The sequence below is a fragment of the Colletes latitarsis genome, unplaced genomic scaffold, assembly GCF_051014445.1.
Source record: "Colletes latitarsis isolate SP2378_abdomen unplaced genomic scaffold, iyColLati1 scaffold0013, whole genome shotgun sequence".
Taxonomy (NCBI): Eukaryota; Metazoa; Arthropoda; class Insecta; order Hymenoptera; family Colletidae; genus Colletes; species Colletes latitarsis.
Window position 1 is genome coordinate 5,857,416 of NW_027488368.1, and position 72,089 is coordinate 5,929,504.

Below are 72,089 nucleotides of genomic sequence, written 5' to 3' on the forward strand. Positions count from 1 at the left end.
ACTGAAACAATCAAATAAACCTGGTCTTGATAAATATTTTAGAGGATAACGCATGTTAGGTCTGCGTTGGGTCTAGGATTTGCCCTCGTCAGGATCATACTTTCGCATATTTCTCATACTTCATGGCTAGATCCTCGGCTATTTCTGGATTGGATCACGTAGTAATGTGGTACCACACTGTAACAGTCGATTAAACCTGGTTTGGATCAATATTTTAGAGGATAACGCATGTTAGGTCTGGGATAGGTCTGGCATTTGCCCTCATCAGACTCATACTTTCGCACACTTCACATACTCGTTGAACAGATCCTGGGTTATTTTCTGGTTTGGATCACATAGTAATGTGGTACCACACTGAAACAGTCGATTAAACCAGGTTTCGATCTATATTTTTGAGGATAACGCATGTTAGGTCTAGGTTAGGCCTGGGATTTTCACTCATCAGACTCATTCTTTCGTATTCTTCACATACTTGTTGAACGGATCCTGGGTTTTTTCTGGTTTGGATTACGTAGTAATGAGGGACCACACTGAAACAATCAAATAAACCTGGTCTTGATAAATATTTTGGAGAATAACGCATGTTAGGTCTGCGTTAGGTCTAGGATTTGCCCTCGTCAGGCTCATACTTTCGCATATTTCTCATACTTGATGGCTAGATCCTGGGCTATTTCTGGATTGGATCACGTAGTAATGTGGTACCACACTGAAACACTCGATTAAACCAGGTTTCGATCAATATTTTTAAGGATAACGCAAGTTAGGTCTGGGATAGGTCTGGGATTTGCCCTCGTCAGGCTCATACTTTCGCGTTTTTCACATACTTGTTGAACGGATCCTGGGTTTTTTCTGGTTTGGATCACGTAGTAGTGTGGTACCACACTGAAACACTCCATTAAACCTGGTTTCGCTCAATATTTTAGAGGATAACGCATGTTAGGTCTAGGTCAGTCCTGGGATTTTCTCTCATCAGGCTCATTCTTTCGCATGTTTCTCATACTTGATGGCTAGATCCTGAGCTTTTTCTGGATTGGATCACGTAGTAATGAAGTACAACACTGAAACAGTCAATTAAACCTGGTTTCCATCAATATTTTAGAGGACAGCGCATGTTAGGTCTAGGTTAGGCCTGGGATTTGCCCTGATCAGGGTCATACTTTCGCAGTTTTAACATACATGTTGACCTGATCGAGGGTTTTTTCTGCTTTGGATCACGCAGTAAAGTGGTACCACACTGAAACAGTCCATTAAACCTGGTTTGGATCAATAATTTAGAGGATAACGCATGTTAGGTCTAGGTTAGGTCTGGGATTTTCGCTCATGAGACTCATACTTTCGCATTCTTCACATACTTGTTGAACGGATCCTGGGTTTTTTCTGGTTTGGTTCATGTAGTAATGTGGTACCACACTGAAACATTCAATTAAACCTGGTCTTGATAACTATTTCAGAGGATAACGCATGTTAGGTTTGGCTTAGGTCTAGGAATTGCCCTCAGCAGGCTCATACCTTCGCATATTTCTCATACTTCATGGCTAGATCCTGGGCTGTTTCTGGTTTGTATCACGTAGTAATGTGGTACCACGCTGAAACAGTCAATTAAACCTGGTTTCGATCAATATTTTAGAGGACAACGCAAGTTAGGTCTGGCATTGGTCTGGGATTCGCCCTCATCAGGCCCATACTTTCGCGTTTTTCACATACTTGTTGAACAGATCGTGGGTTTTTTCTGGTTTGTATCACGTAGTAGTGTGGTACCACACTGAAACAGTCCATTAAACCTGGTTTGGATCAATTGTTTTGAGGATAACGCATGTTAGGTCTGGGATAGGTATGGGATTTGCCCTCATCAGACTCAAACTTTCGCACACTTCACATACTCGTTGAACAGATCCTGGGTTATTTTCTGGTTTGGATCACATAGTAATGTGGTACCACACTGAAACAGTCGATTAAACCAGGTTTCGAACAATATTTTTGAGGATAACGCATGTTAGGTCTAGGTTAGGCCTGGGATTTTCACTCATCAGACTCATGCTTTCGCATTCTTCACATACTTGTTGAACGGATGCTGGGTTTTTTCTGGTTTGGATCACGTTGTAATGTGGGACCACACTGAAACAATCAATTAAACCTGGTCTTGATAAATATTTTAGAGGATAACGCATGTTAGGTTTGGGTTAGGTCTAGGATTTGCCCTCAGCAGGCTCATACTTTCGCATATCTCTCATACTTCATGGCTAGATCCTGGGCTATTTCTGGATTGTATCACGTAGTAATGTGGTACCACACTGAAACAGACGATTAAACCTGGTTTCGATCAATATCTTAGAGGATAACGCAAGTTAAGTCTGGGAATGGTCTGGGATTTGACCTCATCAGACTCATACTTTCGCACACTTCACATACTCCTTGAACAGATCCTGGGTTATTTTCTGGTTTGGATCACATAGTAATGTGGTACCACACTGAAACAGTCGATTAAACCAGGTTTCGATCAATATTTTAGAGGATAACGCATGTTAGGTCTAGGTTAGGCCTGGGATTTTCACTCATCAGACTCATACTTTCGCATTCTTCACATACTTGTTGTACGGATCCTGGGTTTTTTCTGGTTTGGATCACGTAGTAATGTGAGACCACACTGAAACAGTCAATTAAACCTGGTTTCGATCAATATTGTAGAGAATAATTCATGTTAGGTCTAGGTTAGGTCTGGGATTCGCTCTCGTCAGGCTCATTCTTTCGCATATTTCTCATACATGTTGAACAGATCCTGGGTTTTTTCTGGTTTGGATCACGTAGTAATGTGGGACCACACTGAAACAATCAATTAAACCTGGTTTCCATCAATATTTTAGATGACAACGCAAGTTAGGTCTGGGATAGGTCTGGGATTTGCCCTCATCAGGCTCATACTTTCGCGTTTTTCACATACTTGTTGAACAGATCCTGGGTTTTTTCTGGTTTGGATCCCGTAGTAGTGTGGTACCACAATAAAACAGTCAATTAAACCAGGTTTCGATCAATATTTTAGAGGATATCGCAAGTTAGGTCTGGGATAGTTCTGGGATTTGCACTCATCAGACTCACACTTTCGCACACTTGCAATACTCGTTGATCAGATCCTGGGTTTTTTTCTGGTATGGATCACGTAGTAATGTGGTACCACACTGAAACATTCAATGAAACCAGGTCTGCATAAATATTTTAGAGGATAACGCAAGCTAGGTCTGGGATAGGTCTGGGATTAGCCCTCATCAGACTCATACTTTCGCTTTCTTCACATACTCGTTGAACAGATCCTGTGTTATTTTCTGGTTTGGATCACATAGTAATGTGGTACCACACTGAAACAGTCCATTAAACCAGGTTTCGATCAATATTTTAGAGGATATCGCAAGTTTGGTCTGGGATAGTTCTGGGATTTGCCCTCATCAGACTCATACTTTCGCACACTTCACATACTCGTTGATCAGATCCTGGGTTTTTTTCTGGTTTGGATCACGTAGTAATGTGGTACCACACTGAAACATTCAATGAAACCAGGTCTGGATAAATATCTTAGAGGATAAAGCAAGTTAGGTCTGGGGTAGGTCTGGGATTAGCCCTCATCAGACTCATACTTTCGCACACTTCACATATTCGTTGAACAGATCCTGGGTTTTTTTCTGGATTGGATCACGTAGTAATGTGGTACTACACTGAAACAGTCAATTAAACCTGGTTTCGCTCAATATTTTAGAAGATAACGCATGTTAGGCCTAGGTTAGGCCTAGGATTTGCCCTCATCAGGGTCATACTTTCGCAGTTTTAACATGCATGTTGACCAGATCGAGTGTTTTTTCTGCTTTGGATCACGTAGTAAAGTGGTACCACAACTAAAACAGTCAACTAAACCTGGTTTCGATCACTATTTTAGAGGATAACGCAAGTTAGGTCTGGGATAGGTCTGGGATTAGCCCTCATCAGACTCATACTTTCGCATATTTGTCATACTTGATGTCTAGATCCTGGGCTTTTTCTGGATTGCATCACGTAGTAATGAAGTACAACACAGAAACAGTCAATTAAACCTGGTTTCCATCAATATTTTAGAGGACAACGCATGTTAGGTCTAGGTTAGGCCTGGGATTTGCCCTCATCAGGGTCATACTTTCGCAGTTTTAACATACATGTTGACGTGATCGAGGGTTTTTTCTGCTTTGGATCACGTTGTAAAGTGGTACCATACTGAAACAGTCCATTAAACCTTGTTTGGATCAATATTTTTGAGGATAACGCATGTTAGGTCTAGGTTAGGCCTGGGATTTTCACTCATCAGACTCATACTTTCGCATTCTTCACATACTTGTTGAACAGATCCTCGGTTTTTTCTGGTTTGGATCACGCAGTAGTGTGGTACCACACTGAAACAGTCCATTAAACCTGGTTTGGATCAATATTTTAGAGGATAACGCATGTTAGGTCTAGGTTAGGCCTGGGGTTTTCACTCATCAGACTCATACTTTCGCAGTTTTAACATGCATGTTGACCTGATCGAGGGTTTTTTCTGCCTTGGATCACGTAGTAATGAAGTGCAACACTGAAACAGTCAATTAAACCTGGTTTCCATCAATAGTTTAGAGGACAACGCATGTTAGGTCTAGGTTAGGCCTCGGATTTGCCCACATCAGGGTCGTACTTTCGCAGTTTTAACATACATGTTGACCTGATCGAGGGTTTTTTCTGCTTTGGATAACGCAGTAAAGTGGTACCACACTGAAACAGTCCATTAAACCTGGTTTGGATCAATATTTTTGAGGATAGCGCATGATAGGTCTAGGTTAGCCCTGGGATTTTCACTCATCAGACTCATACTTTCGCATTCTTCACATACTTGTTGAACAGATACAGGGTTTTTTCTGGTTTGGTTCACGTAGTAATGTGGTAACACACTGAAACTGTCGATTAAACCTGGTTTCGATTAATATTTTAGAGGATAACGCATGTTAGGTCTAGGTTAGGCCTGGGATTTTCACTCATCAGACTCATACTTTCGCACACTTCACATACTCGTTGACAAGATCCTGGGTTTTTTTCTGGTTTGGATCACGTAGTAATGTGGTACCACACTGAAACATTCAATTAAACCTGGTCTGGATAAATATTTTAGAGGTTAACGCATGTTAGGTTTGGGTTAGGTCTTGGATTTGCCCTCATCAGTCTCATACTTTCGCATATCTCTCATACTTCATGGCTAGACCCTGGGCTGTTTCTGGATTGTATCACGTAGTAATGTGGTACCACGCTGAAACAGTCAATTAAACCTGATTTCGATCAATATTTTAGAGGATAACGTAAGTTAGGTCTGGGATAGGTCTGGGATTCGCCCTCATCAGGCTCATACTTTCGCATATTTCTCATACTTGATGGCTAGATCCTGGGTTTTTTCCGGTTTGGGTCACGTAGTAGTGTGGTACCACACTGAAACAGTCGATTAAACCTGGTTTCGAACAATATTTTTTAGGATAACGCATGTTAGGTCTAGGTTAGGCCGGGGATTTTCACTCATCAAACTCATACTTTCGCATTCTTCACATACTTGTTGAACGGATCCAGGGTTTTTACTGGTTTGGATCACGTAGTAATGTGGTACCACACTGAAACATTCAATTAAACCTGGTCTTGATAAATATTTTAGAGGATAACGCATGTTAGGTCTGGGATAGGTCTGGGATTTGCCCTCATCAGGCTCATACTTTCGCATATTTCTCATACTTCATGGCTAGATCCTGGGCTGTTTCTGGATTGTATCACGTAGTAATGTGGTACCACACTGAAACAGTCAATTAAGCCTGGTTTTGATCAATATTTTAGAGAATAATTCATGTTAGGTCCAGGTTAGGTCTGGGATTTGCTCTCGTCGGGCTCATTCTTTCGCATATTTCTCATACTTGATGGCTAGATCCTGGGCTTTTTCCGGATTGCATCACGTAGTAATGAAGTACAACACTGAAACAGTCAATTAAGCCTGGTTTCCATCAATATTTTAGAGGACAACGCTTGTTAGGTCTAGGTTAGGCCTGGGATTTGCCCTCATCAGGGTCATACTTTCGCAGTTTTAACATACATGTTGACGTGTTCGAGGGTTTTTTCTGCTTTGTATCACGTAGTAAAAAGGTACCACACTGAAACAGTCCATTAAACCTGGGGTGGATCAATATTTTAGAGGATAACGCATGTTAGGTCTAAGTTAGCCCTGGGATTTTCACTCATCAGACTCATACTTTCGCATTCTTCACATACTTGTTGAACGGATCCTGGGTTTCTTCTGGTTTGGTTCACGTAGTAATGTGATACCACACTGGAACATTCTATTAAACCTGGTCTTGATAAATATTTTAGAGGATAACGCATGTTAGGTTTGGGTTTGGTCTAGGATTTGCCCTCATCAGGCTCATACTTTCGCATATTTCTCATACTTCATGGCTAGATCCTGGGCTGTTTCTAGATTGTATCACGTAGCAATGTGGTACCACACTGAAACAGTCCATTAAACCTGGTTTCGATCAATACTTTTGAGGATAACGCATGTTAGGTCTTGGTTAGGCCGGGGATTTTCACTCAGCAGACTCGTACTTTCGCATTCTTCACATACTTGTTGAACGGATCCTGGGTATTTACTGGTTTGGATCACATAGTAATGTGGTACCACACTGAAACATTCAATTAAACCTGGTCTTGATAAATATTTTAGAGGATAACGCATGTTAGGTCTGGGATAGGTCTGGGATTTGCCCTCATCAGGCTCATACTTTCGCATATTTCTCATACTTCATGGCTAGATCCTGGGCTGTTTCTGGATTGTATCACGTAGTAATGTGGTACCACACTGAAACAGTCAATTAAGCCTGGTTTTGATCAATATTTTAGAGAATAATTCATGTTAGGTCCAGGTTAGGTCTGGGATTTGCTCTCGTCGGGCTCATTCTTTCGCATATTTCTCATACTTGATGGCTAGATCCTGGGCTTTTTCCGGATTGCATCACGTAGTAATGAAGTACAACACTGAAACAGTCAATTAAGCCTGGTTTCCATCAATATTTTAGAGGACAACGCTTGTTAGGTCTAGGTTAGGCCTGGGATTTGCCCTCATCAGGGTCATACTTTCGCAGTTTTAACATACATGTTGACGTGTTCGAGGGTTTTTTCTGCTTTGTATCACGTAGTAAAAAGGTACCACACTGAAACAGTCCATTAAACCTGGGGTGGATCAATATTTTAGAGGATAACGCATGTCAGGTCTAAGTTAGCCCTGGGATTTTCACTCATCGGACTCATACTTTCGTATTCTTCACATACTTGTTGAACGGATCCTGGGTTTTTTCTGGTTTGGATTACGTTGTAATAAGGGACCACACTGAAACAATCAAATAAACCTGGTCTTGATAAATATTTTAGAGGATAACGCATGTTAGGTCTGCGTTAGGTCTAGGATTTGCCCTCGTCAGGCTCATACTTTCGCATATTTCTGATACTTCATGGCTAGATCCTGGGCTATTTCTGGATTGGATCACGTAGTAATGTGGTACCACACTGAAACAGTCGATTAAACCAGGTTTCGATCAATATTTTTGAGGATAACGCAAGTTAGGTCTGGGATAGGTCTGGGATTCGCCCTCATCAGGCTCATACTTTCGCATATTTCTCATACTTGATGGCTAGATCCTGGGTTTTTTCCGGTTTGGGTCGCGTAGTAGTGTGGTACCACACTGAAACAGTCGATTAAACCTGGTTTCGAACAATATTTTTTAGGATAACGCATGTTAGGTCTAGGTTAGGCCGGGGATTTTCACTCATCAAACTCATACTTTCGCATTCTTCACATACTTGTTGAACGGATCCTGGGTTTTTACTGGTTTGGATCACGTAGTAATGTGGTACCACACTGAAACATTCAATTAAACCTGGTCTTGATAAATATTTTAGAGGTTAACGCATGTTAGGTTTGGGTTAGGTCTTGGATTTGCCCCCATCAGTCCCATACTTTCGCATATCTCTCATACTTCATGGCTAGACCCTGGGCTGTTTCTGGATTGTATCACGTAGTAATGTGGTACCACGCTGAAACAGTCAATTAAACCTGATTTCGATCAATATTTTAGAGGATAACGTAAGTTAGGTCTGGGATAGGTCTGGGATTCGCCCTCATCAGGCTCATACTTTCGCATATTTCTCATACTTGATGGCTAGATCCTGGGTTTTTTCCGGTTTGGGTCGCGTAGTAGTGTGGTACCACACTGAAACAGTCGATTAAACCTGGTTTCGAACAATATTTTTTAGGATAACGCATGTTAGGTCTAGGTTAGGCCGGGGATTTTCACTCATCAAACTCATACTTTCGCATTCTTCACATACTTGTTGAACGGATCCTGGGTTTTTACTGGTTTGGATCACGTAGTAATGTGGTACCACACTGAAACATTCAATTAAACCTGGTCTTGATAAATATTTTAGAGGATAACGCATGTTATGTCTGGGATAGGTCTGGGATTTGCCCTCATCAGGCTCATACTTTCGCATATTTCTCATACTTCATGGCTAGATCCTGGGCTGTTTCTGGATTGTATCACGTAGTAATGTGGTACCACACTGAAACAGTCAATTAAGCCTGGTTTTGATCAATATTTTAGAGAATAATTCATGTTAGGTCCAGGTTAGGTCTGGGATTTGCTCTCGTCGGCCTCATTCTTTCGCATATTTCTCATACTTGATGGCTAGATCCTGGGCTTTTTCCGGATTGCATCACGTAGTAATGAAGTACAACACTGAAACAGTCAATTAAGCCTGGTTTCCATCAATATTTTAGAGGACAACGCTTGTTAGGTCTAGGTTAGGCCTGGGATTTGCCCTCATCAGGGTCATACTTTCGCAGTTTTAACATACATGTTGACGTGTTCGAGGGTTTTGTCTGCTTTGTATCACGTAGTAAAAGGTACCACACTGAAACAGTCCATTAAACCTGGGGTGGATCAATATTTTAGAGGATAACGCATGTTAGGTCTAGGTTAGCCCTGGGATTTTCACTCATCAGACTCATACTTTCGCATTCTTCACATACTTGTTGAACGGATCCTGGGTTTCTTCTGCTTTGGTTCACGTAGTAATGTGATACCACACTGGAACATTCTGTTAAACCTGGTCTTGATAAATATTTTAGAGGATAACGCATGTTAGGTTTGGGTTTGGTCTAGGATTTGCCCTCATCAGGCTCATACTTTCGCATATTTCTCATACTTCATGGCTAGATCCTGGGCTGTTTCTGGATTGTATCACGTAGTAATGTGGTACCACGCTGAAACAGTCAATTAAACCTGGTTTCGTTCAATATTTTAGAGAATAATTCATGTCAGGTCTAGGTTAGGTCTGGGATTTGCTCTCATCAGGCTCATTCTTTCGCATATTTCCCATACTTGATGGCTAGATCCTGGGCTTTTTCCGGATTGCATCACGTAGTAATGAAGTACAACACTGAAACAGTCAATTCGACATGGTTTCCATCAATATTTTAGAGGACAACGCATGTTAGGTCTAGGTTAGGCCTGGGATTTGCCCTCATCAGGGTCATACTTTCGCAGTTTTAACATACATGTTGACGTGTTCGAGGGTTTTGTCTGCTTTGTATCACGTAGTAAAAGGTACCACACTGAAACAGTCCATTAAACCTGGGGTGGATCAATATTTTAGAGGATAACGCATGTTAGGTCTAGGTTAGCCCTGGGATTTTCACTCATCAGACTCATACTTTCGCATTCTTCACATACTTGTTGAACGGATCCTGGGTTTCTTCTGCTTTGGTTCACGTAGTAATGTGATACCACACTGGAACATTCTATTAAACCTGGTCTTGATAAATATTTTAGAGGATAACGCATGTTAGGTTTGGGTTTGGTCTAGGATTTGCCCTCATCAGGCTCATACTTTCGCATATTTCTCATACTTCATGGCTAGATCCTGGGCTGTTTCTGGATTGTATCACGTAGTAATGTGGTACCACGCTGAAACAGTCAATTAAACCTGGTTTCGTTCAATATTTTAGAGAATAATTCATGTCAGGTCTAGGTTAGGTCTGGGATTTGCTCTCATCAGGCTCATTCTTTCGCATATTTCCCATACTTGATGGCTAGATCCTGGGCTTTTTCCGGATTGCATCACGTAGTAATGAAGTACAACACTGAAACAGTCAATTCGACATGGTTTCCATCAATATTTTAGAGGACAACGCATGTTAGGTCTAGGTTAGGCCTGGGATTTGCCCTCATCAGGGTCATACTTTCGCAGTTTTAACATACATGTTGACGTGTTCGAGGGTTTTGTCTGCTTTGTATCACGTAGTAAAAGGTACCACACTGAAACAGTCCATTAAACCTGGGGTGGATCAATATTTTAGAGGATAACGCATGTTAGGTCTAGGTTAGCCCTGGGATTTTCACTCATCAGACTCATACTTTCGCATTCTTCACATACTTGTTGAACGGATCCTGGGTTTCTTCTGCTTTGGTTCACGTAGTAATGTGATACCACACTGGAACATTCTATTAAACCTGGTCTTGATAAATATTTTAGAGGATAACGCATGTTAGGTTTGGGTTTGGTCTAGGATTTGCCCTCATCAGGCTCATACTTTCGCATATTTCTCATACTTCATGGCTAGATCCTGGGCTGTTTCTGGATTGTATCACGTAGTAATGTGGTACCACGCTGAAACAGTCAATTAAACCTGGTTTCGTTCAATATTTTAGAGAATAATTCATGTCAGGTCTAGGTTAGGTCTGGGATTTGCTCTCATCAGGCTCATTCTTTCGCATATTTCCCATACTTGATGGCTAGATCCTGGGCTTTTTCCGGATTGCATCACGTAGTAATGAAGTACAACACTGAAACAGTCAATTCAACATGGTTTCCATCAATATTTTAGAGGACAACGCATGTTAGGTCTAGGTTAGGCCTGGGATTTGCCCTCATCAGGGTCATACTTTCGCAGTTTTAACATACATGTTGACGTGATCGAGGGTTTCCTCTGCTTTGGATCACGTAGTAAAGTGGTACCACACTGAAACAGTCCATTAAACCTGATTTGGATCAATATTTTAGAGGATAACGCATGTTAGGTCTAGGTTAGCCCTGGGATTTTCACTCATCAGACTCATACTTTTGCATTCTTCACATACTTGTTGAACGGATCCTGGGTTTTTTCTGGTTTGGTTCACGTAGTAATGTGGTACCACACTGGAACATTCTATTAAACCTGGTCTTGATAAATATTTTAGAGGATAACGCATGTTAGGTTTGGGTTAGGTCTAGGATTTGCCCTCATCAGGCTCATACTTTCGCATATTTCTCATATTTCATGGCTAGATCCTGGGCTGTTTCTGGATTGTATCACGTAGTAATGTGGTACCACGCTGAAACAGTCAATTAAACCTGGTTTCGTTCAATATTTTAGAGGATAACGCAAGTTAGGTCTGGGATAGGTCTGGGATTTGCCCTCATCAGGCTCATACTTTCGCGTTTTTCACATGCTTGTTGAACAGATCCTGGGTTTTTTCTGGTTTGGATCACGTAGTAGTGTGGTACCACACTGAAACAGACCATTAAACCAGGTTTCGATCAATATTTTTGAGGATAACGCATGTTAGGTCTGGGATAGGTCTGGGATTTGCCCTCATCAGACTCATACTTTCGCACACTTCACGTACTCGTTGAACAGATCCTGTGTTATTTTCTGGTTTGGATCACATAGTAATGTGGTACCACACTGAAACAGTCGATTAAACCAGGTTGCGATCAATATTTTTGAGGATAACGCATGTTAGGTCTAGGTTAGGCCTGGGATTTTCACTCATCAGACTCATACTTTCGCACACTTGACATACTTGTTGAACGGATCCTGGGTTTTTTCTGGTTTGGATTACGTATTAATGTGGGACCACACTGAAACAATCAGATAAACCTGGTCTTGATAAATATTTTAGAGGATAACGCATGTTAGGTCTGCGTTAGGTCTAGGATTTGCCCTCGTCAGGCTCATACTTTCGCATATTTCTCATACTTCATGGCTAGATCCTGGGCTATTTCTGGATTGGATCACGTAGTAAGGTGATACCACACTGAAACAGTCGATTAAACCAGGTTTCGATCAATATTTTTGAGGATAACGCAAGTTAGGTCTGGGATAGGTCTGGGATTTGCCCTCATCAGGCTCATACTTTCGCGTTTTTCACATACTTGTTGAACAGATCCTGGGTTTTTTCCGGTTTGGGTCAAGTAGTAGTGTGGTACCAGACTGAAACAGCTGATTAAACCTGGTTTCGATCAATATTTTTGAGGATAACGCATGTTAGGTCTAGGTTAGCCCTGGGATTTTCACTCAGCAGACTCATACTTTCGCATTCTTCACATACTTGTTGAACGGATCCCGGGTTTTTACTGGTTTGGATCACGTTGTAATGTGGTACCACACTGAAACAGTCGATTAAACCTGGTTTCGATCATATATTTTAGAGGATAACGCAAGTTTGGTCTGGGATAGGTCTGGGATTTGCCCTCATCAGGCTCATACTTTCGCGTTTTTCACATGCTTGTTGAACAGATCCTGGGTTTTTTCTGGTTTGGATCACGTAGTAGTGTGGTACCACACTGAAACAGACCATTAAACCAGGTTTCGATCAATATTTTAGAGAATAATTCATGTTAGGTCCAGGTTAGGTCTGGGATTTGCTCTCGTCGGGCTCATTCTTTCGCATATTTCTCATACTTGATGGCTAGATCCTGGGCTTTTTCCGGATTGCATCACGTAGTAATGAAGTACAACACTGAAACAGTCAATTAAGCCTGGTTTCCATCAATATTTTAGAGGACAACGCTTGTTAGGTCTAGGTTAGGCCTGGGATTTGCCCTCATCAGGGTCATACTTTCGCAGTTTTAACATACATGTTGACGTGTTCGAGGGTTTTTTCTGCATTGTATCACGTAGTAAAAAGGTACCACACTGAAACAGTCCATTAAACCTGGGGTGGATCAATATTTTAGAGGATAACGCATGTCAGGTCTAAGTTAGCCCTGGGATTTTCACTCATCGGACTCATACTTTCGCATTCTTCACATACTTGTTGAACGGATCCTGGGTTTCTTCTGGTTTGGTTCACGTAGTAATGTGATACCACACTGGAACATTCTATTAAACCTGGTCTTGATAAATATTTTAGAGGATAACGCAAGTTAGGTCTGGGATAGGTCTGGGATTTGCCCTCATCAGGCTCATACTTTCGTATTCTTCACATACTTGTTGAACGGATCCTGGGTTTTTTCTGGTTTGGATTACGTAGTAATAAGGGACCACACTGAAACAATCAAATAAACCTGGTCTTGATAAATATTTTAGAGGATAACGCATGTTAGGTCTGCGTTAGGTCTAGGATTTGCCCTCGTCAGGCTCATACTTTCGCATATTTCTGATACTTCATGGCTAGATCCTGGGCTATTTCTGGATTGGATCACGTAGTAATGTGGTACCACACTGAAACAGTCGATTAAACCAGGTTTCGATCAATATTTTTGAGGATAACGCAAGTTAGGTCTGGGATAGGTCTGGGATTCGCCCTCATCAGGCTCATACTTTCGCATATTTCTCATACTTGATGGCTAGATCCTGGGTTTTTTCCGGTTTGGGTCGCGTAGTAGTGTGGTACCACACTGAAACAGTCGATTAAACCTGGTTTCGAACAATATTTTTTAGGATAACGCATGTTAGGTCTAGGTTAGGCCGGGGATTTTCACTCATCAAACTCATACTTTCGCATTCTTCACATACTTGTTGAACGGATCCTGGGTTTTTACTGGTTTGGATCACGTAGTAATGTGGTACCACACTGAAACATTCAATTAAACCTGGTCTTGATAAATATTTTAGAGGTTAACGCATGTTAGGTTTGGGTTAGGTCTTGGATTTGCCCCCATCAGTCCCATACTTTCGCATATCTCTCATACTTCATGGCTAGACCCTGGGCTGTTTCTGGATTGTATCACGTAGTAATGTGGTACCACGCTGAAACAGTCAATTAAACCTGATTTCGATCAATATTTTAGAGGATAACGTAAGTTAGGTCTGGGATAGGTCTGGGATTCGCCCTCATCAGGCTCATACTTTCGCATATTTCTCATACTTGATGGCTAGATCCTGGGTTTTTTCCGGTTTGGGTCGCGTAGTAGTGTGGTACCACACTGAAACAGTCGATTAAACCTGGTTTCGAACAATATTTTTTAGGATAACGCATGTTAGGTCTAGGTTAGGCCGGGGATTTTCACTCATCAAACTCATACTTTCGCATTCTTCACATACTTGTTGAACGGATCCTGGGTTTTTACTGGTTTGGATCACGTAGTAATGTGGTACCACACTGGAACATTCTATTAAACCTGGTCTTGATAAATATTTTAGAGGACAACGCTTGTTAGGTCTAGGTTAGGCCTGGGATTTGCCCTCATCAGGGTCATACTTTCGCAGTTTTAACATACATGTTGACGTGTTCGAGGGTTTTTTCTGCTTTGTATCACGTAGTAAAAAGGTACCACACTGAAACAGTCCATTAAACCTGGGGTGGATCAATATTTTAGAGGATAACGCATGTCAGGTCTAAGTTAGCCCTGGGATTTTCACTCATCGGACTCATACTTTCGCATTCTTCACATACTTGTTGAACGGATCCTGGGTTTCTTCTGGTTTGGTTCACGTAGTAATGTGATACCACACTGGAACATTCTATTAAACCTGGTCTTGATAAATATTTTAGAGGATAACGCAAGTTAGGTCTGGGATAGGTCTGGGATTTGCCCTCATCAGGCTCATACTTTCGTATTCTTCACATACTTGTTGAACGGATCCTGGGTTTTTTCTGGTTTGGATTACGTAGTAATAAGGGACCACACTGAAACAATCAAATAAACCTGGTCTTGATAAATATTTTAGAGGATAACGCATGTTAGGTCTGCGTTAGGTCTAGGATTTGCCCTCGTCAGGCTCATACTTTCGCATATTTCTGATACTTCATGGCTAGATCCTGGGCTATTTCTGGATTGGATCACGTAGTAATGTGGTACCACACTGAAACAGTCGATTAAACCAGGTTTCGATCAATATTTTTGAGGATAACGCAAGTTAGGTCTGGGATAGGTCTGGGATTCGCCCTCATCAGGCTCATACTTTCGCATATTTCTCATACTTGATGGCTAGATCCTGGGTTTTTTCCGGTTTGGGTCGCGTAGTAGTGTGGTACCACACTGAAACAGTCGATTAAACCTGGTTTCGAACAATATTTTTTAGGATAACGCATGTTAGGTCTAGGTTAGGCCGGGGATTTTCACTCATCAAACTCATACTTTCGCATTCTTCACATACTTGTTGAACGGATCCTGGGTTTTTACTGGTTTGGATCACGTAGTAATGTGGTACCACACTGAAACATTCAATTAAACCTGGTCTTGATAAATATTTTAGAGGTTAACGCATGTTAGGTTTGGGTTAGGTCTTGGATTTGCCCCCATCAGTCCCATACTTTCGCATATCTCTCATACTTCATGGCTAGACCCTGGGCTGTTTCTGGATTGTATCACGTAGTAATGTGATACCACGCTGAAACAGTCAATTAAACCTGATTTCGATCAATATTTTAGAGGATAACGTAAGTTAGGTCTGGGATAGGTCTGGGATTCGCCCTCATCAGGCTCATACTTTCGCATATTTCTCATACTTGATGGCTAGATCCTGGGTTTTTTCCGGTTTGGGTCGCGTAGTAGTGTGGTACCACACTGAAACAGTCGATTAAACCTGGTTTCGAACAATATTTTTTAGGATAACGCATGTTAGGTCTAGGTTAGGCCGGGGATTTTCACTCATCAAACTCATACTTTCGCATTCTTCACATACTTGTTGAACGGATCCTGGGTTTTTACTGGTTTGGATCACGTAGTAATGTGGTACCACACTGAAACATTCAATTAAACCTGGTCTTGATAAATATTTTAGAGGATAACGCATGTTATGTCTGGGATAGGTCTGGGATTTGCCCTCATCAGGCTCATACTTTCGCATATTTCTCATACTTCATGGCTAGATCCTGGGCTGTTTCTGGATTGTATCACGTAGTAATGTGGTACCACACTGAAACAGTCAATTAAGCCTGGTTTTGATCAATATTTTAGAGAATAATTCATGTTAGGTCCAGGTTAGGTCTGGGATTTGCTCTCGTCGGCCTCATTCTTTCGCATATTTCTCATACTTGATGGCTAGATCCTGGGCTTTTTCCGGATTGCATCACGTAGTAATGAAGTACAACACTGAAACAGTCAATTAAGCCTGGTTTCCATCAATATTTTAGAGGACAACGCTTGTTAGGTCTAGGTTAGGCCTGGGATTTGCCCTCATCAGGGTCATACTTTCGCAGTTTTAACATACATGTTGACGTGTTCGAGGGTTTTGTCTGCTTTGTATCACGTAGTAAAAGGTACCACACTGAAACAGTCCATTAAACCTGGGGTGGATCAATATTTTAGAGGATAACGCATGTTAGGTCTAGGTTAGCCCTGGGATTTTCACTCATCAGACTCATACTTTCGCATTCTTCACATACTTGTTGAACGGATCCTGGGTTTCTTCTGCTTTGGTTCACGTAGTAATGTGATACCACACTGGAACATTCTATTAAACCTGGTCTTGATAAATATTTTAGAGGATAACGCATGTTAGGTTTGGGTTTGGTCTAGGATTTGCCCTCATCAGGCTCATACTTTCGCATATTTCTCATACTTCATGGCTAGATCCTGGGCTGTTTCTGGATTGTATCACGTAGTAATGTGGTACCACGCTGAAACAGTCAATTAAACCTGGTTTCGTTCAATATTTTAGAGAATAATTCATGTCAGGTCTAGGTTAGGTCTGGGATTTGCTCTCATCAGGCTCATTCGTTCGCATATTTCCCATACTTGATGGCTAGATCCTGGGCTTTTTCCGGATTGCATCACGTAGTAATGAAGTACAACACTGAATCAGTCAATTCAACATGGTTTCCATCAATATTTTAGAGGACAACGCATGTTAGGTCTAGGTTAGGCCTGGGATTTGCCCTCATCAGGGTCATACTTTCGCAGTTTTAACATACATGTTGACGTGTTCGAGGGTTTTGTCTGCTTTGTATCACGTAGTAAAAGGTACCACACTGAAACAGTCCATTAAACCTGGGGTGGATCAATATTTTAGAGGATAACGCATGTTAGGTCTAGGTTAGCCCTGGGATTTTCACTCATCAGACTCATACTTTCGCATTCTTCACATACTTGTTGAACGGATCCTGGGTTTCTTCTGCTTTGGTTCACGTAGTAATGTGATACCACACTGGAACATTCTATTAAACCTGGTCTTGATAAATATTTTAGAGGATAACGCATGTTAGGTTTGGGTTTGGTCTAGGATTTGCCCTCATCAGGCTCATACTTTCGCATATTTCTCATACTTCATGGCTAGATCCTGGGCTGTTTCTGGATTGTATCACGTAGTAATGTGGTACCACGCTGAAACAGTCAATTAAACCTGGTTTCGTTCAATATTTTAGAGAATAATTCATGTCAGGTCTAGGTTAGGTCTGGGATTTGCTCTCATCAGGCTCATTCTTTCGCATATTTCCCATACTTGATGGCTAGATCCTGGGCTTTTTCCGGATTGCATCACGTAGTAATGAAGTACAACACTGAAACAGTCAATTCAACATGGTTTCCATCAATATTTTAGAGGACAACGCATGTTAGGTCTAGGTTAGGCCTGGGATTTGCCCTCATCAGGGTCATACTTTCGCAGTTTTAACATACATGTTGACGTGATCGAGGGTTTCCTCTGCTTTGGATCACGTAGTAAAGTGGTACCACACTGAAACAGTCCATTAAACCTGATTTGGATCAATATTTTAGAGGATAACGCATGTTAGGTCTAGGTTAGCCCTGGGATTTTCACTCATCAGACTCATACTTTTGCATTCTTCACATACTTGTTGAACGGATCCTGGGTTTTTTCTGGTTTGGTTCACGTAGTAATGTGGTACCACACTGGAACATTCTATTAAACCTGGTCTTGATAAATATTTTAGAGGATAACGCATGTTAGGTTTGGGTTAGGTCTAGGATTTGCCCTCATCAGGCTCATACTTTCGCATATTTCTCATATTTCATGGCTAGATCCTGGGCTGTTTCTGGATTGTATCACGTAGTAATGTGGTACCACGCTGAAACAGTCAATTAAACCTGGTTTCGTTCAATATTTTAGAGGATAACGCAAGTTAGGTCTGGGATAGGTCTGGGATTTGCCCTCATCAGGCTCATACTTTCGCGTTTTTCACATGCTTGTTGAACAGATCCTGGGTTTTTTCTGGTTTGGATCACGTAGTAGTGTGGTACCACACTGAAACAGACCATTAAACCAGGTTTCGATCAATATTTTTGAGGATAACGCATGTTAGGTCTGGGATAGGTCTGGGATTTGCCCTCATCAGACTCATACTTTCGCACACTTCACGTACTCGTTGAACAGATCCTGTGTTATTTTCTGGTTTGGATCACATAGTAATGTGGTACCACACTGAAACAGTCGATTAAACCAGGTTGCGATCAATATTTTTGAGGATAACGCATGTTAGGTCTAGGTTAGGCCTGGGATTTTCACTCATCAGACTCATACTTTCGCACACTTGACATACTTGTTGAACGGATCCTGGGTTTTTTCTGGTTTGGATTACGTATTAATGTGGGACCACACTGAAACAATCAGATAAACCTGGTCTTGATAAATATTTTAGAGGATAACGCATGTTAGGTCTGCGTTAGGTCTAGGATTTGCCCTCGTCAGGCTCATACTTTCGCATATTTCTCATACTTCATGGCTAGATCGTGGGCTATTTCTGGGTTGGATCACGTAGTAAGGTGATACCACACTGAAACAGTCGATTAAACCAGGTTTCGATCAATATTTTTGAGGATAACGCAAGTTAGGTCTGGGATAGGTCTGGGATTTGCCCTCATCAGGCTCATACTTTCGCGTTTTTCACATACTTGTTGAACAGATCCTGGGTTTTTTCCGGTTTGGGTCAAGTAGTAGTGTGGTACCAGACTGAAACAGCTGATTAAACCTGGTTTCGATCAATATTTTTGAGGATAACGCATGTTAGGTCTAGGTTAGCCCTGGGATTTTCACTCAGCAGACTCATACTTTCGCATTCTTCACATACTTGTTGAACGGATCCCGGGTTTTTACTGGTTTGGATCACGTTGTAATGTGGTACCACACTGAAACAGTCGATTAAACCTGGTTTCGATCATATATTTTAGAGGATAACGCAAGTTTGGTCTGGGATAGGTCTGGGATTTGCCCTCATCAGGCTCATACTTTCGCGTTTTTCACATACTTGTTGAACGGATCCTGGGTTTTTTCTGGTTTGGGTCACGTAGTAATGTGGGACCACAATGAAACAGTCGATTAAACCTGGTCTTGATAAATATTTTAGAGGATAACGCATGTTAGGTTTGGGTTAGGTCTAGGATTTGCCCTCATCAGGCTCATATTTTCGCATATTTCTCATATTTCATGGCTAGATCCTGGGCTGTTTCTGGATTGTATCACGTAGTAATGTGGTACCACGCTGAAACAGTCAATTAAACCTGGTTTCGTTCAATATTTTAGAGGATAACACAAGTTAGGTCTGGGATAGGTCTGGGATTTGCCCTCATCAGGCTCATACTTTCGCGTTTTTCACATGCTTGTTGAACAGATTCTGGGTTTTTTCTGGTTTGGATCACGTAGTAGTGTGGTACCACACTGAAACAGACCATTAAACCAGGTTTCGATCAATATTTTTGAGGATAACGCATGTTAGGTCTGGGATAGGTCTGGGATTTGCCCTCATCAGACTCATACTTTCGCACACTTCACGTACTCGTTGAACAGATCCTGTGTTATTTTCTGGTTTGAATCACATAGTAGTGTGGTACCACACTGAAACAGTCGATTAAACCAGGTTGCGATCAATATTTTTGAGGATAACGCATGTTAGGTCTAGGTTAGGCCTGGGATTTTCACTCATCAGACTCATACTTTCGCACACTTGACATACTTGTTGAACGGATCCTGGGTTTTTTCTGGTTTGGATTACGTATTAATGTGGGACCACACTGAAACAATCAGATAAACCTGGTCTTGATAAATATTTTAGAGGATAACGCATGTTAGGTCTGCGTTAGGTCTAGGATTTGCCCTCGTCAGGCTCATACTTTCGCATATTTCTCATACTTCATGGCTAGATCCTGGGCTATTTCTGGATTGGATCACGTAGTAAGGTGATACCACACTGAAACAGTCGATTAAACCAGGTTTCGATCAATATTTTTGAGGATAACGCAAGTTAGGTCTGGGATAGGTCTGGGATTTGCTCTCATCAGGCTCATACTTTCGCGTTTTTCACATACTTGTTGAACAGATCCTGGGTTTTTTCCGGTTTGGGTCAAGTAGTAGTGTGGTACCAAACTGAAACAGCTGATTAAACCTGGTTTCGATCAATATTTTTGAGGATAACGCATGTTAGGTCTAGGTTAGCCCTGGGATTTTCACTCAGCAGATTCATACTTTCGCATTCTTCACATACTTGTTGAACGGATCCCGGGTTTTTACTGGTTTGGATCACGTTGTAATGTGGTACCACACTGAAACAGTCGATTAAACCTGGTTTCGATCATATATTTTAGAGGATAACGCAAGTTTGGTCTGGGATAGGTCTGGGATTTGCCCTCATCAGGCTCATACTTTCGCGTTTTTCACATACTTGTTGAACGGATCCTGGGTTTTTTCTGGTTTGGGTCACGTAGTAATGTGGGACCACAATGAAACAGTCGATTAAACCTGGTCTTGATAAATATTTTAGAGGATAACGCATGTTAGGTTTGGGTTAGGTCTAGGATTTGCCCTCATCAGGCTCATACTTTCGCATATTTCTCATATTTCATGGCTAGATCCTGGGCTGTTTCTGGATTGTATCACGTAGTAATGTGGTACCACGCTGAAACAGTCAATTAAACCTGGTTTCGTTCAATATTTTAGAGGATAACACAAGTTAGGTCTGGGATAGGTCTGGGATTTGCCCTCATCAGGCTCATACTTTCGCGTTTTTCACATGCTTGTTGAACAGATTCTGGGTTTTTTCTGGTTTGGATCACGTAGTAGTGTGGTACCACACTGAAACAGACCATTAAACCAGGTTTCGATCAATATTTTTGAGGATAACGCATGTTAGGTCTGGGATAGGTCTGGGATTTGCCCTCATCAGACTCATACTTTCGCACACTTCACGTACTCGTTGAACAGATCCTGTGTTATTTTCTGGTTTGAATCACATAGTAGTGTGGTACCACACTGAAACAGTCGATTAAACCAGGTTGCGATCAATATTTTTGAGGATAACGCATGTTAGGTCTAGGTTAGGCCTGGGATTTTCACTCATCAGACTCATACTTTCGCACACTTGACATACTTGTTGAACGGATCCTGGGTTTTTTCTGGTTTGGATTACGTATTAATGTGGGACCACACTGAAACAATCAGATAAACCTGGTCTTGATAAATATTTTAGAGGATAACGCATGTTAGGTCTGCGTTAGGTCTAGGATTTGCCCTCGTCAGGCTCATACTTTCGCATATTTCTCATACTTCATGGCTAGATCCTGGGCTATTTCTGGATTGGATCACGTAGTAAGGTGATACCACACTGAAACAGTCGATTAAACCAGGTTTCGATCAATATTTTTGAGGATAACGCAAGTTAGGTCTGGGATAGGTCTGGGATTTGCTCTCATCAGGCTCATACTTTCGCGTTTTTCACATACTTGTTGAACAGATCCTGGGTTTTTTCCGGTTTGGGTCAAGTAGTAGTGTGGTACCAAACTGAAACAGCTGATTAAACCTGGTTTCGATCAATATTTTTGAGGATAACGCATGTTAGGTCTAGGTTAGCCCTGGGATTTTCACTCAGCAGATTCATACTTTCGCATTCTTCACATACTTGTTGAACGGATCCCGGGTTTTTACTGGTTTGGATCACGTTGTAATGTGGTACCACACTGAAACAGTCGATTAAACCTGGTTTCGATCATATATTTTAGAGGATAACGCAAGTTTGGTCTGGGATAGGTCTGGGATTTGCCCTCATCAGGCTCATACTTTCGCGTTTTTCACATACTTGTTGAACGGATCCTGGGTTTTTTCTGGTTTGGGTCACGTAGTAATGTGGGACCACAATGAAACAGTCGATTAAACCTGGTCTTGATAAATATTTTAGAGGATAACGCATGTTAGGCTTGGGTTAGGTCTAGGATTTGCCCTCATCAGGCTCATACTTTCGCATATTTCTCATATTTCATGGCTAGATCCTGGGCTGTTTCTGGATTGTATCACGTAGTAATGTGGTACCACGCTGAAACAGTCAATTAAACCTGGTTTCGTTCAATATTTTAGAGGATAACGCAAGTTAGGTCTGGGATAGGTCTGGGATTTGCCCTCATCAGGCTCATACTTTCGCGTTTTTCACATGCTTGTTGAACAGATCCTGGGTTTTTTCTGGTTTGGATCACGTAGTAGTGTGGTACCACACTGAAACAGACCATTAAACCAGGTTTCGATCAATATTTTTGAGGATAACGCATGTTAGGTCTGGGATAGGTCTGGGATTTGCCCTCATCAGACTCATACTTTCGCACACTTCACGTACTCGTTGAACAGATCCTGTGTTATTTTCTGGTTTGGATCACATAGTAATGTGGTACCACACTGAAACAGTCGATTAAACCAGGTTGCGATCAATATTTTTGAGGATAACGCATGTTAGGTCTAGGTTAGGCCTGGGATTTTCACTCATCAGACTCATACTTTCGCACACTTGACATACTTGTTGAACGGATCCTGGGTTTTTTCTGGTTTGGATTACGTATTAATGTGGGTCCACACTGAAACAATCAGATAAACCTGGTCTTGATAAATATTTTAGAGGATAACGCATGTTAGGTCTGCGTTAGGTCTAGGATTTGCCCTCGTCAGGCTCATACTTTCGCATATTTCTCATACTTCATGGCTAGATCCTGGGCTATTTCTGGATTGGATCACGTAGTAAGGTGATACCACACTGAAACAGTCGATTAAACCAGGTTTCGATCAATATTTTTGAGGATAACGCAAGTTAGGTCTGGGATAGGTCTGGGATTTGCCCTCATCAGGCTCATACTTTCGCGTTTTTCACATACTTGTTGAACAGATCCTGGGTTTTTTCCGGTTTGGGTCAAGTAGTAGTGTGGTACCAGACTGAAACAGCTGATTAAACCTGGTTTCGATCAATATTTTTGAGGATAACGCATGTTAGGTCTAGGTTAGCCCTGGGATTTTCACTCAGCAGACTCATACTTTCGCATTCTTCACATACTTGTTGAACGGATCCCGGGTTTTTACTGGTTTGGATCACGTTGTAATGTGGTACCACACTGAAACACTCGATTAAACCAGGTTTCGATCAATATTTTTAAGGATAACGCAAGTTAGGTCTGGGATAGGTCTGGGATTTGCCCTCGTCAGGCTCATACTTTCGCGTTTTTCACATACTTGTTTAACAGATCCTGGGTTTTTCCGGGTAGGGTCACGTAGTAGTGTGGGACCAAACTGAAACAATCAATTAAACCTGGTCATGATAAATATTTTAGAGGATAACGCATGTTAGGTCTGGGTTAGGTCTACGATTTGCCCTCGTCAGGATCATACTTTCGCATATTTCTCATACTTCATGGCTAGATCCTCGGCTATTTCTGGATTGGATCACGTAGTAATGTGGTACCACACTGAAACAGTCGATTAAACCTGGTTTGGATCAATATTTTAGAGGATAACGCATGTTAGGTCTGGGATAGGTCTGGGATTTGCCCTCATCAGACTCATACTTTCGCACACTTCACATACTCGTTGAACAGATCCTGGGTTATTTTCTGGTTTGGATCACATAGTAATGTGGTACCACACTGAAACAGTCGATTAAACCTGGTTTCGATCAATATCTTTGAGGATAACGCATGTTAGGTCTAGGTTAGGCCGGGGATTTTCACTCATCAGACTCATACTTTCGCATTCTTCACATACTTGTTGAACGGATCCTGGGTTTTTTCTGGTTTGGATTACGTAGTAATGTGGGACCACACCGAAACAATCAATTAAACCTGGTCTTGATAAATATTTAAGAGGATAACGCATGTCAGGTCTGGGATGGGTCTGGGATTTGACCTCATCAGGGTCATACTTTCGCAGTTTTAACATGCATGTTGACCTCATCGAGGGTTTTTTCTGCTTTGGATCACGTAGTCAAGTGGTACCACAACTAAAACAGTCGATTAAACCCGGTTTCGATCAATATTTTAGAGAATAATTCATGTTTCGTCTAGGTTAGGTCTGGGATTTGCTCTCATCAGGCTCATTCTTTCGCATATTTCTCATACTTGATGGCTAGATCCTGGGCTTTTTCTGGATTGCATCACGTAGTAATGAAGTACAACACTGAAACAGTCAATTAAACCTGGTTTCCATCAATATCATAGAGGACAACGCAAGTTAGGTCTGGGATAGGTCTGGGATTTGCCCTCATCAGGGTCAAACTTTCGCAGTTCTCACATACATGTTGACCTGATCGAGTGTTTTTTCTGCTTTGGATCACGTTGTAAAGTGGTACCACACTGAAACAGTCCATTAAACCTGGTTTGGATCAATATTTTAGAGGATAACGCATGTTAGGTCTAGGTTAGGTCTGGGATTTTCACTCACCAGACTCATACTTTCGCATTCATCACATACTTGTTGAACGGATCCTGTGTTTTTTCTGGTTTGGATCACGTAGTAATGTGGGACCACACCGAAACAATCAATTAAACCTGGTCTTGATAAATATTTTAGAGGATAACGCATGTCAGGTCTGGGATGGGTCTGGGATTTGACCTCATCAGGGTCATACTTTCGCAGTTTTAACATGCATGTTGACCTCATCGAGGGTTTTTTCTGCTTTGGATCACGTAGTAAAGTGGTACCGCAACTAAAACAGTCAATTAAACCTGGTTTCGATCATTATTTTAGAGGATAACGCAAGTTAGGTCTGGGATAGGTCTGGGATTAGCCCTCATCAGACTCATACTTTCGCATTCTTCACATACTTGTTGAACAGATCCTGGGTTTTTTCTGGTTTGGGTCACGTAGTAATGTGGTACAACACTGAAACAGTCGATTAAACCAGGTTTCGATCATTATTTTTGAGGATAACGCATGTTAGGTCTAGGTTAGGCCTGGGATTTTCACGCATCAGACTCATACTTTCGCATTCTTCACATACTTGTTGAACAGATCCTGGGTTTTTTCTGCTTTGGGTCACGTAGTAATGTGGTACCACACTGAAACAGTCGATTAAACCAGGTTTCGATCAATATTTTTGAGGATAACGCATGTTAGGTCTAGGTTAGGCCTGGGATTTTCACGCATCAGACCCATACTTTCGCGGTTTTAACATACATGTTGACCTGATCGAGGGTTCTTAATGCTTTGGCTCACGTAGTAAAGTGGTACCACACTGGAACAGTCCATTAAACCTGGTTTGGATCAATATTTTAGAGGACAACGCATGTTAGGTCTAGGTTAGCCCTGGGATTTTCACTCATCAGACTCATACTTTCGCATTCTTCACATACTTGTTGAACGGATCCTGGGTTTTTTCTGGTTTGGTTCACGTAGTAATGTGGTACCACACTGAAACATCTAATTAAACCTGGTCTTGATAAATATTTTAGAGGATAACGCATGTTAGGTTTGGGTTAGGTCTAGGATTTGCCCTCATCAGGCTCATACATTCGCATATTTCTCATACTTCATGGCTAGATCCTGGGCTGTTTCTGGATTGTATCACGGTGTAATGTGGTACCACGCTGATGCAGTCAATTAAACCTGGTTTCGATCAATATTTTAGAGGATGACGCAAGTTAGGTCTGGGATAGGTCTGGGATTCGCCCTCATCAGGCTCATACTTTCACGTTTTTCACAAACTTGTTGAACTGATCCTGGGTTTTTTCTGGTTTGGATCACGTAGTAATGTGGTACCACACTGAAACAGTCGACTAAACCCGGATTCGATCAATATTTTAGAGGATAACGCAAGTTAAGTCTGGGATAGGTCTGGGATTTGATCTCATCAGTCTCACACTTTCGCACACTTCACATACTCGTTGAACAGATCCTGGGTTATTTTCTGGTTTGGATCACATAGTAATGTGGTACCACACTGAAACAGTAGATTAAACCAGGTTTCGATCAATATTTTTGAGGATAACGCATGTTAGGTCTAGGTTAGGCCTGGGATTTTCACTCATCAGACTCATACTTTCGCATTCTTCACATACTTGTTGAACGGATCCTGGGTTTTTTCTGGTTTGGATCACGTAGTAATGTGGGACCACACCGAAACAATCAATTAAACCTGGTCTTGATAAATATTTTAGAGGATAACGCATGTCAGGTCTGGGATGGGTCTGGGATTTGACCTCATCAGGGTCATACTTTCGCAGTTTTAACATGCATGTTGACCTCATCGAGGGTTTTTTCTGCTTTGGATCACGTAGTAAAGTGGTACCACAATTAAAACAGTCAATTAAACCTGGTTTCGATCAGTATTTTAGAGGATAACGCAAGTTAGGTCTGGGATAGGTCTGGGATTAGCTCTCATCAGACTCATACTTTCGCATTCTTCACATACTTGCTGAACGGATCCTGTGTTTTTTCTGGTTTGGAACACGTAGTAATGTGGGACCACACTGAAACAGTCGATTAAACCTGGTTTCGATCAATATTTTAGAGGATAACGCAAGTTTGTCCTGGGATAGGTCTGGGATTTGCCCTCATCAGACTCATACTTTCGCATTCTTCACATACTTGTTGAACAGATCCTGGGTTTTTTCTGGTTTGGGTCACGTAGTAATGTGGTACAACACTGAAACAGTCGATTAAACCAGGTTTCGATCAATATTTTTGAGGATAACGCATGTTAGGTCTAGGTTAGGCCTGGGATTTTCACGCATCAGACTCATACTTTCGCATTCTTCACATACTTGTTGAACGGATCCTGGGTTTTTTCTGGTTTGGATCACGTAGTAATGCGGGACCACACTGAAACAGTCGATTAAACCTGGTCTTGATAAATATTTTAGAGGACAACGCATGTTAGGTCTGGGTTAGGTCTAGGATTTGCCCTAATCAGGCTCATACTTTCGCGTTTTTCACATACTTGTTGAACAGATCCTGGGTTTTTTCTGGTTTGGGTCACGTAGTAATGTGGTACCACACTGAAACAGTCGATTAAACCAGGTTTCGTTCAATATTTTTGAGGATAACGCGTGTTAGGTCTAGGTTAGGCCTGGGATTTTCACGCATCAGACTCATACTTTCGCATTCTTCACATACTTGTTGAACGGATCCTGGGTTTTTTCTGGTTTGGATCACGTAGTAATGTGGGACCACACTGAAACAGTCGATTAAACCTGGTTTCGATCAATATTTTAGAGGATAACGCAAGTTTGGTCTGGGAGAGGTCTGGGATTTGCCCTCATCAGGCTCATACTTTCGCGTTTTTCACATACTTGTTGAACAGATCCTGGGTTTTTTCTGCTTTGGGTCACGTAGTAATGTGGTACCACACTGAAACAGTCAATTAAACCAGGTTTCGATCAATATTTTTGAGGATAACGCATGTTAGGTCTAGGTTAGGCCTGGGATTTTCACGCATCAGACTCATACTTTCGCATTCTTCACATACTTGTTGAACGGATCCTGGGTTTTTTCTGGTTTGGATCACGTAGTAATGTGGAACCACACTGAAACAGTCGATTAAACCTGGTTTCGTTCAATATTTTAGAGGACAACGCATGTTAGGTCTGGGTTAGGTCTGGGATTTGACCTCATCAGGGTCATACTTTCGCATATTTCTCATACTTCATGGCTAGATCCTGGGCTTTTTCTGGATTGTATCACGTAGTAATGTGGTACCACGCTGAAGCAGTCAATTAAACCTGGTTTCGATCAATATTTTAGAGGATAACGCAAGTTAGGTACTAGGTTAGCCCTGGGATTTGCCCTCATCAGGGTCATACTTTCGCAGTTTTAACATGCATGTTGACCTGATCGGGGGTTTTTTCAACTTTGGATCACGTAATAAAGTTGTGCCGCAACCAAAACAGTCAATTAAACCTGGTTTCGATCAATATTTGAGAGGATAACGAAAGTTATGTCTAGTTTAGGCCTGGGATTTGCCCTCATCACACTCATACTTTCGCATACTTCACATACTTGTTGAACAGATCCTGGGTTTTTTTCTGGTTTGGATCACGTAGTAATGTGGTACCACACTGAAACAGACGATTAAACCTGGTTTCGATCAATATTTTACAGGACAACGCATGCTAGGTCTAGGTTAGGCCTGGCATTTGCCCTCATCAGGGTTATACTTTCCCAGTTTTAACATACATGTTGACCTGATCGAGGGTTTTGTCCGCTTTGGATCACGTAGTAAAGTGGTACCACACTGAAGCAGTCCATTAAACCCGGTTTGGATCAATATTTTAGAGGATAACGCATGTTAGGTTTGGGTTAGGTCTAGGATTTGCCCTCATCATGCTCATAGTTTCGCATATTTCTCATACTTCATGGCTAGATCCTGGGCTTTTTCTGGATTGCATCACGTAGTAATGAAGTACAACACTGGAACAGTCAATTAAACCTGGTTTCCATCAATATTTTAGAGGACAACGCATGTTAGGTCTAGGTTAGGCCTGGGATTTGCCCTCATCAGAGTCATACTTTCGCAGTTTTAACATACATGTTGACCTGATCGAGGGTTTTTTCCGCTTTGGATCACGTAGTAAAGTGGTACCACACTGAAGCAGTCCACTAAACCCGGTTTGGATCAATATTTTAGAGGATAACGCATGTTAGGTTTGGGTTAGGTCTAGGATTTGCCCACATCAGGCTCATACTTTCGCATATTTCTCATACTTCATGGCTAGATCCTGGGCTTTTTCTGGATTGTATCACGTAGTAATGTGGTACCACGCTGAAACAGTCAATTAAACCTGGTTTCGATCAATATTTTAGAGGATAACGCAAGTTAGGTCTGGGATAGGTCTGGGATTCGCCCTCATCAGGCTCATACTTTCGCGTTTTTCACATACTTGTTGAACTGATCCTGGGCTTTTTCTGGATTGCATCACGCAGTAATGAAGTACAACACTGAAACAGTCAATTAAACCTGGTTTCCATCAATATCTTAGAGGACAACGCAAGTTTGGTCTGGGATAGGTCTGGGATTTGCCCTCATCAGACTCATACGTTCGCGTTTTTCACATACTTGTTGAACGGATCCTGGGTTTTTTCTGGTTTGGATCACGCAGTAATGTGGTACCACACTGAAACATTCAGTTAAACCTGGTCTTGATAAATATTTTTGAGGACAACGCAAGTTTGGTCTGGGATAGGTCTGGGATTTGCCCTCATCAGACTCATACGTTCGCGTTTTTCACATACATGTAGAACGGATCCTGGGTTTTTTCTGGTTTGGGTCACGTAGTAATGTGGTACCACACTGAAACAGTCGATTAAACCAGGTTTCGATCAATATTTTTGAGGATAACGCATGTTAGGTCTAGGTTAGGCCTGGGATTTTCACGCATCAGACTCATACTTTCGCATCCTTCACATACTTGTTGAACGGATCCTGGGTTTTTTCTGGTTTGGATCACGTAGTAATGTGGGACCACACTGAAACAGCCGATTAAACCTGGTCTTGATAAATATTTTAGAGGACAACGCATGTTAGGTCTGGGTTAGGTCTAGGATTTGCCCTCATCAGGCTCATACTTTCGCATATTTCTCATACTTCATGGCTAGATCCTGGGCTTTTTCTGGATTGTATCACGTAGTAATGTGGTACCACGCTGAAACAGTCAATTAAACCTGGTTTCGATCAATATTTTAGAGGATAACGCATGTCAGGTCTAGGTTAGGCCAGGGATTTTCACGCATCAGCCTCACACTTTCGCATTCTTCACATACTTGTTGAACGGATCCTGGGTTTTTTCTGGTTTGGATCACGTAGTAATGTGGGACCACAGTGAAACAGTCGATTAAACCTGGTTTCGATCAATATTTTAGAGGATAACGCAAGTTTGGTCTGGGATAGGTCTGGGATTTGCCCTCATCAGGCTCATACTTTCGCGTTTCTCACATACTTGTTGAACAGATCCTGGGTTTTTTCTGGTTTGGGTCACGTAGTAATGTGGTACCACACTCAAACAGTCGATTAAACCAGGTTTCGATCAATATTTTTGAGGATATCGCATGTTAGGTCTAGGTTAGGCCTGGGATTTTCACGCATCAGGCTCATACCTTCGCATTCTTCGCATACTTGTTGAACGGATCCTGGGTTTTTTCTGGTTTGGATCACGTAGTAATGTGGGACCACACTGAAACAGTCGATTAAACCTGGTTTCGATTAATATTTTTGAGGGTAGCGCATGTTAGGTCTGGGATAGATCAGGGATTTGCCCTCATCAGGCTCATACTTTCGCAGTTTTAACATGCATGTTGACCTGATCGAGGGTTTTTTCTGCTTTGGATCACGTAGCAAAGTGGTACCACACTAAAACAGTCAATTAAACCTGGTTTCGATCAATATTTTAGAGGATAACGAAAGTTATGTCTAGTTTAGGCCTGGGATTTGCCCTCATCAGACTCATACTTTCGCATATTTCACATACTTGTTGATCAGATCCTGGGTTTTTTTCTGGTTTGGATCACGTAGTAATGTGGTACCACACTGAAACAGTCGATTAAACCTGGTTTCGATCTATATTTTTGAGGATAACGCATGTTAGGTCTAGGTTAGGCCGAGGATTTTCACTCATCAGACTCATACCTTCGCATTCTTCACATACTTGTTGAACGGATCCTGGGTTTTTACTGGTTTGGATCACGTAGTAATGTGGTACCACACTGTAACAGTCAATTAAACCTGGTTTCGATCAATATTTTAGAGAATAATTCATGTTAGGTCTAGGTTAGGTCTGGGATTTGCTCTCATCAGGCTCATTCTTTCGCATATTTCTCATACTTGATGTCTAGATCCTGGACTTTTTCTGGATTGCATCACGTAGTAATGAAGTACAACACTGAGACAGTCAATTAAGCCTGGTTTCCATCAATATTTTACAGGACACCGCATGTTAGGTCTAGGTTAGGCCTGGGATTTGCCCTCATCAGGGTCATACTTTCGCAGTTTTAACATACATGTTGACCTGATCGAGGGTTTTTTCCGCTTTGGATCACGTAGTAAAGTGGTACCACACGGAAGCAGTCCATTAAACCCGGTTTGGATCAATATTTTAGAGGATAACGCATGTTAGGTTTGGGTTATGTCTAGGATTTGCCCTCATCAGGCTCATACTTTCGCATATTTCTCATACTTCATGGCTAGATCCTGGGCTTTTTCTGGATTGCATCACGTAGGAATGAAGTACAACACTGAAACAGTCAATTAAACCTGGTTTCGATAAATATTTTAGAGAATAATTCATGCTAGGTCTAGGTTAGCCCTGGGATTTGCCCTCATCAGGGTCATACTTTCGCAGTTTTAACATGCATGTTGACCTGATCGGGGGTTTTTTCAACTTTGGATCACGTAATAAAGTTGTGCCGCAACCAAAACAGTCAATTAAACCTGGTTTCGATCAATATTTGAGAGGATAACGAAAGTTATGTCTAGTTTAGGCCTGGGATTTGCCCTCATCACACTCATACTTTCGCATACTTCACATACTTGTTGAACAGATCCTGGGTTTTTTTCTGGTTTGGATCACGTAGTAATGTGGTACCACACTGAAACAGACGATTAAACCTGGTTTCGATCAATATTTTACAGGACAACGCATGCTAGGTCTAGGTTAGGCCTGGCATTTGCCCTCATCAGGGTTATACTTTCGCAGTTTTAACATACATGTTGACCTGATCGAGGGTTTTGTCCGCTTTGGATCACGTAGTAAAGTGGTACCACACTGAAGCAGTCCATTAAACCCGGTTTGGATCAATATTTTAGAGGATAACGCATGTTAGGTTTGGGTTAGGTCTAGGATTTGCCCACATCAGGCTCATACTTTCGCATATTTCTCATACTTCATGGCTAGATCCTGGGCTTTTTCTGGATTGTATCACGTAGTAATGTGGTACCACGCTGAAACAGTCAATCAAACCTGGTTTCGATCAATATTTTAGAGGATAACGCAAGTTAGGTCTGGGATAGGTCTGGGATTCGCCCTCATCAGGCTCATACTTTCGCGTTTTTCAGATACTTGTTGAACTGATCCTGGGCTTTTTCTGGATTGCATCACGCAGTAATGGAGTGCAACACTGAAACAGTCAATTAAACCTGGTTTCCATCAATATCTTAGAGGACAACGCAAGTTTGGTCTGGGATAGGTCTGGGATTTGCCCTCATCAGACTCATACGTTCGCGTTTTTCACATACTTGTTGAACGGATCCTGGGTTTTTTCTGGTTTGGATCACGCAGTAATGTGGTACCACACTGAAACATTCAGTTAAACCTGGTCTTGATAAATATTTTTGAGGACAACGCAAGTTTGGTCTGGGATAGGTCTGGGATTTGCCCTCATCAGACTCATACGTTCGCGTTTTTCACATACATGTAGAACGGATCCTGGGTTTTTTCTGGTTTGGGTCACGTAGTAATGTGGTACCACACTGAAGCAGTCGATTAAACCTGGTCTTGATAAATATTTTAGAGGACAACGCATGTTAGGTCTGGGTTAGGTCTAGGATTTGCCCTCATCAGGCTCATACTTTCGCATATTTCTCATACTTCATGGCTAGATCCTGGGCTTTTTCTGGATTGTATCACGTAGTAATGTGGTACCACGCTGAAACAGTCAATTAAACCTGGTTTCGATCAATATTTTAGAGGATAACGCATGTCAGGTCTAGGTTAGGCCTGGGATTTTCACGCATCAGCCTCACACTTTCGCATTCTTCACATACTTGTTGAACGGATCCTGGGTTTTTTCTGGTTTGGATCACGTAGTAATGTGGGACCACAGTGAAACAGTCGATTAAACCTGGTTTCGATTAATATTTTTGAGGGTAGCGCATGTTAGGTCTGGGATAGATCAGGGATTTGCCCTCATCAGGCTCATACTTTCGCAGTTTTAACATGCATGTTGACCTGATCGAGGGTTTTTTCTGCTTTGGATCACGTAGCAAAGTGGTACCTCACTAAAACAGTCAATTAAACCTGGTTTCGATGAATATTTTAGAGGATAACGAAAGTTATGTCTAGTTTAGGCCTGGGATTTGCCCTCATCAGACTCATACTTTCGCATATTTCACATACTTGTTGAACAGATCCTGGGTTTTTTTCTGGTTTGGATCACGTAGTAATGTGGTACCACACTGAAACAGTCGATTAAACCTGGTTTCGATCTATATTTTTGAGGATAACGCATGTTGGGTCTAGGTTAGGCCGAGGATTTTCACTCATCAGACTCATACCTTCGCATTCTTCACATACTTGTTGAACGGATCCTGGGTTTTTACTGGTTTGGATCACGTAGTAATGTGGTACCACACTGAAACAGTCAATTAAACCTGGTTTCGATCAATATTTTAGAGAATAATTCATGTTAGGTCTAGGTTAGGTCTGGGATTTGCTCTCATCAGGCTCATTCTTTCGCATATTTCTCATACTTGATGTCTAGATCCTGGACTTTTTCTGGATTGCATCACGTAGTAATGAAGTACAACACTGAGACAGTCAATTAAGCCTGGTTTCCATCAATATTTTACAGGACACCGCATGTTAGGTCTAGGTTAGGCCTGGGATTTGCCCTCATCAGGGTCATACTTTCGCAGTTTTAACATACATGTTGACCTGATCGAGGGTTTTTTCCGCTTTGGATCACGTAGTAAAGTGGTACCACACGGAAGCAGTCCATTAAACCCGGTTTGGATCAATATTTTAGAGGATAACGCATGTTAGGTTTGGGTTATGTCTAGGATTTGCCCTCATCAGGCTCATACTTTCGCATATTTCTCATACTTCATGGCTAGATCCTGGGCTTTTTCTGGATCGCATCACGTAGGAATGAAGTACAACACTGAAACAGTCAATTAAACCTGGTTTCGATAAATATTTTAGAGAATAATTCATGCTAGGTCTAGGTTAGGCCTGGGATTTGCCCTCATCAGGGTCATACTTTCGCAGTTCTAACATACATGTTGACATGATCGAGGGTTTTTTCTGCTTTGGATCACGTAGTAAAGTGGTACCACACTGAAACAGTCCTCTAAACCTGGTTTGGATCAATATTTTAGAGGATAACGCAAGTTTGGTCTGGGATAGGTCTGGGATTTGCCCTCATCAGACTCATGCTTTCGCATTCTTCAGATACTTGTTGAACGGATCCTGGGTTTTTTCTGGTATGGTTCACGTAGTAATGTGGTACCACACTGAGACAAACAATTAAACCAGGTCTTGATAAATATTTTGGATGATAACGCATGTTACGTCTGGGTTAGGTCTAGGATTTGGCCTCATCAGGCTCATACTTTCGCACATTTCTTATACTTCATGGATAGATCCTGGGCTATTTTCTGGTTTGGACCACATAGTAATGTGGTACCACACTGACACAGTCGATTAAACCAGGTTTCGATCAACATTCTTGAGGATAACGCATGTTAGGTCTAGGTAAGTCCTGGGATTTTCACTCATCAGACTCATTCTTTCGCATTCTTCACATACCTGTTGAACGGTTCCTGGGTTTTTTCTGGTTTGGATCACGTAGTAATGTGGGACCACACTGAAGCAATCAATTAAACCTGGTCTTGATAAATATTTTAGAGGATAACGCATGTTAGGTCTGGGTTAGGTCTAGGATTTGCTCTCGTCAGGCTCATACTTTCGCATATTTCTCATACTTGATGGCTAGATCCTTGGCTTTTTCTGGATTGCATCACGTAGTAATGAAGTACAACACTGAAACAATCAATTAAACCTGGTTTCCATCAATATCTTAGAGGACAACGCAAGTTAGGTCTGGGATAGGTCTGGGATTTGCCCTCATCAGACTCATACGTTCGCGTTTTTCACATACTTGTTGAACGGATCCTGGGTTTTTTCTGGTTTGGATCACGTAGTAATGTGGTACCATACTGAAACATTCAAATAAACCAGGTCTTGATAAATATTTTAGAGGATAACGCATGTTAGGTTTGGGTTAGGTCTAGGATTTGCCCACATCAGGCTCATACTTTCGCATATTTCTCATACTTCATGGCTGGATCCTGGGCTATTACTGGTTTGGATCACGTAGTAATGTGGTACCACACTGAAACAGTCAATTAAACCTGGTTTCAATCAATATTTTAGAGAATAATTCATGTTAGGTCTGGGTTAGGTCTGGGATTTGCTCTCGTCAGGCTCATTCTTTCGCATATTTCTCGTACTTGATGGCTAGATCCTGGGCTTTTTCTGGATTGCATCACGTAGTAATGAAGTACAACACTGAAACAATCAATTAAACCTGGTTTCCATCAATATCTTAGAGGACAACGCAGGTTGGGTCTGGGATAGGTCTGGGATTTGCCCTCATCAGACTCATACGTTCGCGTTTTTCACATACTTGTCGAACGGATCCTGGGTTTTTTCTGGTTTGGATCACGCAGTAATGTGGTACCACACCGAAACATTCAAATAAACCAGGTCTTGATAAATATTTTAGATGATAACGCATGTTAGGTCTGGGTTAGGTCTAGGATTTGCCCTCATCAGGCTCATACTTTCGCATATTTCTCATACTTCATGGCTAGATCCTGGGCTATTTCTGGATTGGATCACGTAGTAATGTGGTACCACACTGAAACAGTCACTTAAACCTGGTTTCGATCAATATTTTAGAGGACAATGCAAGTTAGGTCTGGGATAGGTCTGGGATTTGCCCACATCAGGGTCATACTTTCGCATTTTTCACATACTTGTTGAACGGATCCTGGGTTTTTTCTGGTATGGATCACGCAGTAATGTGGTACGACACTGAAACATTCAGTTAAACCTGGTCTCGATAAATATTTTTGAGGATAACGCATGCTAGGTCTGGGTTAGGTCTAGGATTTGCCCTCATCAGGCTCATACTTTCGCACAGTTCACAGACTTGCTTATCAGATCCTGGGTCTTTTCTGGTTTGGTTCACGTAGTAATGTGGTACCACACTGAAACATTCAGTTAAACCTGGTCTTGATAAATATTTTTGAGGATAACGCATGTTAGGTCTGGGATAGGTCTGGGATTCGCCCTCATCAGGCTCATACTTTCGCACACTTCACAGACTCGATTAACAGATCCTGGGTTTTTTCTGGTTTGGTTCACGTAGTAATGTGGTACCACACTGAAACATTCAGTTAAACCTGGTCTTGATCAATATTTTAGAGGATAACGCATGTTAGGTTTGGGTTAGGTCTAGGATTTGCCCTCATCTGCCTCATACTTTCGCATTTTTCACATACTTGTTGAACAGATCCTGGCTTTTTCTGGTTTGGATCGCGCAGTAATGTGGTACCACACTGAAACAGCCCACTAAACCGGGTTTCGATCAATATTTTAGAGGATAACGAAAGTTATGTCTAGGTTAGGCCTGGGATTTGCCCGCATGAGACTCATGCTTTCGCATTTTTCACATACTTGTTGAACAGATCCTGGGTTTTTTCTGGTATGGATCACGTAGTAATGTGGTACTATACTGAAACATTCAGTTAAACCTGGTCTTGATAAATATTTTTGAGGATAACGCATGTTAGGTCTGGTTTAGGTCTAGGATTTGCCCTCTTCAGGCTCATACTTTCGCATATTTCTTATTCTTCATGGATAGATCCTGGGCTATTTTCTGGTTTGGATCACATAGTAATGTGGTACCACACTGAAACAGTTGATTAAACCTGCTTTCCATCAATATCTTGGAGGACAACGCAAGTTAGGTCTGGGATAGGTCTGGGATTTGCCCTCATGAGACTCATACGTTCGCGTTTTTCACATACTTGTTGAACGGATCCTGGGTTTTTTCTGGTTTGGATCACGTAGTAATGTGGTACCACACTGAAACATTCAAATAAACCAGGTCTTGATAAATATTTCAGATGATAACGCATGTTAGGTCTGGGTTAGGTCTAGGATTTGCCCTCATCAGGCTCATACTTTCGCATATTTCTCATACTTCATGGCTAGATCCTGGGCTATTTCTGGATTGGATCACGTAGTAATGTGGTACCACACTGAAACAGTCAATTAAACCTGGTTTCGATCAATATTTTACAGGACAATGCAAGTTAGGTCTGGGATAGGTCTGGGATTTGCCCACATCAGGGTCATACTTTCGCATTTTTCACATACTTGTTGAACAGATCCTGGGTTTTTTCTGGTATGGATCACGCAGTAATGTGGTACCACACTGAAACATTCAGTTAAACCTGGTCTTGATAAATATTTTTGAGGATAACGCATGTTAGGTCTGGGTTAGGTCTAGGATTTGCCCTAATCAGGCTCATACTTTCGCATATTTCTTATACTTCATGGATAGATCCTGGGTTTTTTTCTGGTTTGGATCACGTAGTAATGTGGTACCACAGTGAAACAGTCGATTAAACCTGGTTTCGATCAATATTTTTGAGGATAACGCATGTTAGGTCTAGGTTAGGCCGAGGATTTTCATTCATCAGACTCACACTTTCGCATTCTTCACATACTTGTTGAACGGATCCTGGGTTTTTACTGGTTTGGATCACGTAGTAATGTGGTACCACACTGAAACAGTCAATTAAACCTGGTTTCGATCAATATTTTAGAGAATAATACATGTTAGGTCTAGGTTAGGTCTGGGATTTGCTCTCATCAGGCTCATTCTTTCGCATATTTCTCATACTTGATGTCTAGATCCTGGGCTTTTTCTGGATTGCATCACGTAGTAATGAAGTACAACACTGAAACAGTCAATTAAACCTGGTTTCCATCAATATCTTAGAGGACAACGCAAGTTAGGTCTGGGATAGGTCTGGGATTTGCCCTCATCAGACACATACGTTCGCGTTTTTCACATACTTGTTGAACGGATCCTGGGTTTTTTCTGGTTTGGATCACGTAGTAATGTGGTACCACACTGAAACATTCAAATAAACCAGGTCTTGATAAATATTTTAGAGGATAACGCATGTTAGGTTTGGGTTAGGTCTAGGATTTGCCCACATCAGGCTCATACTTTCGCATATTTCTCATACTTCATGGCTAGATCCTGGGCTGTTTCTGGATTGTATCACGTAGTAATGTGGTACCACGCTGAAACAGTCAATTAAACCTTGTTTCGATCAATATTTTAGAGGATAACGCAAGTTAGGTCTGGGATAGGTCTAGGATTTGCCCTCATCAGGCTCATACTTGCGCACACTTCTTATACTTCATGGATAGATCCTGGGCTATTTTCTGGTTTGGATCACACAGTAATGTGGTACCACACTGAAACATTCAGTTTAACCTGGTCTTGATCAATGTTTTAGAGGATAACGCATGTTAGGTTTGGGTTAGGTCTAGGATTTGCCCTCATCAGGCTCATGCTTTCGCATTTTTCACATACTTGTTGAACAGATCCTGGGTTTTTTCTGGTATGGATCACGTAGTAATGTGGTACCATACTGAAACATTCAGTTAAACCTGGTCTTGATAAATATTTTTGAGGATAACGCATGTTAGGTCTGGGATAGGTCTGGGATTCGCCCTCATCAGGCTCATACTTTCGCACACTTCACAGACTCGTTTAACAGATCCTGGGTTTTTTCTGGTTTGGTTCACGTAGTAATGTGGTATCACACTGAAACATTCAGTTAAACCTGGTCTTGATCAATATTTTAGAGGATAACGCATGTTAGGTTTGGGTTAGGTCTAGGATTTGCCCTCATCAGGCTCATACTTTCGCATTTTTCACATACTTGTTGAACAGATCCTGGCTTTTTCTGGTTTGGATCGCGCAGTAATGTGGTACCACACTGAAACAGCCCACTAAACCTGGTTTCGATCAATATTTTAGAGGATAACGAAAGTTATGTCTAGGTAAGGCCTGGGATTTGCCCTCATCAGACTCATGCGTTCGCGTTTTTCACATACTTGTTGAACGCATCCTGGGTTTTTTCTGGTTTGGATCACATAGCAATGTGGTACCACACTGAAACATTCAAATAAACCAGGTCTTGATAAATATTTTAGATGATAACGCATGTTAGGTCTGGGATAGGTCTAGGATTTGCCCTCATCAGGCTCATACTTTCGCAATTTTCGCATACTTGTTGAACAGATCCTGGCTTTTTCTGGTTTGGATCGGGCAGTAATGTGGTACCACACTGAAACAGCCCACTAAACCTGGTTCCGATCAATATTTTAGAGGATAACGAAAGTTATGTCTAGGTTAGGCCTGGGATTTGCCCTCATCAGACACATTCTTTCGCATTCTTCACATACTTGTTGAGCGGATCCTGTGTTTTTTCTGGTTTGGATCACGTAGTAATGTGGGACCACACTGAAACAATCAATTAAACCTGGTCTTGATAAATATTTTAGAGGATATCGCATGTTAGGTCTGGGTTAGGTCTAGGATTTGCCCTCATCAGGCTCATACTTTCGCATATTTCTCATACTTCATGGCTAGATCCTGGGCTTTTTCTGGATTGCATCACGTAGTAATGAAGTACAACACTGAAACAGTCAATTAAACCTGGTTTCGATAAATATTTTACAGAATAATTCATGTTAGGTCTAGGTTAGGCCTGGGATTTGCCCTCATCAGGGTCATACTTTCGCAGTTCTAACATACGTGTTGACCTGATCGAGGGTTCTTTCTGCTTTGGATCACGTAGTAAAGTGGTACCACACTGAAACAGTACACTAAACCTGGTTTCGATCAATATTTTAGAGGATAACGAAAGTTATGTATAGGTTAGGCCTGGGATTTGCCCTCATCAGACTCATGCTCTCGCATTTTTCACATACTTGTTGAACAGATCCTGGGTTGTTTCTGGTATGGATCACGTAGTAATGTGGTACCATACTGAAACATTCAAATAAACCTGGTCTTGATAAATATTTTAGAGGATAACGCATGTTAGGTTTGGGTTAGGTCTGGGATTCGCCCTCATCAGGCTCATACTTTCGCGTTTTTCACATACTTGTTGAACTGATCCTGGGTTTTTTCTGGTTTGGATCACGTAGCAATTTGGTACAACACTGAAACAGTCGATTAAACCTGGTTTCGATCAATATTTTAGAGGATAACGCAAGTTTGGTCTGGGATAGGTCTGGGATTTGACCTCATCAGGCTCATACTTTCGCGTTTTTCACATACTCGTTGAACAGATCCTGGGTTTTTTCTGGTTTGAGTCACGTAGTAATGTGGTACCACACTGAAAGAGTCGATTAAACCAGGTTTCGATCAATATTTTTGAGGATAACGCATGTTAGGTCCAGGTTAGGCCAAGGATTTTCACTCATCAGACTCATACTTTCGCATTCTTCACATACTTGTTGAACGGATCCTGGGCTTTTTCTGGATTGCATCACGTAGTAATGAAGTACAACACTGAAACAGTCAATTAAACCTGGTTTCGATAAATATTTTAGAGAATAATTCATGTTAGGTCTAGGTTAGGCGTGGGATTTGCCCTCATCAGACTCATGCTTTCGCGTTTTTCACATACTTGTTGAACGGATCCTGGGTTTTTTCTGGTTTGGATCACGTAGTAATGTGGTACCACACCGAAACATTCAAATAAACCAGGTCTTGATAAATATTTTAGATGATAACGCGTGTTAGGTCTGGGATAGGTCTGGGATTCGCCCTCATCAGGCTCATACTTTCGCACACTTCAGAGACTCGATTAACAGATCCTGGGTTTTTTCTGGTTTGGTTCACGTAGTAATGTGGTACCACACTGAAACATTCAGTTAAACCTGGTCTTGATCAATATTTTAGAGGATAACGCATGTTAGGTTTGGGTTAGGTCTAGGATTTGCCCTCATCAGGCTCATACTTTCGCATTTTTCACATACTTGTTGAACAGATCCTGGCTTTTTCTGGTTTGGATCGCGCAGTAATGTGGTACCACACTGAAACAGCCCACTAAACCTGGTTTCGATCAATATTTTAGAGGATAACGAAAGTTATGTCTAGGTTAGGCCTGGGATTTGCCCGCGTCAGACTCATGCTTTCGCATTTTTCACATACTTGTTGAACAGATCCTGGGTTTTTTCTGGTATGGATCACGTAGTAATGTGGTACCATACTGAAACATTCAGTTAAACCTGGTCTTGATAAATATTTTTGAGGATAACGCATGTTACGTCTGGGTTAGGTCTAGGATTTGCCCTCATCAGGCTCATACTTTCGCATATTTCTTATACTTCATGGATAGATCCTGGGCTATTTTCTGGTTTGGATCACATAGTAATGTGGTACCACACTGAAACAGTCGATTAAACCAGGTTTCGATCAATATTTTTGAGGATAACGCATGTTAGGTCTAGGTTAGGCCTGGGATTTTCACTCATCAGACTCATTCTTTCGCATTCTTCACATACTTGTTGAACGGATCCTGGGTTTTTTCTGGTTTGGATCACGTAGTAATGTGGGACCACACTGAAACAATCAATTAAACCTTGTCTTGATAAATATTTTAGAGGATATCGCATGTTAGGTCTGGGTTAGGTCTAGGATTTGCCCTCATCTGGCTCATACTTTCGCATATTTCTCATACTTGATGTCTAGATCCTGGGCTTTTTCTGGATTGCATCACGTAGTAATGAAGTACAACACTGAAACAGTCAATTAAACCTGGTTTCCATCAATATCTTAGAGGACAACGCAAGTTAGGTCTGGGATAGGTCTGGGATTTGCCCTCATCAGACTCATACGTTCGCGTTTTTCACATACTTGTTGAACGGATCCTGGGTTTTTTCTGGTTTGGATCATGTAGTAATGTGGTACCACACTGAAACATTCAAATAAACCAGGTCATGATAAATATTTTAGAGGATAACGCATGTTAGGTTTGGGTTAGGTCTAGGATTTGCCCACATCAGGCTCATACTTTCGCATATTTCTCATACTTCATAGCTAGATCCTGGGCTGTTTCTGGATTGTATCACGTAGTAATGTGGTACCACGCTGAAACAGTCAATTAAACCTTGTTTCGATCAATATTTTAGAGGATAACGCATGTTAGGTTTGGGTTAGGTCTAGGATTTGCCCTCATCAGGCTCATGCTTTCGCATTTTTCACATACTTGTTGAACAGATCCTGGGTTTTTTCTGGTATGGATCACGTAGTAATGTGGTACCATACTGAAACATTCAGTTAAACCTGGTCTTGATAAATATTTTTGAGGATAACGCATGTTAGGTCTGGGATAGGTCTGGGATTCGCCCTCATCAGGCTCATACTTTCGCACACTTCACAGACTCGTTTAACAGATCCTGGGTTTTTTCTGGTTTGGTTCACGTAGTAATGTGGTATCACACTGAAACATTCAGTTAAACCTGGTCTTGATCAATATTTTAGAGGATAACGCATGTTAGGTTTGGGTTAGGTCTAGGATTTGCCCTCACCAGGCTCATACTTTCGCATTTTTCACATACTTGTTGAACAGATCCTGGCTTTTTCTGGTTTGGATCGCGCAGTAATGTGGTACCACACTGAAGCAGCCCACTAAACCTGGTTTCGATCAATATTTTAGAGGATAACGAAAGTTATGTCTAGGTTAGGCCTGGGATTTGCCCTCATCAGACTCATACGTTCGCGTTTTTCACATACTTGTTGAACGCATCCTGGGTTTTTTCTGGTTTGGATCACATAGCAATGTGGTACCACACTGAAACATTCAAATAAACCAGGTCTTGATAAATATTTTAGATGATAACGCATGTTAGGTCTGGGATAGGTCTAGGATTTGCCCTCATCAGGCTCATACTTTCGCATTTTTCGCATACTTGTTGAACAGATCCTGGCTTTTTCTGGTTTGGATCGCGCAGTAATGTGGTACCACACTGAAACAGCCCACTAAACCTGGTTCCGATCAATATTTTAGAGGATAACGAAAGTTATGTCTAGGTTAGGCCTGGGATTTGCCCTCATCAGACACATTCTTTCGCATTCTTCACATACTTGTTGAGCGGATCCTGGGTGTTTTCTGGTTTGGATCACGTAGTAATGTGGGACCACACTGAAACAATCAATTAAACCTGGTCTTGATAAATATTTTAGAGGATATCGCATGTTAGGTCTGGGTTAGGTCTAGGATTTGCCCTCATCAGGCTCATACTTTCGCATATTTCTCATACTTCATGGCTAGATCCTGGGCTTTTTCTGGATTGCATCACGTAGTAATGAAGTACAACACTGAAACGGTCAATTAAACCTGGTTTCGATAAATATTTTACAGAATAATTCATGTTAGGTCTAGGTTAGGCCTGGGATTTGCCCTCATCAGGGTCATACTTTCGCAGTTCTAACATACGTGTTGACCTGATCGAGGGTTTTTTCTGCTTTGGATCACGTAGTAAAGTGGTACCACACTGAAACAGTACACTAAACCTGGTTTCGATCAATATTTTAGAGGATAACGAAAGTTATGTATAGGTTAGGCCTGGGATTTGCCCTCATCAGACTCATGCTTTCGCATTTTTCACATACTTGTTGAACAGATCCTGGGTTGTTTCTGGTATGGATCACGTAGTAATGTGGTACCATACTGAAACATTCAAATAAACCTGGTCTTGATAAATATTTTAGAGGATAACGCATGTTAGGTTTGGGTTAGGTCTGGGATTTGCCCACATCAGGCTCATATTTTCGCATATTTCTCATACTTCATGGCTAGATCCTGGGCTGTTTCTGGATTGTATCACGTAGTAATGTGGTACCACGCTGAAACAGTCAATTAAACCTGGTTTCGATCAATATTTTAGAGGATAACGCAAGTTAGGTCTGGGATAGGTCTGGGATTCGCCCTCATCAGGCTCATACTTTCGCGTTTTTCACATACTTGTTGAACTGATCCTGGGTTTTTTCTGGTTTGGATCACGTAGCAATTTGGTACAACACTGAAACAGTCGATTAAACCTGGTTTCGATCAATATTTTAGAGGATAACGCAAGTTTGGTCTGGGATAGGTCTGGGATTTGCCCTCATCTGGCTCATACTTTCGCGTTTTTCACTTACTTGTTGAACAGATCCTGGGTTTTTTCTGGTTTGAGTCACGTAGTAATGTGGTACCACACTGAAAGAGTCGATTAAACCAGGTTTCGATCAATATTTTTGAGGATAACGCATGTTAGGTCCAGGTTAGGCCTGGGATTTTCACTCATCAGACTCATACTTTCGCATTCTTCACATACCTGTTGAACGGATCCTGGGCTTTTTCTGGATTGCATCACGTAGTAATGAAGTACAACACTGAAACAGTCAATTAAACCTGGTTTCGATAAATATTTTAGAGAATAATTCATGTTAGGTCTAGGTTAGGCCTGGGATTTGCCCTCACCAGGGTCATACTTTCGCAGTTCTTACATACGTGTTGACCTGATCGAGGCTTTTTTCTGTTTTGGATCACGTAGTAAAGTGGTACCACACTGAAACAGTACACTAAACCTGGTTTGGATCAATATTTTAGAGGATAATGCATGTTAGGTCTAGGTTAGCCCTGAGATTTTCACTCATCAGACTCATACTTTCGCATTCTTCAGATACTTGTTGAACGGATCCTGGGTTTTTTCTAGTATGGTTCACGTAGTAATGTGGTACCACACTGAAACAATCAATTAAACCAGGTCTTGATATATATTTTAGAGGATAACGCATGTCAGGTTTGGGTTAGGTCTAGGATTTGCCCACATCAGGCTCATACTTTCGCATATTTCTCATACTTCATGGCTAGATCCTCGGCTGTTTCTGGATTGTATCACGTAGTAATGTGGTACCACACTGAAACATTCAGTTAAACCTGGTCTTGATCAATATTTTAGAGGATAACGCATGTTAGGTTTGGGTTAGGTCTAGGATTTGCCCTCATCAGGCTCATACTTTCGCCTTTTTCACATACTTGTTGAACAGATCCTGGGTTTTTTCTGGTATGGATCACGTAGTAATGTGGTACCATACTGAAACATTCAATTAAACCTGGTCTTGATAAATATTTTAGAGGATATCGCATGTTAGGTCTGGGTTAGGTCTAGGATTTGCCCTCATCAGGCTCATACTTTCGCATATTTCTCATACTTCATGGCTAGATCCTGGGCTTTTTCTGGATTGCATCACGTAGTAATGAAGTACAACACTGAAACAGTCAATTAAACCTGGTTTCGATAAATATCTTACAGAATAATTCATGTTAGGTCTAGGTTAGGCCTGGGATTTGCCCTCATCAGGGTCATACTTTCGCAGTTCTAACATACGTGTTGACATGATCGAGGGTTTTTTCTGCTTTGGATCACGTAGTAAAGTGGTACCACACTGAAACAGTACACTAAACCTGGTTTCGATCAATATTTTAGAGGATAACGCAAGTTAGGTCTGGGATAGGTCTGGGATTCGCCCTCATCAGGCTCATACTTTCGCGTTTTTCACATACTTGTTGAACTGATCCTGGGTTGTTTCTGGTATGGATCACGTAGTAATGTGGTACCATACTGAAACATTCAAATAAACCTGGTCTTGATAAATATTTTAGAGGATAACGCATGTTAGGTTTGGGTTAGGTCTAGGATTTGCCCACATCAGGCTCATACTTTCGCATATTTCTCATACTTCATGGCTAGATCCTGGGCTGTTTCTGGATTGTATCACGTAGTAATGTGGTACAACACTGAAACAGTCAATTAAACCTGGTTTAGATAAATATTTTAGAGAATAATTCATGTTAGGTCTAGGTTAGGCCTGGGATTTGCCCTCATCAGGGTCATACTTTCGCAGTTCTTACATACGTGTTGACCTGATCGAGGGTTTTTTCTGCTTTGGATCACGTAGTAAAGTGGTACCACACTGAAACAGTACACTAAACCTGGTTTGGATCAATATTTTAGAGGATAATGCATGTTAGGTCTAGGTTAGCCCTGAGATTTTCACTCATCAGACTCATACTTTCGCATTCTTCAGATACTTGTTGAACGGATCCTGGGTTTTTTTCTGGTATGTTTCACGTAGTAATGTGGTACCACACTGAAACAATCAATTAAACCAGGTCTTGATAAATATTTTAGATGATAACGCATGTTATGTCTAGGTTAGGCCTGGGATTTGCTCTCATCAGACTCATGCTTTCGCATTTTTCACATACTTGTTGAACAGATCCTGGGTTTTTTCTGGTTTGGTTCACGTAGTAATGTGGTACCACACTGAAACATTCAGTTAAACCTGGTCTTGATCAATATTTTAGAGGATAACGCATGTTAGGTTTGGGTTAGGTCTAGGATTTGCCCACATCAGGCTCATACTTTCGCATATTTCTCATACTTCATGGCTAGATCCTGGGCTGTTTCTGGATTGTATCACGTAGTAATGTGGTACCACGCTGAAACAGTCAATTAAACCTGGTTTCGATCAATATTTTAGAGGATAACGCAAGTTAGGTCTGGGATAGGTCTGGGATTCGCCCTCATCAGGCTCATACTTTCGCGTTTTTCACATACTTGTTGAACTGATCCTGGGTTATTTCTGGTTTGGATCACGTAGCAATTTGGTACAACACTGAAACAGTCGATTAAACCTGGTTTCGATCAATATTTTAGAGGATAACGCAAGTTTGGTCTGGGATAGGTCTGGGATTTGCCCTCATCAGGCTCATACTTTCGCATTCTTCACATACTTGTTGAACGGGTCCTGGGCTTTTTCTGGATTGCATCACGTAGAAATGAAGTACAACACTGAAACAGTCAATTAAACCTGGTTTCGATAAATATTTTAGAGAATAATTCATGTTAGGTCTAGGTTAGGCCTGGGATTTGCCCTCATCAGGGTCATACTTTCGCAGTTCTTACATACGTGTTGACCTGATCGAGGGTTTTTTCTGCTTTGGATCACGTAGTAAAGTGGTACCACACTGAAACAGTACACTAAACCTGGTTTGGATCAATATTTTAGAGGATAATGCATGTTAGGTCAAGGTTAGCCCTGAGATTTTCACTCATCAGACTCATACTTTCGCATTCTTCAGATACTTGTTGAACGGATCCTGGGTTTTTTTCTGGTATGTTTCACGTAGTAATGTGGTACCACACTGAAACAATCAATTAAACCAGGTCTTGATAAATATTTTAGATGATAACGCATGTTAGGTCTGGGTTAGGTCTAGGATTTGCCCTCATCACGCTCATACTTTCGCATATTTCCCATACTTCATGGCTAGATCCTGGGCAATTTCTGGATTGGATCACGTAGTAATGTGGTACCACACTGAAGCAGTCAATTAAACCTGGTTTCGATCAATATTTTAGAGGATAACGAAAGTTATGTCTAGGTTAGGCCTGGGATTTGCTCTCATCAGACTCATGCTTTCGCATTTTTCACATACTTGTTGAACAGATCCTGGGTTTTTTCTGGTTTGGTTCACGTAGTAATGTGGTACCACACTGAAACATTCAGTTAAACCTGGTCTTGATCAATATTTTAGAGGATAACGCATGTTAGGTTTGGGTTAGGTCTAGGATTTGCCCTCATCAGGCTCATACTTTCGCATTTTTCGCATACTTGTTGAACAGATCCTGGCTTTTTCTGGTTTGGATCGCGCAGTAATGTGGTACCACACTGAAACAGCCCACTAAACCTGGCTTCGAACAATATTTTAGAGGATAACGAAAGTTATGTCTAGGTTAGGCCTGGGATTTGCCCTCATCAGACTCATGCTTTCGCATATTTCTCATACTTCATGGCTAGATCCTGGGCTTTTTCTGGATTGCATCACGTAGTAATGAAGTACAACACTGAAACAGTCAATTAAACCTGGTTTCGATAAATATCTTACAGAATAATTCATGTTAGGTCTAGGTTAGGCCTGGGATTTGCCCTCATCAGGGTCATACTTTCGCAGTTCTAACATACGTGTTGACATGATCGAGGGTTTTTTCTGCTTTGGATCTCGTAGTAAAGTGGTACCACAATGAAACAGTACACTAAACCTGGTTTCGATCAATATTTTAGAGGATAACGCAAGTTAGGTCTGGGATAGGTCTGGGATTCGCCCTCATCAGGCTCATACTTTCGCGTTTTTCACATACTTGTTGAACTGATCCTGGGTTTTCTCTGGTTTGGATCACGTAGCAATTTGGTACAACACTGAAACAGTCGATTAAACCTGGTTTCGATCAATATTTTAGAGGATAACGCAAGTTTGGTCTGGGATAGGTCTGGGATTTGCCCTCATCAGTCTCATACTTTCGCGTTTTTCACATACTTGTTGAACAGATCCTGGGTTTTTTCTGGTTTGAGTCACGTAGTAATGTGGTACCACACTGAAAGAGTCGATTAAACCAGGTTTCGATCAATATTTTTGAGGATAACGCATGTTAGGTCCAGGTTAGGCCTGGGATTTTCACTCATCAGACTCACACTTTCGCATTCTTCACATACTTGTTGAACGGGTCCTGGGATTTTTCTGGATTGCATCACGTAGAAATGAAGTACAACACTGGAACAGTCAATTAAACCTGGTTTCGATAAATATTTTAGAGAATAATTCATGTTAGGTCTAGGTTAGGCCTGGGATTTGCCCTCATCAGGGTCATACTTTCGCAGTTCTTACATACGTGTTGACCTGATCGAGGGTTTTTTCTGCTTTGGATCACGTAGTAAAGTGGTACCACACTGAAACAGTACACTAAACCTGGTTTGGATCAATATTTTAGAGGATAATGCATGTTAGGTCTAGGTTAGCCCTGAGATTTTCACTCATCAGACTCATACTTTCGCATTCTTCAGATACTTGTTGAACGGATCCTGGGTTTTTTTCTGGTATGTTTCACGTAGTAATGTGGTACCACACTGAAACAATCAATTAAACCAGGTCTTGATAAATATTTTAGATGATAACGCATGTTAGGTCTGGGTTAGGTCTAGGATTTGCCCTCATCAGGCTCATACTTTCGCATATTTCCCATACTTCATGGCTAGATCCTGGGCAATTTCTGGATTGGATCACGTAGTAATGTGGTACCACACTGAAACAGTCAATTAAACCTGGTTTCGATCAATATTTTAGAGGATAACGCAAGTTAGGTCTGGGATAGGTCTGGGATTCGCCCTCATCAGGCTCATACTTTCGCGTTTTTCACATACTTGTTGAACTGATCCTGGGTTTTTTCTGGTTGGGATCACGTAGCAATTTGGTACAAGACTGAAACAGTCGATTAAACCTGGTTTCGATCAATATTTTAGAGGATAACGCAAGTTTGGTCTGGGATAGGTCTGGGATTTGCCCTCATCAGGTTCATACTTTCGCGTTTTTCACATACTTGTTGAACAGATCCTGGGTTTTTTCTGGTTTGAGTCACGTAGTAATGTGGTACCGCACTGAATGAGTCGATTAAACCAGGTTTCGATCAATATTTTTGAGGATAACGCATGTTAGGTCCAGGTTAGGCCTGGGATTTTCACTCATCAGACTCATACTTTCGCATTCTTCACATACTTGTTGAACGGATCCTGGGCTTTTTCTGGATTGCATCACGTAGAAATGAAGTACAACACTGAAACAGTCAATTAAACCTGGTTTCGATAAATATTTTAGAGAATTATTCATGTTAGGTCTAGGTTAGGCCTGGGATTTGCTCTCATCAGACTCATGCTTTCGCATTTTTCACATACTTGTTGAACAGATCCTGGGTTTTTTCTGGTTTGGTTCACGTAGTAATGTGGTACCACACTGAAACATTCAGTTAAACCTGGTCTTGATCAATATTTTAGAGGATAACGCATGTTAGGTTTGGGTTAGGTCTAGGATTTGCCCTCATCTGGCTCATACTTTCGCATTTTTCGCATACTTGTTGAACAGATCCTGGCTTTTTCTGGTTTGGATCGCGCAGTAATGTGGTACCACACTGAAACAGCCCACTAAACCTGGTTTCGATCAATATTTTAGAGAATAACGAAAGTTATGTCTAGGTTAGGCCTGGGATTTGCCCTCATCAGACTCATGCTTCCACATTTATCACATACTTGTTGAACAGATCCTGGGTTTTTTCTGGTATGGATCACGTAGTAATGTGGTGCCATACTGAAACATTCAATTAAACCTGGTCTTGATAAATATTTTAGAGGATAACGCATGTTAGGTTTGGGTTAGGTCTAGGATTTGCCCACATCAGGCTCATACTTTCGCATATTTCTCATACTTCATGGCTAGATCCTGGGCTGTTTCTGGATTGTATCACGTAGTAATGTGGTACCACGCTGAAACAGTCAATTAAACCTGGTTTCGATCAATATTTTAGAGGATAACGCAAGTTAGGTCTGGGATAGGTCTGGGATTCGCCCTCATCAGGCTCATACTTTCGCGTTTTTCACATACTTGTTGAACTGATCCTGGGTTATTTCTGGTTTGGATCACGTAGCAATTTGGTACAACACTGAAACAGTCGATTAAACCTGGTTTCGATCAATATTTTAGAGGATAACGCAAGTTTGGTCTGGGATAGGTCTGGGATTTGCCCTCATCAGGCTCATACTTTCGCATTCTTCACATACTTGTTGAACGGGTCCTGGGCTTTTTCTGGATTGCATCACGTAGAAATGAAGTACAACACTGAAACAGTCAATTAAACCTGGTTTCGATAAATATTTTAGAGAATAATTCATGTTAGGTCTAGGTTAGGCCTGGGATTTGCCCTCATCAGGGTCATACTTTCGCAGTTCTTACATACGTGTTGACCTGATCGAGGGTTTTTTCTGCTTTGGATCACGTAGTAAAGTGGTACCACACTGAAACTGTACACTAAACCTGGTTTCGATCAATATTTTAGAGGATAACGAAAGTTATGTCTAGGTTAGGCCTGGGATTTGCTCTCATCAGACTCATGCTTTCGCATTTTTCACATACTTGTTGAACAGATCCTGGGTTTTTTCTGGTTTGGTTCACGTAGTAATGTGGTACCACACTGAGACATTCAGTTAAACCTGGTCTTGATCAATATTTAAGAGGATAACGCATGTTAGGTTTGGGTTAGGTCTAGGATTTGCCCTCATCAGGCTCATACTTTCGCATTTTTCGCATACTTGTTGAACAGATCCTGGCTTTTTCTGGTTTGGATCGCGCAGTAATGTGGTACCACACTGAAACAGCCCACTAAACCTGGTTTCGAACAATATTTTAGAGGATAACGAAAGTTATGTCTAGGTTAGGCCTGGGATTTGCCCTCATCAGACTCATGCTTTCGCATATTTCTCATACTTCATGGCTAGATCCTGGGCTTTTTCTGGATTGCATCACGTAGTAATGAAGTACAACACTGAAACAGTCAATTAAACCTGGTTTCGATAAATATCTTACAGAATAATTCATGTTAGGTCTAGGTTAGGCCTGGGATTTGCCCTCATCAGGGTCATACTTTCGCAGTTCTAACATACGTGTTGACATGATCGAGGGTTTTTTCTGCTTTGGATCTCGTAGTAAAGTGGTACCACACTGAAACAGTACACTAAACCTGGTTTCGATCAATATTTTAGAGGATAACGCAAGTTAGGTCTGGGATAGGTCTGGGATTCGCCCTCATCAGGCTCATACTTTCGCGTTTTTCACATACTTGTTGAACTGATCCTGGGTTTTCTCTGGTTTGGATCACGTAGCAATTTGGTACAACACTGAAACAGTCGATTAAACCTGGTTTCGATCAATATTTTAGAGGATAACGCAAGTTTGGTCTGGGATAGGTCTGGGATTTGCCCTCATCAGTCTCATACTTTCGCGTTTTTCACATACTTGTTGAACAGATCCTGGGTTTTTTCTGGTTTGAGTCACGTAGTAATGTGGTACCACACTGAAAGAGTCGATTAAACCAGGTTTCGATCAATATTTTTGAGGATAACGCATGTTAGGTCCAGGTTAGGCCTGGGATTTTCACTCGTCAGACTCACACTTTCGCATTCTTCACATACTTGTTGAACGGGTCCTGGGATTTTTCTGGATTGCATCACGTAGAAATGAAGTACAACACTGGAACAGTCAATTAAACCTGGTTTCGATAAATATTTTAGAGAATAATTCATGTTAGGTCTATGTTAGGCCTGGGATTTGCCCTCATCAGGGTCATACTTTCGCAGTTCTTACATACGTGTTGACCTGATCGAGGGTTTTTTCTGCTTTGGATCACGTAGTAAAGTGGTACCACACTGAAACAGTACACTAAACCTGGTTTGGATCAATATTTTAGAGGATAATGCATGTTAGGTCTAGGTTAGCCCTGAGATTTTCACTCATCAGACTCATACTTTCGCATTCTTCAGATACTTGTTGAACGGATCCTGGGTTTTTTTCTGGTATGTTTCACGTAGTAATGTGGTACCACACTGAAACAATCAATTAAACCAGGTCTTGATAAATATTTTAGATGATAACGCATGTTAGGTCTGGGTTAGGTCTAGGATTTGCCCTCATCAGGCTCATACTTTCGCATATTTCCCATACTTCATGGCTAGATCCTGGGCAATTTCTGGATTGGATCACGTAGTAATGTGGTACCACACTGAAACAGTCAATTAAACCTGGTTTCGATCAATATTTTAGAGGATAACGCAAGTTAGGTCTGGGATAGGTCTGGGATTCGCCCTCATCAGGCTCATACTTTCGCGTTTTTCACATACTTGTTGAACTGATCCTGGGTTTTTTCTGGTTGGGATCACGTAGCAATTTGGTACAAGACTGAAACAGTCGATTAAACCTGGTTTCGATCAATATTTTAGAGGATAACGCAAGTTTGGTCTGGGATAGGTCTGGGATTTGCCCTCATCAGGTTCATACTTTCGCGTTTTTCACATACTTGTTGAACAGATCCTGGGTTTTTTCTGGTTTGAGTCACGTAGTAATGTGGTACCGCACTGAATGAGTCGATTAAACCAGGTTTCGATCAATATTTTTGAGGATAACGCATGTTAGGTCCAGGTTAGGCCTGGGATTTTCACTCATCAGACTCATACTTTCGCATTCTTCACATACTTGTTGAACGGATCCTGGGCTTTTTCTGGATTGCATCACGTAGAAATGAAGTACAACACTGAAACAGTCAATTAAACCTGGTTTCGATAAATATTTTAGAGAATTATTCATGTTAGGTCTAGGTTAGGCCTGGGATTTGCTCTCATCAGACTCATGCTTTCGCATTTTTCACATACTTGTTGAACAGATCCTGGGTTTTTTCTGGTTTGGTTCACGTAGTAATGTGGTACCACACTGAAACATTCAGTTAAACCTGGTCTTGATCAATATTTTAGAGGATAACGCATGTTAGGTTTGGGTTAGGTCTAGGATTTGCCCTCATCTGGCTCATACTTTCGCATTTTTCGCATACTTGTTGAACAGATCCTGGCTTTTTCTGGTTTGGATCGCGCAGTAATGTGGTACCACACTGAAACAGCCCACTAAACCTGGTTTCGATCAATATTTTAGAGGATAACGAAAGTTATGTCTAGGTTAGGCCTGGGATTTGCCCTCATCAGACTCATGCTTCCACATTTATCACATACTTGTTGAACAGATCCTGGGTTTTTTCTGGTATGGATCACGTAGTAATGTGGTGCCATACTGAAACATTCAATTAAACCTGGTCTTGATAAATATTTTAGAGGATATCGCATGTTAGGTCTGGGTTTGGTCTAGGATTTGCCTTCATCAGGCACATACTTTCGCATATTTCTCATACTTCATGGCTAGATCCTGGGCTTTTTCTGGATTGCATCACGTAGTAATGAAGTACAACACTGAAACAGTCAATTAAACCTGGTTTCGATAAATATTTTACAGAATAATTCATGTTAGGTCTAGGTTAGGCCTGGGATTTGCCCTCATCAGGGTCATACTTTCGCAGTTCTAACATACGTGTTGACATGATCGAGGGTTTTTTCTGCTTTGGATCACGTAGTAAAGTGGTACCACACTGAAACTGTACACTAAACCTGGTTTCGATCGATATTTTAGAGGATAACGAAAGTTATGTCTAGGTTAGGCCTGGGATTTGCGCTCATCAGACTCATGCTTTCGCATTTTTCACATACTTGTTGAACAGATCCTGGGTTGTTTCTGGTATGGATCACGTAGTAATGTGGTACCATACTGAAACATTCAAATAAACCTGGTCTTGATAAATATTTTAGAGGATAACGCATGTTAGGTTTGGGTTAGGTCTAGGATTTGCCCACATCAGGCTCATACTTTCGCATATTTCTCATACTTCATGGCTAGATCCTCGGCTGTTTCTGGTTTGTATCACGTAGTAATGTGGTACCACGCTGAAACAGTCAATTAAACCTGGTTTCGATCAATATTTTAGAGGATAACGCAAGTTAGGTCTGGGATAGGTCTGGGATTCGCCCTCATCAGGCTCATACTTTCGCGTTTTTCACATACTTGTTGAACTGATCCTGGGTTTTTTCTGGTTTGGATCACGTAGCAATTTAGTACAACACTGAAACAGTCGATTAAACCTGGTATCGATCAATATTTTAGAGGTTAACGCAAGTTTGGTCTGGGATAGGTCTGGGATTTGCCCCCATCAGGCTCATACTTTCGCGTTTTTCACATACTTGTTGAACAGATCCTGGGTTTTTTCTGGTTTGGGTCACGTAGTAATGTGGTACCACACTGAAAGTGTCGATTAAACCAGGTTTCGATCAATATTTTTTAGGATAACGCATGTTAGGTCCAGGTTAGGCCTGGGATTTTCACTCATCAGACTCATACTTTCGCATTCTTCACATACTTGTTGAACGGATCCTGGGCTTTTTCTGGATTGCATCACGTAGTAATGAAGTACAACACTGAAACAGTCAATTAAACCTGGTTTCGATAAATATTTTAGAAAATAATTCATGTTAGGCCTAGGTTAGGCCTGGGATTTGCCCTCATCAGGGTCATACTTTCGCAGTTCTTACATACGTGTTGACCTGATCGAGGGTTTTTTCTGCTTTGGATCACGTAGTAAAGTGGTACCACACTGAAACAGTACACTAAACCTAGTTTGGATCACTATTTTAGAGGATAATGCATGTTAGGTCTAGGTTAGCCCTGAGATTTTCACTCATCAGACTCATACTTTCGCATTCTTCAGATACTTGTTGAACGGATCCTGGGTTTTTTTCTGGTATGGTTCACTTAGTAATGTGGTACCACACTGAAACAATCAATTTAACCAGGTCTTGATAAATATTTTAGATGATAACGCATGTTAGGTCTGGGTTAGGTCTAGGATTTGCCCTCATCAGGCTCATACTTTCGCATATTTCTCATACTTCATGGCTAGATCCTGGGCAATTTCTGGATTGGATCACGTAGTAATGTGGTACCACACTGAAACAGTCAATTAAACCTGGTTTCGATCTATATTTTAGAGGATAACGAAAGTTATGTCTAGGTTAGGCCTGGGATTTGCTCTCATCAGACTCATGCTTTCGCATTTTTCACATACTTGTTGAACAGATCCTGGGTTTTTTCTGGTATGGATCACATAGTAATGTGGTACCACACTGAAACATTCAGTTAAACCTGGTCTTGATAAATATTTTTGAGGATAACGCATGTTAGGTCCGGGTTAGGTCTGGGATTTGCCCTCATGAGACTCATACGTTCGCGTTTTTCACATACTTGTTGAACGGATCCTGGGTTTTTTCTGGTTTGGATCACGTAGTAATGTGGTACCACACTGAAACATTCAAATAAACCAGGTCTTGATAAATATTTCAGATGATAACGCATGTTAGGTCTGGGTTAGGTCTAGGATTTGCCCACATCAGGCTCATACTTTCGCATATTTCTCATACTTCATGGCTAGATCCTGGGCTATTTCTGGATTGGATCACGTAGTAATGTGGTACCACACTGAAACAGTCAATTAAACCTGGTTTCGATCAATATTTTAGAGGACAATGCAAGTTAGGTCTGGGATAGGTCTGGGATTTGCCCACATCAGGGTCATACTTTCGCATTTTTCACATACTTGTTGAACAGATCCTGGGTTTTTTCTGGTATGGATCACGCAGTAATGTGGTACCACACTGAAACATTCAGTTAAACCTGGTCTTGATAAATATTTTTGAGGATAACGCATGTTAGGTCTGGGTTAGGTCTAGGATTTGCCCTAATCAGGCTCATACTTTCGCATATTTCTTATACTTCATGGATAGATCCTGGGTTTTTTTCTGGTTTGGATCACGTAGTAATGTGGTACCACACCGAAACAGTCGATTAAACCTGGTTTCGATCAATATTTTTGAGGATAACGCATGTTAGGTCTAGGTTAGGCCGAGGATTTTCACTCATCAGACTCATACTTTCGCATTCTTCACATACTTGTTGAACGGATCCTGGGTTTTTACTGGTTTGGATCACGTAGTAATGTGGTACCACACTGAAACAGTCAATTAAACCTGGTTTCGATCAATATTTTAGAGAATAATACATGTTAGGTCTAGGTTAGGTCTGGGATTTGCTCTCATCAGGCTCATTCTTTCGCATATTTCTCATACTTGATGTCTAGATCCTGGGCTTTTTCTGGATTGCATCACGTAGTAATGAAGTACAACACTGAAACAGTCAATTAAACCTGGTTTCGATAAATATTTTACAGAATAATTCATGTTAGGTCTAGGTTAGGCCTGGGATTTGCCCTCATCAGGGTCATACTTTCGCAGTTCTAACATACGTGTTGACCTGATCGAGGGTTTTTTCTGCTTTGGATCACGTAGTAAAGTGGTACCACACTGAAACAGTACACTAAACCTGGTTTCGATCAATATTTTAGAGGATAACGAAAGTTATGTATAGGTTAGGCCTGGGATTTGCCCTCATCAGACTCATGCTTTCGCATTTTTCACATACTTGTTGAACAGATCCTGGGTTGTTTCTGGTATGGATCACGTAGTAATGTGGTACCACACTGAAACAGTCAATTAAACCTGGTTTCGATCAATATTTTAGAGGATAACGAAAGTTATGTCTAGGTTAGGCCTGGGATTTGCTCTCATCAGACTCATGCTTTCGCATTTTTCACATACTTGTTGAACAGATCCTGGGTTTTTTCTGGTTTGGTTCACGTAGTAATGTGGTACCACACTAAAACATTCAGTTAAACCTGGTCTTGATCAATATTTTAGAGGATAACGCATGTTAGGTTTGGGTTAGGTCTAGTATTTGCCCTCATCAGGCTCATACTTTCGCATTTTTCGCATACTTGTTGAACAGATCCTGGCTTTTTCTGGTTTGGATCGCGCAGTAATGTGGTACCACACTGAAACAGCCCACTAAACCTGGTTTCGATCAATATTTTAGAGGATAACGAAAGTTATGTCTAGGTTAGGCCTGGGATTTGCCCTCATCAGACTCATGCTTTCGCATTTTTCACATACTTGTTGAACAGATCCTGGGTTGTTTCTGGTGTGGATCACGTAGTAATGTGGTACCATACTGAAACATTCAAATAAACCTGGTCTTGATATATATTTTAGAGGATAACGCATGTTAGGTTTGGGTTAGGTCTAGGATTTGCCCACATCAGGCTCATACTTTCGCATATTTCTCATACTTCATGGCTAGATCCTCGGCTGTTTCTGGATTGTATCACGTAGTAATGTGGTACCACACTGAAACATTCAGTTAAACCTGGTCTTGATCAATATTTTAGAGGATAACGCATGTTAGGTTTGGGTTAGGTCTAGGATTTGCCCTCATCAGGCTCATACTTTCGCATTTTTCACATACTTGTTGAACAAATCCTGGGTTTTTTCTGGTATGGATCACGTAGTAATGTGGTACCATACTGAAACATTCAATTAAACCTGGTCTTGATAAATATTTTAGAGGATATCGCATGTTAGGTCTGGGTTAGGTCTAGGATTTGCCCTCATCAGGCTCATACTTTCGCATATTTCTCATACTTCATGGCTAGATCCTGGGCTTTTTCTGGATTGCATCACGTAGTAATGAAGTACAACACTGAAACAGTCAATTAAACCTCGTTTCGATAAATATCTTACAGAATAATTCATGTTAGGTCTAGGTTAGGCCTGGGATTTGCCCTCATCAGGGTCTTACTTTCGCAGTTCTAACATACGTGTTGACATGATCGAGGGTTTTTTCTGCTTTGGATCACGTAGTAAAGTGGTACCACACTGAAACAGTACACTAAACCTGGTTTCGATCAATATTTTAGAGGATAACGCAAGTTAGGTCTGGGATAGGTCTGGGATTCGCCCTCATCAGGCTCATACTTGCGCGTTTTTCACATACTTGTTGAACTGATCCTGGGTTGTTTCTGGTATGGATCACGTAGTAATGTGGTACCATACTGAAACATTCAAATAAACCTGGTCTTGATAAATATTTTAGAGGATAACGCATGTTAGGTTTGGGTTAGGTCTAGGATTTGCCCACATCAGGCTCATACTTTCGCATATTTCGCATACTTCATGGCAAGATCCTGGGCTGTTTCTGGATTGTATCACGTAGTAATGTGGTACCACGCTGAGACAGTCAATTAAACCTGGTTTCGATCAATATTTTAGAGGATAACGCAAGATAGGTCTGGGATAGGTCTGGGATTCGCCCTCATCAGGCTCATACTTTCGCGTTTTTCACATACTTGTTGAACAGATCCTGGGTTTTTTCTGGTTTGAGTCACGTAGTAATGTGGTACCACACTGAAAGAGTCGATTAAACCAGGTTTCGATCAATATTTTTGAGGATAACGCATGTTAGGTCCAGGTTAGGCCTGGGATTTTCACTCATCAGACTCACACTTTCGCATTCTTCACATACTTGTTGAACGGGTCCTGGGCTTTTTCTGGATTGCATCACGTAGAAATGAAGTACAACACTGAAACAGTCAATTAAACCTGGTTTCGATAAATATTTTAGAGAATAATTCATGTTAGGTCTAGGTTAGGCCTGGGATTTGCCCTCATCAGGGTCATACTTTCGCAGTTCTTACATACGTGTTGACCTGATCGAGGGTTTTTTCTGCTTTGGATCACGTAGTAAAGTGGTACCACATTGAAACAGTACACTAAACCTGGTTTGGATCAATATTTTAGAGGATAACACATGTTAGGTCTAGGTTAGCCCTGAGATTTTCACTCATCAGACTCATACTTTCGCATTCTTCAGATACTTGTTGAACGGATCCTGGGTTTTTTTCTGGTATGTTTCACGTAGTAATGTGGTACCACACTGAAACAATCAATTAAACCAGGTCTCGATAAATATTTTAGATGATAACGCATGTTAGGTCTGGGTTAGGTCTGGGATTTGCCCTCATCAGGCTCATACTTTCGCATATTTCCCATACTTCATGGCTAGATCCTGGGCAATTTCTGGATTGGATCACGTAGTAATGTGGTACCACACTGAAACAGTCAATTAAACCTGGTTTCGATCAATATTTTAGAGGATAACGCAAGTTAGGTCTGGGATAGGTCTGGGATTCGCCCTCATCAGGCTCATACTTTCGCGTTTTTCACATACTTGTTGAACTGATCCTGGGTTTTTTCTGGTTTGGATCACGTAGCAATTTGGTACAAGACTGAAACAGTCGATTAAACCTGGTTTCGATCAATATTTTAGAGGATAACGCAAGTTTGGTCTGGGATAGGTCTGGGATTTGCCCTCATCAGGTTCATACTTTCGCGTTTTTCACATACTTGTTGAACAGATCCTGGGTTTTTTCTGGTTTGAGTCACGTAGTAATGTGGTACCACACTGAATGAGTCGATTAAACCAGGTTTCGATAAATATTTTAGAGAATAATTCATGTTAGGTCTAGGTTAGGCCTGGGATTTTCACTCATCAGACTCATTCTTTCGCATACTTCACATACTTGTTGAACGGATCCTGGGTTTTTTCTGGTTTGGATCACGTAGTAATGTGGGACCACACTGAAACAATCAATTAAACCTGGTCTTGATAAATATTTTAGAGGATAACGCAGGTTAGGTCTGGGTTAGGTCTAGGATTTGCCCTCATCAGGCTCATACTTTCGCATATTTCTCATACTTCATGGCTAGAACCTCGGCTTTATCTGGATTGCATCACGTAGTAATGAAGTACAACACTGCAACAGTCAATTAAACCAGGTTTCGATAAATATTTTAGAGAATAATTCATGTTAGGTCTAGGTTAGGCCTGGGATTTGCCCTCATCAGGGTCATACTATCGCAGTTCTAACATACGTGTTGACCTGATCGAGGGTTTTTTCTGCTTTGGATCACGTAGTAAAGTGGTACCACACTGAAACAGTACACTAAACCTGGTTTGGATCAATATTTCAGAGGATAATGCATGTTAGGTCTAGGTTAGCCCTGAGATTTTCACTCATCAGACTCATACTTTCGCATTCTTCAGATACTTGTTGAACGGATCCTGGGTTTTTTCTGGTATGGTTCACATAGTAATGTGGTACCTCACTGAAACAATCAATTAAGCCAGGTCTTGATAAATATTTTAGATGATAACGCATGTTAGGTCTGGGTTAGGTCTAGGATTTGCCCTCATCAGGCTCATACTTTCGCATATTTCTCATACTTCAAGGCTAGATCCTGGGCTATTTCTGGATTGGATCACGTAGTAATGTGGTACCACACTGAAACAGTACACTAAACCTGGTTTGGATCAATATTTTAGAGGATAATGCATGTTAGGTCTAGGTTAGCCCTGAGATTTTCACTCATCAGACTCATACTTTCGCATTCTTCAGATACTTGTTGAACGGATCCTGGGTTTTTTTCTGGTATGTTTCAGGTAGTAATGTGGTACCACACTGAAACAATCAATTAAACCAGGTCTTGATAAATATTTTAGATGATAACGCATGTTAGGTCTGGGTTAGGTCTAGGATTTGCCCTCATCAGGCTCATACTTTCGCATATTTCTCATACTTCATGGCTAGATCCTGGGCAATTTCTGGATTGGATCACGTAGTAATGTGGTACCACACTGAAACAGTCAATTAAACCTGGTTTCGATCAATATTTTAGAGGATAACGAAAGTTATGTCTAGGTTAGGCCTGGGATTTGCTCTCATCAGACTCATGCTTTCGCATTTTTCACATACTTGTTGAACAGATCCTGGGTTTTTTCTGGTATGGATCAGGTAGTAATGTGGTACCACACTGAAACATTCAGTTAAACCTGGTCTTGATAAATATTTTTGAGGATAACGCATGTTAGGTCTGGGTTAGGTCTAGGATTTGCTCCCATCAGACTCATACTTTCGCATATTTCTCAAACTTGATGGCTAGATCCTGGGATTTTTCTGGATTGCATCACGTAGTAATGAAGTACCACACTGAAACAGTCGATTAAACCTGGTTTCGATCATTATTTTAGAGGACAACGCAAGTTGGTCTGGGATAGGGCTGGGATTTGCCCTCATCAGGCTCATACGTTCGCGTTTTTCACATACTTGTTGAACGGATCCTGGGTTTTTTTTGGTTTGGATCACGTAGTAATGTGGGACCACACTGAAACATTCAGTTAAACCTGGTCTTGATAAATATTTTAGAGGATAACGCATGTTAGGTCTGGGTTAGGTCTAGGATTTGCTCTCGTCAGGCTCATACTTCCGCATATTTCTCGTACCTCATGGCTAGATCCTGGGCTATTTCTGGATTGGATCACGTAGTAATGTGGTACCACACTGAAACAGTCAATTAAACCTGGTTTCGATCAATATTTTAGAGGACAATGCAAGTTAGGTCTGGGATAGGTCTGGGATTTGCCCACATCAGGGTCATACTTTCGCATTTTTCACATACTTGATGAACAGATCCTGGGATTTTTCTGGATTGCATCACGTAGTAATGAAGTACCACACTGAAACAGTCGATTAAACCTGGTTTCGATCAATATTTTAGAGGATAACGAAAGTTATGTCTAGGTTAGGCCTGGGATTTGCTCTCATCAGACTCATGCTTTCGCATTTTTCACATACTTGTTGAACATATCCTGGGTTTTTTCTGGTTTGAGTCACGTAGTAATGTGGTACCACACTGAAACAGTCGATTAAACCAGGTTTCGATCAATATTTTTGAGGATATCGCATGTTAGGTCCAGGTTAGGCCTGGGATTTTCACTCATCAGACTCATACTTTCGCATTCTTCACATACTTGTTGAACGGATCCTGGGCTTTTTCTGGATTGCATCACGTAGTAATGAAGTACAACACTGAAACAGTCAATTAAACCTGGTTTCCATCAATATCTTAGAGGACAACGCAAGTTAGGTCTGGGATAGGTCTGGGATTTGCCCTCATCAGACTCATACGTTCGCGTTTTTCACATACTTGTTGAACGGATCCTGGGTTTTTTTTGGTTTGGATCACGTAGTAATGTGGGACCACACTGAAACAATCAATTAAACCTGGTCTTGATAAATATTTTAGAGGATGACGCATGTTAGGTCTGGGTTAGGTCTAGGATTTGCTCTCGTCAGGCTCATACTTCCGCATATTTCTCGTACCTCATGGCTAGATCCTGGGCTATTTCTGGATTGGATCACGTAGTAATGTGGTACCACACTGAAACAGTCCACTAAACGTGGTTTGGATCAATATTTTAGAGGATAATGCATGTTAGGTCTAGGTTAGCCCTGAGATTTTCACTCATCAGACTCATACTTTCGCATTCTACAGATACCTGTTGAACGGATCCTGGGTTTTTTCTGGTATGGTTCACGTAGTAATGTGGTACCACACTGAAACAATCAATTAAACCAGGTCTTGATAAATATTTTAGATGATAACGCATGTTAGGTCTGGGTTAGGTCTAGGATTTGCCCTCATCAGGCTCATACTTTCGCATATTTCTCATACTTCATGGCTAGATCCTGGGCTATTTCTGGATTGGATCACGTAGTAATGTGGTACCACACTGAAACAGTCAATTAAACCTGGTTTCGATCAATATTTTAGAGGACAATGCAAGTTAGGTCTGGGATAGGTCTGGGATTTGCCCACATCAGGGTCATACTTTCGCATTTTTCACATACTTGATGAACAGATCCTGGGTTTTTTCTGGTATGGATCACGTAGTAATGTGGGACCACACTGAAACATTCAGTTAAACCTGGTCTTGATAAATATTTTAGAGGATAACGCATGTTAGGTCTGGGTTAGGTCTAGGATTTGCTCTCGTCAGGCTCATACTTTCGCATATTTCTCATACCTCATGGCTAGATCCTGGGCTATTTCTGGATTGGATCACGTAGTAATGTGGTACCACACTAAAACAGTCCATTAAACCTGGTTTGGATCAATATGTTAGAGGTCAATGCAAGTTAGGTCTGGGATAGGTCTGGGATTTGCCCACATCAGGGTCATACTTTCGCATTTTTCACATACTTGTTGAACAGATCCTGGGTTTTTTCTGGTTTGAGTCACGTAGTAATGTGGTACCACACTGAAACAGTCGATTAAACCAGGTTTCGATCAATATTTTTGAGGATATCGCATGTTAGGTCCAGGTTAGGCCTGGGATTTGCCCACATCAGGGTCATACTTTCGCATTTTTCACATACTTGTTGAACAGATCCTGGGTTTTTTCTGGTTGGGATCGCGCAGTAATGTGGTACCACACTGAAACAGCCCACTAAACCTGGTTTCGATCAATATTTTAGAGGATAACGAAAGTTATGTCTAGGTTAGGCCTGGGATTTGTCCTCATCAGACTCATGCTTTCGCATTTTTCACATACTTGATGAACAGATCCTGGGTTTTTTCTGGTATGGATCACGTAGTAATGTGGGACCACACTGAAACATTCAGTTAAACCTGGTCTTGATAAATATTTTAGAGGATAACGCATGTTAGGTCTGGGTTAGGTCTAGGATTTGCTCTCGTCAGGCTCATACTTTCGCATATTTCTCATACCTCATGGCTAGATCCTGGGCTATTTCTGGATTGGATCACGTAGTAGTGTGGTACCACACTAAAACAGTCCACTAAACCTGGTTTGGATCAATATTTTAGAGGATAATGTATGTTAGGTCTAGGTTAGCCCTGAGATTTTCACTCATCAGACTCATACTTTCGCATTCTACAGATACCTGTTGAACGGATCCTGGGTTTTTTCCGGTATGGTGCACGTAGTAATGTGGTACCACACTGAAACAATCAATTAAACCAGGTCTTGATAAATATTTTAGATGATAACGCAGGTTAGGTCTGGGTTAGGTCTAGGATTTGCCCTCATCAGGCTCATACTTTCTCATATTTCTCATACTTCATGGCTAGATCCTGGGCTATTTCTGGATTGCATCACGTAGTAATGTGGTACCACACTGAAACAGTCAATTAAACCTGGTTTTGATCAATATTTTAGAGAATAATTCATGTTTGGTCTAGGTTAGGTCTGGGATTTCCTCTCATCAGGCTCATTCTTTCGCATATTTCTCATACTTGATGGCTAGATCCTGGGCTTTTTCTGGATTGCATCACGTAGTAATGAAGTGCAACACTGAAACAGTCAATTAAACCTGGTTTCCATCAATATTTTAGAGGACAACGCATGTCAGGTCTAGGTTAGGTCTGGAATTTGCTCTCATCAGGGTCATACTGTCGCAGTTTTAACTTACTTGTTGAACGGATCCTGGGTTTTTTCTGGTTTGGATCACGTAGTAATGTGGTACCACGCTGAAACAGTCAATTAAACCTGGTTTCGATCAATATTTTAGAGGATAGCGCAAGTTAGGTCTGAGATAAGCCTGGGATTCGCCCTCATCAGGCTCATACTATCGCGTTTTCCACATACTTGTTGAACTGATCCTGGGTTTTTTCTGGTTTGGATCACGTAGTAATGTGGTACCACACTGAAACAGTCTATTAAACCTGGTTTCGATCAATATTTTAGAGGATAACGCAAGTTAGGTCTAGGTTAGGTCTGGGATATGCCCTCAGCAGACTCAAACTTTCGCACAATTCACATACTCGTTGAACAGATCCTGGGTTATTTTCTGGTTTGGATCACATAGTAATGTGGTACCACACTGAAACAGTCGATTAAACCAGGTTTCGATCAATATTTTAGAGGATAACGCATGTTAGGTCTGGGATTTTCACTCATCAGACTCATACTTTCGCATTCTTCACATACTTGTTGAACGGATCCTGGGTTTTTTCTGGTTTGGATCACGTAGTAATGTGGGACCACGCAGAAACAATCAATTAAACCTGGTCTTGATAAATATTTTAGAGGATAACGCATGTTAGCTCTGGGTTAGGTCTAGGATTTGCCCTCGTCAGGCTCATACTTTCGCATATTTCTCATACTTCATGGCTAGATCCTGGGCTTTTTCTGGATTGCATCACGTAGTAATGAAGTACAACACTGAAGCAGTCAATTAAACCTGGTTTCGATCAATATTTTAAAGAATAATTCATGTTAGGTCTAGGTTAGGTCTGGGATTTGCTCTCATCAGGCTCATTCTTTCGCATATTTCTCATACTTGATAGCTAGATCCTGGGCTTTCTCTGGATTGCATCACGTAGTAGTGAAGTACAACACAGAAACAGTCAATTAAACCAGGTTTCCATCAATATTTTAGAGGACAACGCATGTTAGGTCTAGGTTAGGCCTGGGATTTGCTCTCATCAGGGTCATGCTTTCGCAGTTTTAACATACATGTTGACCTGATCGAGGGTTTTTTCTGCTTTGGATCACGTAGTAAAGTGGTACCACACTGAAACAGTCCATTAAACCTGGTTTGGATCAATATTTTTGAGGATAACGCATGTTAGGTCTAGGTTAGGCCGGGGATTTTCACTCATCAGACTCATACTTTCGCATTCTTCACATACTTGTTGAACGGATCCTGGGTTTTTTCTGGTTTGGATCACGTAGTAATGTGGGACCACGCAGAAACAATCAATTAAACCTGGTCTTGATAAATATTTTAGAGGATAACGCATGTTAGGTCTGGGTTAGGTCTAGGATTTGCCCTCATCAGGCTCCTCCTTTCGCATATTTCTCATACTTCATGGCTGGATCCTGGGCTATTTCTGGATTGGATCACATAGTAATGTGGTACCACACTGAAACAGTCAATTAAACCTGGTTTTGATCAATATTTTAGAGAATAATTCATGTTAGGTCTGGGTTAGGTCAGGGATTTGCTCTCATCTGGCTCATTCTTTCGCATATTTCTCATACTTGATGGCTAGATCCAGGGCATTTTCTGGATTGCATCACGTAGTAATGAAGTACAACACTGAAACAGTCAATTAAACCTGGTTTCCATCAATATTTTAGAGGACAACGCATGTCAGGTCTAGGTTAGGTCTGGGATTTGCTCTCATAGGGGTCATACTGTCGCAGTTTTAACTTGCTTGTTGAACGGATCCTGGGTTCTTTCTGGTTTGGTTCACGTAGTAATGTGGTACCACACTGAAACATTCAATTAAACCTGGTCTTGATAAATATTTTAGAGGATAACGCATGTTACGTTTGGGTTAGGTCTAGGATTTGCCCTCATCAGGCTCATACTTTCGCATATCTCTCACACTTCATGGCTAGATCCTGGGCTGTTTCAGGATTGTATCACGTAGTAATGTGGTGCCACGCTGAAACAGTCTATTAAACCTGGTTTCGATCAATATTTTTGAGGATAACGCATGTTAGGTCTAGGTTATGCCGAGGATTTTCACTCATCAGACTCATACTTTCGCATTCTTCAGATACTTGTTGAACGGATCCTGGGTTTTTTCTGGTATGGTTCACGCAGTAATGTGGTACCACACTGAAGCAATCAATTAAACCAGGTCTTGATAAATATTTTCGATGATAACGCATGTTAGGTCTGGGTTAGGTCTAGGATTTGCCCTCATCAGGCTCATACTTTCTCATATTTCTCATACTTCATGGCTAGATCCTGGGCTATTTCTGGATTGCATCACGTAGTAATGTGGTACCACACTGAAACAGTCAATTAAACCTGGTTTCGATCAATATGTTAGAGGTCAATGCAAGTTAGGTCTGGGATAGGTCTGGGATTTGCCCTCATCAGGGTCATACTTTCGCATTTTTCACATACTTGTTGAACAGATCCTGGGTTTTTTCTGGTTTGGATCGGGCAGAAATGTGGTACCACACTGAAACAGCCCACTAAACCTGGTTTCGATCAATATTTTAGAGGATAACGAAAGTTATGTCTAGGTTACGCCTGGGATTTGCTCTCATCAGACTCGTGCTGTCGCATTTTTCACATACTTGTTGAACAGATCCTGGGTTTTTTCTGGTATGGATCACGTAGTAACGTGGTACCACACTGAAACATTCAGTTAAACCTGGTCTTGATAAATATTTTAGAGGATAACGCATGTTAGGTCTGGGTTAGGTCTAGGATTTGCCCTCATCAGGCTCATACTTTCGCATATTTCTTATACTTCATGGATAGATCCTGGGCTATTTTCTGGTTTGGATCATAGAGTAATGTGGTACCACACTGAAACAGTCGATTAAACCAGGTTTCGATCAATATTCTTGAGGATAACGCATGTTAGGTCTAGGGAAGGCCTGGGATTTTCACTCATCAGACTCATTCTTTCGCATTCTTCACATACCTGTTGAACGGATCCTGGGTTTTTTCTGGTTTGGATCACGTAGTAATGTGGGACCACACTGAAACAATCAATTAAACCTGGTCTTGATAAATATTTTAGAGGATAACGCATGTTAGGTCTGGGTTAGGTCTAGGATTTGCTCTCGTCAGGCTCATACTTTCGCATATTTCTCATACTTCATGGCTAGATCCAGCGCTGTTTCTGGATTGTATCACGTAGTAATGTGGTACCACGCTGAATCAGTCAATTAAACCTGGTTTCCATCAATATCTTAGAGGACAACGCAAGTTAGGTCTGGGATAGGTCTGGGATTTGCCCTCAACAGACTCATACGTTTCGTTTTTCACATACTTGTTGAACGGAACCTGGGTTTTTTCTGGTTTGGATCACATAGTAATGTGGTACCACACTGAAACATTCAAATAAACCTGGTCTTGATAAATATTTTAGAGGATAACGCATGTTAGGTTTGGGTTAGGTCTAGGATTTGCCCACATCAGGCTCATACTTTCGCATATTTCTCATACTTCATGGCTAGATCCTGGGCTGTTTCTGGATTGTATCACGTAGTAATGTGGTACCACGCTGAATCAGTCAATTAAACCCTGTTTCGATCAATATTTTAGAGGATAACGCAAGTTAGGTCTGGGATAGGTCTGGGATTTGCCCACATCAGGGTCATACTTTCGCATGTTTCACATACTTGTTGAACAGATCCTGGGTTTTTTCTGGTATGGATCACGTAGTAATGTGGTACCATACTGAAACATTGAGTTAAACCTGGTCTTGATAAATATTTTTGAGGATAACGCATGTTAGGTCTGGGTTAGGTCCAGGATTTGCCCTCGTCAGGCTCATTCTTTCGCATTCTTCACATTCCTGTTGAACGGATCCTGGGTTTTTTCTGGTTTGGATCACGTAGTAATGTGGGACCACACTGAAACAATCAATTAAACCTGGTCTTGATAAATATTTTAGAGGATAACGCATGTTAGGTCTGGGTTAGGCCTGGGATTTGCCCTCATCAGGGTCATACTTTCGCAGTTCTAACATACATGTTGACCTGATCGAGGGTTTTTTCTGGTTTGGATCACGTAGTAAAGTGGTACCACACTGAAGCAGTCCACTAAACCTGGTTTGGATCAATATTTTAGAGGATAATGCATGTTAGGTCTAGGTTAGCCCTGAGATTTTCACTCATAAGACTCATACTTTCGCATTCTTCAGATACCTGTTGAACGGATCCTGGGTTGTTTCTGGTATGGTTCACGTAGTAATGTGGTACCATACTGAAACATTCAGTTAAACCAGGTCTTGATAAATATTTTTGAGGATAACGCATATTAGGTCTGGGTTAGGCCTGGGATTTGCCCTCATCAGGGTCATACTTTCGCAGTTCTAACATACATGTTGACCTGATCGAGGGTTATTTCTGCTTTGGATCACGTAGTAAAGTGGTACCACACTGAAGCAGTCCACTAAACCTGGTTTCGATCAATATTTTAGAGGACAATGCAAGTTAGGTCTGGGATAGGTCTGGGATTTCCCACATCAGGGTCATACTTTCGCATTTTTCACATACTTGTTGAACAGATCCTGGGTTTTTTCTGGTTTGGATCGCGCAGTAATATGGTACCACACTGAAACAGCCCACTAAACCTGGTTTCGATCAATATTTTAGAGGATAACGAAAGTTATGTCTAGGTTAGGCCTGGGATTTGCCCTCATCAGACTCATGCTTTCGCATTTTTCACATACCTGTTGAACGGATCCTGGGTTTTTTCTGGTTTGGATCACGTAGTAATGTGGGACCACACTGAAACAATCAATTAAACCTGGTCTTGATAAATATTTTAGAGGATAACGCATGTTAGGTCTGGGTTAGGTCTAGGATTTGCTCTCGTCAGGCTCATACTTTCGCATATTTCTCAAACTTGATGGCTAGATCCTGGGCTATTTTCTGGTTTGGATCACATAGTAATGTGGTACCACAATGAAACAGTCGATTAAACCATGTTTTGATCAATATTTTTGCGGATAACGCATGCTAGGTCTAGGTTAGGCCTAGGATTTTCACTCATCAGACTCATTCTTTCGCATTCTTCACATACTCGTTGAACGGATCCTGGGTTTTTTCTGGTTTGGATCACGTAGTAATGTGGTACCATACTGGAACATTCAGTTAAACCTGGTCTTGATAAATATTTTTGAGGATAACGCATGTTAGGTCTGGGTTAGTCCTGGGATTTGCCCTCATCAGGGTCATACTTTCGCATATTTCTTATACTTCATGGATAGATCCTGGGCTATTTTCTGGTTTGGATCACATAGTAATGTGGTACCACAATGAAACAGTCGATTAAACCATGTTTTGATCAATATTTTTGCGGATAACGCATGCTAGGTCTAGGTTAGGCCTAGGATTTTCACTCATCAGACTCATTCTTTCGCATTCTTCACATACTCGTTGAACGGATCCTGGGTTTTTTCTGGTTTGGATCACGTAGTAATGTGGTACCACACTGAAACAATCAATTAAACCTGGTCTTGATAAATATTTTAGAGGATAACGCAGGTTAGGTCTGGGATAGGTCTGGGATTTGCCCACATCAGGGTCATACTTTCGCATTTTTCACATACATGTTGAACAGATCCTGGGTTTTTTCTGGTTTGGATCGCGCAGTAATGTGGTACCACACTGAAACAGCCAACTAAACCTGGTTTCGATCAATATTTTAGAGGATAACGAAAGTTTTGTTTAGGTTAGGCCTGGGATTTGCCCTCATCAGACTCATGCTTTCGCATTTTTCACATACTTGTTGAACAGATCCTGGGTTTTTTCTGGTATGGATCACGTAGTAATGTGGGACCACACTGAAACATTCAGTTAAACCTGGTCTTGATAAATATTTTTGAGGATAACACATGTTAGGTCTGGGATAGGTCTGGGATTTGCTCTCATCAGGCTCATACTTTCGCACACTTCACATACTCGTTTGTCAGATCCTGGGTTATTTTCTGGTTTGGATCGCATAGTAATGTGGTACCACACTGAAACAGTCGATTAAACCAGGTTTCGATCAATATTTTTGAGGATAACGCATGTTAGGTCTAGGTTAGGCCTGGGATTTTCAGTCATCAGACTCATACTTTCGCGTTTTTCACATACTTGTTGAACAGATCCTGGGTTTTTTTCTAGTTTGGATCACGTAGTAGTGTGGTACCACACTGAAACTGTCCATTTAACCTGGGGTCGATCAATATTTTAGAGGATAACGCATGTTAGGACTGGGTTAGGTCTAGGATTTGCCCTCATCAGGCTCATACTTTCGCATATTTCTTATACTTCATGCATAGATCCTGGGCTATTTCTGGATTGGATCACGTAGTAATGTTGTACCACACCGAAACAGTCAATTAAACCTGGTTTCGATCAATATTTTAGAAGATAACGCAAGTTATGTCTGGTATAGGTCTGGGATTTGCTCTCATCAGGCTCATTCTTTCGCACATTTCTCATACTTGATGGCTAGATCCGGGGCTTTTTCTGGATTGCTTCACGTAGTAATGATGTACGACACTGAAACAGTCAATTAAACCTGGTTTCCATCAATATTGTAGAGGACAACGCATGTTAGGTCTAGGTTAGGCCTGGGATTTGCCCACATCAGGGTCATACTTTCGCAGTTTTAACATACATGTTGACCTGATCGAGGGTTTTTTCTGCTTTGGATCACGTAGTAAAGTGGTACCATACTGAAACAGTCCATTAAACCTGGTATCGATCAATATTTTAGGGGATAACGCATGTTAGGTCTAGGTTAGGCCTGGGATTTTCACTCATCAGACTCATACTGTCGCATTCTTCACATACTTGTTGAACGGACCCTGGGTTTTTTCTGGTTTCGACCACGTAGTAATGTGGGACCACACTGAAACAATCAATTAAACCTGGTTCCGATCAATATTTTAGAGGATAACGCAAGTTAGGTCTGGGATAGGTCTGGGATTTGCCCTC